Source organism: Gymnoscopelus microlampas, assembly GCF_963454915.1.
Source record: "Gymnoscopelus microlampas genome assembly, chromosome: 7".
Classification (NCBI taxonomy): Eukaryota; Metazoa; Chordata; class Actinopteri; order Myctophiformes; family Myctophidae; genus Gymnoscopelus; species Gymnoscopelus microlampas.
The window spans coordinates 30053449-30125537 of record NC_139944.1 but is presented as its reverse complement, the minus strand read 5'-3'; the positions used below and the strand labels follow the sequence as shown (position 1 = coordinate 30125537).

The window sequence follows — 72089 nt, the reverse complement described above, 5'->3', positions numbered from 1 at the left end:
GTCTTTACTTCACAACATTAAACATGATGCCTTTCTTTAATGTAGTTAGTTACAGCCGCTAGGCTAGCTAACAGGCAGTGTTGCCATGTCCACTTATTATAAGCAACTTTGGGCTTGTTTCTTCTATAAAGTTGCCTGTAAATATTTGGTAGTTTTGCGGGTTGCATTTTTGGGGGGGCTTGTTTCTAAAGTGTAGTTGCTTATTTGGGCTTTTTTCCCTCATGTTGTTTAAACCAGTGGTTCTCAAACATTTTCATGTCAAGGACCTCCAAATTAATATGTTGTGCCAGAGACCCCCCATTAATACAAGATTTTGTGAATTTGAAAATATTCCTAAATTTTCACTTTTACCCCAGTGACGCGTTGTGAGCTTGTAGATGTGCTATTTTCAAATAGCCAATGGGTTTAGAGTGGTCACTTCTTTTGGGCTTGTTTTCATATACCTGGTTGCTTATTTCTCTCGCACAGTCTGGCAACAGTGGTTGCCTGTGTAGAGTGGGAGTGATCATGGAGGTTGTGTTTACAACAAGCACACAGGCTACTTTCTGCTAGCGTTAATAGTTTGTTTTCAAAAAGGTGAACACTGAATTCGGTCAGTATCATGACACTTAACTTTTGTTAATATCGTGCTGTGATGTTTGACATGTTTTTGTTAATTTATCTGTGGCCCTGATAAAAACCTGTTTAGTTTAGTAATTTCAGTCAATTTTGTGGTAGCAGTTAAAATGTCATAGCTACTACAAAAAAATACTAATTTATACATAATAGAAACGTGATAAAACATGTTACTCACTAGCTTGAGGAACCGAATAGAACAGGGCACCACTTCTCCATTTAACTTCAATGTGTGCTTGTTCATAACACTCGCAGTACCATCTATCAGTCATTCAAACCCAAGCCCATTTTTGAGACATACTCAGATTCTCAGAATCACACATTTCAATCCATACAGAAAACACGAGGCACAAAACGTAGTAGTTTTAAGAGCAGTCCAATTCATATTCATACCTTTTGTGATGACAGTCGTGATCATCTATTTTCTATTTGTGTGTGTGTGTGTGTGTGTGTGTGTGTGTGTGTGTGTGTGTGTGTGTGTGTGTGTGTGTGTGTGTGTGTGTGTGTGTGTGTGTGTGTGTTTCAGCTGGGTGGCTGGTCAGAGCAGCCTCCCCTCACCATGGAGGCAGGAGGGAAAGACTGTGAAGAGGAGACGCTCCAGACAGCCTTTAAGAAGTTGAGGGTTGACGCTGAGAGGTTTGTGTACTGAACCACATGCAAAATCCCAATCATGAACCCAGCTTTACCAAGAAGTGGACATATTGGGATTGCACGTCTAATTCATAGTTTGCATGCATGTTGTGTGTTCAGATTGCCACAAAGATGCATGCAAGAGTAATGTTCTGTTCTAGGGTTGAACGATGTCTGCTCAAATTTGACATCACCATCAGCATGTCAAAACTTTGTGATGGACGACGATGGCATCGTATTAGTATTATAATTGTCTAATTAATTGCTACACATTTATAGATTTATAGCTTACTTGGGGTCAATCAAGCCCAAAATGATAAACAATCACCCAAACAACCTCTTGATAATCACGCTACCATAACAGCTGCCTGAAAACTAGCCTTGGATAGGGCTGTCACGATTACAAATTTAAGTTGACGATTAATTGTCACTAAACTAATTGCGATTTTTGAATTGTGTTTTTGGCATTGAATATATGAAGCCTTTTATGCTTCGTAATCAAAAGTTGCACAGGGCAGATATGAAAAATAACTGAAATATACAAAGAAAGTATTGACATATTTAATAATTTTATACATGTGAACATTGCAGAAATAGCAGATCTACAAGCTTTAGCACGAAGTGACGCGTTGTCAATACAGTGGTCACAATGTCTTTCTTTCTCTATGTCTCGTTCTCTAATCTCATTCTATTTCCCCTCAGCTTGCCTGCTGCTGTGAATGTACCAGAGGGCTTGGCATCCCGAGGAGTACCACGGGCCTGCCCAGAACCCAGTGGAGCAAAGCCCAAACTTAGTTGCCCCAAGGACAACTGGCATGGGTAAGTCAGCTAGTAGTTTTTTTTTTAACCAAGGTGATTCCATTGCCACTAAGCTAATGGATAAACCAGTGATCCTGCCATCCAGGAGACGTGACACCGCGATCATCCGTTCCATAGTTGTGGGCATAGAATGTAGGTTGTTTTTGCCAAAAAGAAACAGAAACAGAGAAAAAGCTATTGTTCCAAATTGAATTACAAGGAAGTGAACGTTTTTTTGCGATCACATGATTTGCTGCTGCTTTGCTTCTCTAGGAGTTGCATGGTGACTCTTAGGTTAGCGAACAGCGGCATCTAGTTGAAAACCACTGAAAACACAAAATCTCGTCATTGGCAGGCGCCTGAGCAAAATATGACATTGGCAGTCAAAGAGTTAACTGATGAAAAGTTGTGATTTCTTTGTTTAAACTTTTTTAATCTTTTGAAATAAGATGTATATATTTTTTAATGTAGGAAATGAAAAAAAAGGTGATATTTACTCACAACCCACAAAAATCGGTCCCGACCCACTGTGTAGAAACAGTGCTGTAGAGAGCAGGATCTTTGTGATTTGTACTGGAAATGGAAGACATGTAGCTCTGTTATGCAAACACTTATATAGGGACATTCTATCAAGTTGCCCGATACATAATATTTGAACTGAAAAAGGGATTTAAATAGCAACTTAACAAATTGCTATTTAAAGACTCCCAAATACTACATCATACTGAATAATACTATTCTAGGAAATTAGAATATTGAGCGGGTAAACCCATGGAAGGCAATTGAATCCCTGCCAAGTCAAGATCTTCCAGATGCTTCCAGAACTTGTAGATTTGCTACAGTTTTAGCAGAACATACTGGGGCCAGTGTTTGCCCCTCTCATTCTGGTTTCAAGGCCATTTTTCCCTGTGTATTTCTGACCCTCGGCAAAGCTAATAGGCATAATATAATCTACACATTACATGGCAAGGTATGGCTGGTCAGTAGTTGTAACATAAATTGGAAAGAGGCTGTGATCTTATAGCATGAACAAATGAACATGTTTCCTGGGGACGAATTGGGGGATGCTATTTCATAAGCCCTTGCAGTAGTCCTATTTGATCCTGGTATTAGTTATTGGAAGTTTCTGTTTATTACACAAATTGTGTCATCTGAAGTAGATTAGCTATGGTGTAGTCTGTACGACGGTGAAGCAATCAGAAGACCGAATTAACCCATTGAGACCTGAAGCCGATTCTACATGTCTCCTAAATCTCAACAGCATTCTGAAAAACGCATGTTTCTATATCAGTGGTGCTCAATCTTTTTCATGTCAAGGACCCCCAAAATGATATGTATTTGGCCGCGGACCCCCATCAAAATACAGCGCTATGAGCTTGTATATCTGCTATTTTTGAATAGCCCAAAGTGTAAAATAATGCTTTTTTTTAGCTCAAATCTAAAATTGACATTGAATTGTCTTAATAGGTTAAAGTTACTCTTTCAGTGGTTGGACACTGTGTAGTTATTCATTAAGTCCACTAGGTGGAGCAAAAAGACCACATCATACAAAGGACCATGTTATGAGTAGTTGCTTGCTGTTTGAGTGTTTTGTTACTGAAATGTAAGGTTTGGGGGTTAGTACTCTGAGGAAGATCAAAACGTTTGTATGAAAAACTGTCAACAGCGCAAATTAACCAACTTCATTTGCAGTTTCATTCATCAATTTGCTCTTGTTCTTTCTCACCCATCTGTTCTCTCCTCCCTCTATCCCTCTCTCTTACCCCCGGGCCATATCTCTCTCCATGTGCCCTCTTCCTCAGCTGCGTTAGAAAGACGTCATCATCCAGGAGCCACCCAGGAGCCTCCAGGAGCCAGAGGCGCCGCAGGTCCAAGTCCCCTATCCTTCATCCGCCCAAGTTCACCTACTGCAGCGGCGGCGCCGCTCCCACACTATCGCCCACTAGCGGATGCCCAAAACACCAGCGCCTGACTGTGCCCGAGTCCACAGAGCTCGATGGAAACACCACCTCCGCCTTAGCTGTGACCGCTCACAAAGAGCTCCCCTCCCCCGGCCACATCTCTCCTGTTTTCGGAGCTTCTGCAGGCTATGAATCAAGTATTGTCGTCTCTGCTTCACCGCAGGAGATCCCTACGATTATCACCACCACTATCACTACAACCACTTCCACACAGGAGAGTGGTAGCACTGGCCTGGTGGGCCCGACTGCCGAGGTCTCCGGCTCAGAGAAAGGTGCCCGTGACGAGTCCAGACCCGTAGCCACAGAGGCCTCTGACTTCCAGGCATTGTCCAAGCTCCACAGCAGCAGTGGCTCTGTAGGTCCATCCTGCCTCCATCCTCCCTGTTGCACCTGCGCCCGAAGAGATGACCCTGATCCCGAGCAGAGCCAGGGAGACGCCGAGAACGGGGCAGAGGGAGCTTCAGCCAGTGGATCTTCGTGCCAGTGCCAGTCCAGGCAGCACCGGTGTCTCCTCCATACCCCAGGGTGCTGGCAGGGTGTGGAGGTGTACTCCTTCACGGGGCTCCGCGATGTCATCTCAGAGTGCGAGAGGAGCCTGCCAGCCTCCGCCGACCGCAGAACTCTGACTGCTAACAACAACGCTGCCACGGCGGCTACACCCTCACCCTCGTCGTCAGGCTCGCCCCGTTCGTGCTCGGAGCAGGCACGGGTATACGTCGATGACATCACGATAGAGGACCTTTCAGGCTACATGGAGTATTACCTCTACATCCCCAAGAAGATGTCACACATGGCTGAGATGATGTATACTTAAAGCAAAAATAGGAAAAAGATAAGAACCTAATAATTATATTATCATGTGCAGATAATAATAAAGAAGAATTTTGTTTTTGTCAGTAGAGAGAAACAAGAGAATGTGAAAGGAGGTTTTGAGGAGGGCGGGTGGGTACAAAAATGGTTGGGGCATGAAAGGTGTAATTTAAATATTCTGATTTAACCATTTGATTTAACCCAGGTTCAAGGTTTTGTTTTCTTTATTTTCTCCCGTTTAACCCGTGCCTCCGTCCCATCAATTCTTCTAGAACGGAAAGAACTACATAATATGTTGAATCTTTCTAATTAGTTTGACAGTCTTCTCCCCGCCCCACTTTCTTTGCATTTTGTTCTCATTTAAAAAAAAGTAATTTAATTCTTTCTGGTTTACAAATGAAGTTGCCAAAGCTCTTGGTGCAGGATTTAGCAAAATTGGAGGCAGTGGTAAAATGCGGACTTGTAATGCCAAGTGTGATTATTTTTGTTTGTGGTTTTGTTTTGTGACCTTGAAAGTGGACGTTTCATTTCAGTCAATAAAAAAGGCAAATTTTTATGTTGAACATTTTCTTTTCTTGTGTCTTTTTGAGTCATATACAGAATCAGATGGTATCGGAATCAATTGAGCACACATTTCAATGTTTTATTTAACCACATTAACCCAAGCGTCCCTATTCTGGCCATGTCATAATAGGTGAACATTTTGGGAAAATGGATCTATAAGCTCCCAATGCTTGAGCTTGGTAGAGAGTTTTTGTGTTGAGGGAAAAAAGGATGGGGAAAGTATAGAGCAGTGGTCGGGCTCGGGCCAAACAGACATTAGGTAGTGCGCCAGAACATAATCAATGGCTAATTTAGGACCTGGAACAACCTTACATACAATAACTATCTTGTTATAAAAGTTACTACATAAAGATGTGGTACAGTATAACAATTGATAGAAAAGCATGCGGAATCAAATGTTTCAGATGCACACACAATTGCTTATGTAATCCTTTTTGTGCAGGTGTCATCTTTGAATGTTTCACTTAGAGGATATTTAGTTCATCAAAAGTTTCAAAAGAACATTTTATCTGGAGACAGTCATACTCCTTTTTGAACAAGAGCTCTTTCATGGTTCAAGGTCTCAGAATGGAGAGAAACAATGTATCATTAAAAGAATGTGAAACACAGCTTTGGTTTGTTTTTAAACAGGAAAGAAGTTTTTCTTCCAATAGTCTCAAGAGGAAAGTTGATAATGAAAACATAACATTCAAAGAATGTAAATAGAATTCTTTGTTCATCATACCTGATTTCATCAATTTAAAGCTGTTGCTGTCCATATCCTACCTGGACTGTCAGTCAGCTATTGTAAATTATTTACCAAATAAATTGTCGGGACAGATATCGCTGGAGGGCCTGTTCTGGCCCAGTGCTGGGTGACCCCAGCCCAGGGCCCATTCAACCAAGCAAATAAAAGTGGTTATGCCCATATAGTCTCTGCTGTGTGGACATGTATGAATTATGTTGTACAAAAGTTGGAAATCCGGGACCTTTATTAAAACGATATAAACAAGGCTTTTTTGAGAGGCCCTCTTGACCCAGGGCCTAGGGATTCTAAAAAAATGTTCACCCACTCCACTCTTTACACCTGTAAGTCTGTGATGTGACAAAGTTGATTATGATACTGATTCAAACTTTTCACCCATACTGCCTTGTATGGTTATAAATGTTTTGCTCAATGTACATGTTATATGTACATGTTTCTGTCAAAAAAAAATATATTATATAAATTACCAGCTAGGGCTAAGCTCCAATAGGCTAAGAAAAAACAGTGTGCATAGTTTTGTGCTTGGAGCGTACAGTAGCTGGGGGTTTCACTTGTGGCTTGTGGATTTTCGCTGTTAGTTTCACTGTTTCACCTTTACCAAAAAGGCACCCTCTGTGGTTTTTATTCTTGTGCAGCACAAGAATAAAAGAACAAACTGATAAAAGAAAGGCATCTGAAACGAAACTCTTACCTTCCAGTATGAGTAGTGTGTTTGTGATGGTGGACATCCCCTCTCGCCTGTTGCTCTCAGTGAACGAGGTATAGAGGAAGTCACTAAAGGTTACTGGTTAGTAGGCTTGTTACAAGACGCATGTTTAGTTCAAAAGTGTAGGAGTGATCAGCTCTGTGGTTCTTTGGACTGGTTGACAAACCATGAGCAAGGCCATGGCCTCCAGCTGTCGCCAGAGAAAATGTGCAGCTGATGGTGGGCTTTAGATTTTTGTGCTACTTGTTGAGGATTGTTGTGGATAGTGGAATTTCCCTTCCCTTTTGCTAAAAGTAAATTAGTTCTGTGCTAATTGAAATAATCAATGACTTATTTAACTGCCATATGGGCACTTAAGACTCCTTGGGGGAAAAAAGGAATCTTACAAAATTAAATAAAACACCTGTGCACCTGTGTCATTTTCTCTTAAATAAATGTGGAACACATTCAACTCAAAGTTACTATACTATATATGCAACTCTCCCCCTTATACACTATGTACACAAGGTACTCTATATGTACAGTGGACTGTCATTCAGTCTGTGTTAGTATTTGAGGTATGTTTCTGCAGACCTGCAACTATTCCCCTATGGATTTTCCACTACTGATTTCACAAACCATGATGCTGAATTCAGCAGGGGATCATTCATTTGTTGGTACATTTACTTACAAATACATGGATGGGTTGGGTGGATATGCATACTTGAATTTAGGCCTACTTCTTCCCTGCATGGAAATACCGCTTGGTTTTGAGGTCTACCCTTGCAGTTTGGGCACAAATATGTGAAGGCGTTAACCTGGATAAGCTCAAATATAGGTCTCAAACCCATGGATATGTACGGCTACCCATGTACCTTTATGGAGTGTATGCATTTCGAATGATGAAGGCCTACTTGTGAATGCCTGGGATTTTTCAAGCTACAGTTTCCATGAAGGCTAATATTGCATTTGAAAAACAAATTTACTGGAAGATATTGTAAATAGGCTTCAGACACACAATGGTCTTTCTTTACATTACTGTTATGCTAATCTCTCAAGAACAGATTCTGAGGGCGCTGTTTTTCCTTTTAATTTAGTGATGGGTTCCCAGATTGCTGTTATGCAAACAGGGAGACTTCGGTATGTCTAGGGAAACCACATGAGCAGAAACTTCTCATGTCTACTCTACTCTATAATAGGCCTATACGCCTGGGGGTACTTTTTGAAGTGCTGCTGGTTTCTATACCGGGGGAAATTTTAGAGTGCTGAGCCAATGAGAAATTATGTTAATTATGTTGGTTGAATGAAACTTACTCTAGTTGTCAGAAACCACATCAATACGATATGTCAGCTTTTGCATGTAAACGTCTCTTCTCTTTCTCGTCTCTTCTCATCTCTTGTCTTCTCTTTTCTTCTTCTTGTGTCTACTTCCACCTAAAATTGTTCAACCTTTTATACTTTGGCTATTCAAAAATAGCCAAATATCTACAAGCTCATATGAGCTTGTAGATCTGCTATTTTTGAAAAATCGTGACAATTTGTGCAAACCTTTGAATATAAATTATATTTTTTAAAGCGAACATTTGTAACTGAAATCTTTGCTTCTGGGGGTCCCTATTTAATTTTTGGGGGTCCTTGACATGAAATAGTTTGAGAACAACTGGTTTAAAGCCTTAGGTATGGTTCCATAGGTAGAGCATGGCATTAACCCTGCCAGGGCCAGTGGTTCAATTCAAAGCTCAACAGACAGAGAATGGCATTGATCGTGAGTCGTGACAAGTGGTATATTATGTAATGTTATAATATGTAGCATGTGTTTCTCAATCTCAACTCCAGCCCTGGTGCCCCACATTAGGCCTATACTTCTAACTTTCATTCTAGCCTAATCAGTGACTAATTTAGCTCCGTCCAGGACCCAAAGATAATGAATTTAACTGTCTGGTAGAATATAAAGCTACCAATTGGCTAGTCTGGGTCTGCAGGACCAGGCTGGAGAACCACTGAACAGTAGCTTACCTTTTTACTTGGAGTCAATGCAAAAGTTGAGTCTGACTACTACCACCACTTGCATTATCCGTTTCCCACTGATCTCTAGCAAATACAATGTTCTATATATATTCAGTGGATCAGTCTGTATGACAGTGGTGGAAAAAGTACTCAAATGTTTTACTTAAGTAAAAGTATCAATACTGAAATCTAGAAATACTCTAGACTCTAGTTACAAGTGAAAGTCAAAATTTACTTGAGTAAAACTAAAAGTACAAAAGTAGCCTACTCATTATGCAGAATGTCCCATTTCAAGTTTTCAAATGTATAAAATCTTATGAATAAAAATCTTTTGAAAACAGCAGATCTACAAGCTCACAATGCCTTGACGCATTGTGAGCTTGTAGATAGGCTATTTTCAAATGGCCGAATTGGGCTGGAGTGGTTAATGTATGTTTTGTAATAATAATCAAAATCTACAAAGTAACTAGTAACTAAATATTAGAGGAGTTAAAGTACAATATTTGCCTCTGAGATGTAGGCCTGGAAGTAAAAGTCTTTGATTGTGTTTTTGGTGCAGTCAACCTACCAAGACAGTCCATGGTCTGATAGTGGGAAAACAGCCACCAGAGGGCAGTATTTCCAGCTCTCTTTCCTTGTGCACACATCCGCACATGATCGTCCTGTGCAGTGTGCACGCTCCACAGCTGAGAAAGGGTTCGAAAGTTGACAAAAGCGTGACCTAGAATCATTGAATAGGGTGTGTCTCCTTTTCCCAGCGCCCAGAGAGAAAGAGATCTGTCTGTTATATGCCAAACAGTGTATGGTGAAAAGGCACTGATCAGACCTGTTCTGGGCTAATGGAGATGTATAGTTCAAACAGAGAGAGAGAGAGAAGAAAAAACAGCTGCAGTGGTCTTATGAAAGCATATTTGTTTACTATGATTTCTCAATCTGTGTAACACACACACGCACGCACGCACGCACGCACGCACGCACGCACGCACGCACACACACACACACACACACACACACACACACACACACACACACACACCCTATTGCTTGCTCTCTCTCTCTCTCTCTCTCTCTCTCTCTCTCTCTCTCTCTGTCTCTCTCTCTCTCTCTCTCTCTCTCTCTCTCCAGTTCCAACTTGTCAGCCTTTGATTGCTTTTCTTTGGTTTACTTTGTGCTCCAGGAGTAGAACATGTGATATGTCACGGTTTCATTTTTTTTCTGGTAGGGCTTAGCCTTTGTGTCAAGTATTTTCACTCAACATCATAACCTCTGTTTGTAATGCGAATACAGAATGAAAAGCAAAATGTCAATTTACAGCTTAGACATTTAGCAGACACTTATCCAGAGTGACTTACAAGTGCCGATGTGTATGTATGTAGATATCTTAGATTTTGTTCCCTTTTCTGTTTTTCTTCTTGCTCTCCCTCTCTCTGCACCACCCCCTCTTTTTCTTTCTTTCCTGAAAACTATGAAATGATGAAGCTTGCACAAAAACAAATTTCACCAACCAATGTACACCTTTAACCTGTATTGTGACAATAAGGTAAACATCAAGCCTAGGGATCTGTCTAAAGTAAACAGCATGGTATAAATAACATTTAGCATTTGTGGTCAAGCTAACAGTATACTATGTCTAACATAAATATTATGTGAACAATATGTTAACATATCGGCACAATATAACTAGTATCTGTCAATCTTTCTTGTCACTTGATAAGTGACAAGAAAGGATACAAGGAAAGAGGATTGCTAGGGGGTGAGGTGGAGTCTGAAAAGGGACTGCTGCAGTCCTGGCTGAAGGGGGGGGGGGGTGGTTATTCCACAGCTTGGGAGCCATGAGGGAGAAGAGACTAGAGCGCTTGTGGCGTTGGCCATGGTGTTTTAGGCCCTAAAATTTAGGGAATGGGCTGACAGACTTCCTGTTAGTTGATCTAAGTGTGCGCGAAGGGGTTTAGGGTTGGATTATGCACTAAAGGCTAAGGGAGTACCATAACCTTGATTAGCTTGTAGGTCATCACCAGCGTTTTGAATTGGCAGCAACCGGAAGACAGTGAAGGGAACGCAAAAGGGAGGAAGACAGGTGAACATTTTGGGCTCTTTAGAATGTCACTGACGTCAATGTCATCATGTTTGGTCAAATCCAAACAACAGACACATCCGTTCAGTATGCTCGTGGAAAATCAGAGGCTGCTGATGTTGTAGCCTAATACTGTCTCTAGAATGGTAATTATGGTAGGTTATAGAATATGGATACTATGGGTGGACCTCAAATAGGCCCAGTGCAGATGTAAGAATGTCTATTGGGCAATATGAGTTGTTACGATTACAACATTAGGGAATTGGAAACAGAGCTGGGAGACTTTGGTTGGTTGCAGTTCAATGACCGACATTTAACAGTGACCACGAGCAAATGATTATCAGAAAACACTTTCTTGCAACAACAACTGCATGACTGGCATCCTATGTCATTTTATCTCTCACAAACCACTGAAGCCTTTTTTCCACTTCAAGTCCCAAACTCACCCAGAGATACAATGAATACAGACGACAGGCTAGAAACAACCCAAGTGTCTCCAGGTCTTGAATATAAAATGAAAGACTTATAGGATTCACATACAGTGTCAGTTGAGATACAGTAGTGATCAGGTTCTCCCTCCGCTGTGAGCTCTGTGTATGCCTTTGCCTTCTGAACAACACTGGACCCCACCCACACTTTATTACTAATATACTGAAGCAAATAAAAAGGTTAGCTTGTCCACTAAGTTTGTCACTGGTGACTCTGCTTTCTTATCCTTATCCAAATTTGTGGACAGAAGTTCAGAAAGATACAGACATCAAACCTCTGCAGGTAATGTACAATGCATTCCCACTATTAACAGCAGCCATACTTTCTTTGACAGAAGTTGTGATTGTAAAAAATGTTTAGGTTCTAATTATCCAAAAGATAATGATTTCCCCGAGTTATCTGGATTAGCCTGGATTTATATATACTCAGGTTAGCAAGCTGCAGCTGACTTGACAATTAACTCTATAATGTTTAGGAGCAGAAAAAACAACTATGTTAGTTGGACATACTCCAGAGATTACCTTACCTTGATTAAGATGATCACTCCAATGCATTTACGTGGATATTGTCTCAATCAGATGTGTGCATGTAAAATACATGCTGTTTTTATTTGTTTCGTTTTTTTGCGAGGAACTGAGATGACCGTTATGGAATTTGCTGATTCTCCATTCCGCATTGCATCGCGGTTTGTTTTTGCATGTCCTATCGCCGCAGAGCTGATTTATAGCAGTCATATAATTACAGATAAGCAAATAATGTGTCAGATGTTGTTAGGAAGATGATCAGTCAGACTTGACCATATAGTAAACTCAGCTTGGCACTGGTATGATAAAAAAGACTCCCCTTTCTCCTTTTACAGTCTCCCCTTCCTCCTATGCTGCCTCTTCCTCCATTTTATCTTCCTCTTCTCCACAGCATCCTCTCTGTTGTTGTTCTTCTACTGTACCTTTTTGCTTTCTCCTGCCCATACAGTATCTTATCTCTACTTGTCCTTTTAATTGTCTTTTTCTGTTCTGTATTATGCCCCTTTTTCCTCCTTTTGACTTTCTCTTCTCTTCTCTTTCCTTTCCTTTCCTTTCCTTTCCTTTCCTTTCCTCTCCTCTCCTCTCCTCTCCTCTCCTCTCCTCTCCTCTCCTCTCCTCTCCTCTCCTCTCCTCTCCTTTCCTCTCCTCTCCTCTCCTCTCCTCTCCTCTCCTCTCCTCTCAATCCAAAGCACTCACCAAGGCATGTCCTCTATAAACCACAGTGTTGTGTAACCCTGGAACACAAGTGAGTCATATGAGGATAATATGGATTAAATGTTTTCATAGTAAAGAATAAGCTGAGGTGCTGAGGTTTCTTATACTGAGAAACACCAGCACTCTTCGGGACATGAAATTATGTAGTTATTCTGTGGGACCCCATAGTCCATTTTGGATTCCAACCCATATTGGCAGCCCTGTTTGTTTGTTCATTTGGATCTCAGTGGTAGAATACTACCACCTACAACCCATGCATGACAGCATAGTCCCTACTTATATGAAATTAATAATTAATAATAATTACCAGCTACATTCACAGGTAACCGACATTTGTGTCGAGATTGTTTTGTATTCTAAAAATCTATTTAACTTCAAAAGGAATTACGGAAATCATGCAATAGCTGCTGAAGTCAGTAGAAAACTCACAGCACAATCGCCAAAACAATTTGAATGTACGTTTTAGCAAATCACTGAAATGTTTGTATGTCAACATTGACAAGCTGCATAGTTTTATACCCTAACCCTAACCATGTAGGGTTAGGAACCCTAAACCATTAAGTTTAGTTATTATGTAGGCCTAATTTGAATTAAAAACTCTAGGATTGAGTTAACGTTCTGCATTACGTCCACATGCAATGTTTTTGGGATAAAAAAAAAACTAGTCTAGTTTAAGTGAGTTTTAACCATTCAGTGGATGGGCTGTATGTGTAGAAGGAATAGAGCCAACAGCTTTCACCCCCCCGGATGGCCGCTCAACTCTCTGACGCAACTGTAGTTCACTGGTTCACTTAAGACATGTTCTACTGATGGAAATCATTCACTTTGCCAAATAAGGGTTATGAGCTAATGTGGAAGACTGGAAATTACACTATTGTGTCAGGAATGTGCGTCAAGTGTCAGTTTAACAAGTTCAGACTGGTTTGTGTGACCTGTGCTTACATCTATCATGAGATAAGGGCTGGGAACTGATATGAGGGTTTTTTTGGCAGCAAATTCCACAAATAAATAACAAATGCTGTAATTCAAAGTCTTACATTGAACATAGACCTACAGTACCAGTGAATTAGACTTTTTGGGCCAGACACGGAACAGGAAATTAACCACTTAAGCCTTATGGATAGATAGACCTTTATTGATCCAAGGGAAATTCACTTCAAGATATTGGAAAGTAGAGAGCAAGTCTAGAATAAGTAGTAACACCAGTAAAAATAGGATAACAAAACAAACAATAATAAAAAGACAAGATGGCTTTACATTCCACCCTATATCTGACACGTCGCATCGTGAAGTGTTTTGGGCTTGTAGATCTGCTATTTTCACAATTGTTTAAAAATGTTAATAATACAAAACAACAACAACCTTTGAACATTTTTCCCAAAGCTAGCATACATAGCAATGGGAATGGAGTTGGGTAATGTGCCCTGGGTCTGTGTTTGTTTACACGGTAAATATCTTGGTGACAAAGCCATGGGGGAGCTGACCTGATATACACTAGTAGACATTAACAGCTACGCTACAGAAACGCATGCACACACTCAAATTCATACAAACACATGCACACTTGACTGCGTCATTGGAAAGTCTTTACGGTTCCCCTCCCACTACTAAATCACTCTCCCATACATCTACAAGTCACTGAGGACACATTTTCCACTTATGTAGTTGCAACACAACACAGCAGGGAGTGGCTCTACCTCAAAGACTGGAGAGGGGTTTCTGTCCAGAGGTCTCTTGGTTCAAATCCCTGTACTGTACTGGTTAGATCTAGGTAGGGCAAATAAATGCCACTCCACAACAACTGTGTTGATTCCCTTGAGCAAGGTACGGCAACCAGCAGCTGTACATTTTTAAATTCTGTTACTTTTCATCCCCCACCAACCATCAGCGATCGATTTGTTGGCAGTCTGTGACTGTGTTGTACTGCATGTAATCTGTACAGTATTTACTGTATGCAATGTTGTCATTGTTCTTTAACAGCAGACACTGCATGTGTCCATAAAAAGTTACCCCTCCGGGCAATACAGTCTATCTATCCTATGAACAGAATAAAGCATTCAAAAGTGAAATGGATGGTTGCCCCAGTGGATCACCTGGTACAGAGCGTACCATATCTATACTATTATCGAATCCGGCCCGAGGCCCTTTGCTGCATGTCATACCATCTCTCTCTCCTGCTGTTCCTGTGTCTCTACTCACTGTCACTGTCGAAATAAAGCAGAACATGCAAATAAAAAGTGAAATGGACACCTCATAGTGTCTGTCTATAGATTCATGTTTAAATACGTTTACACCAACCTACCTGTACTTAACAGACCTGTCGCACACAATGTTAATTTGTAATTCTCTTCCATGCTCTATCCCTTTCTGTCTGTTTTTCTCTCTCCTGCCACCCTCTCACTCTGTCTCTGTCTGTTTTTCTCTCTCCTGCCACCCTCTCACTCTGTCTCTGTCTGTTTTTCTCTCTCCTGCCACCCTCTCACTCTGTCTCTGTCTAATTTCTATCTCTCTCTCTCTCTCTCTCTCTCTCTCTCTCTCTCTCTCTCTCTCTCTCTCTCTCTCTCTCTCTCTCTCTCTCTCTCTCTCTCTCTCTCTCTCTCTCTCTCTCTCTCTCTCTCTCTCTCTCTCTCTCTCTCTCTCTCTCTCTCTCTCTCTCTCTCTCTCTCTCTCTCACACTCTCTCTCTCTTTCAATCTCTTTCTAAAATAGAACATTTTTATATATTTACCCCAATTTGTGGTTGTCCAAACCTGACTGTAATTCAACCAGTTCAATCATCACACTTCATTTGTAAACCACAAACAAAATGTTAAGTGTTTTCCTTTCTTTCTTTCTTTCGTTCTTTCTTTCTTTCTTTATTTCCTTCTGTTCTTTGTTGTTGGCAAATGTTGCTCAAGGGAATAAATCTAGTAATAGTTGGTTAAATGTGTGTTTTCCAGTGTTTCTACTAGTACAACAAATATTGATCTGTACAAATTGCTCATGGAAGGTAAACATGTTGGGTAATTACCCAAGGTAAATATATTGGAACTATTCTTCATTGATGTTTCTGGAAACACTGGCCTATTTCTCCTATCCTGCTATTACCCCTGTGTAAATAATCATGTCACCTCTGTGTAATAAGTAATAATAGTATGCTTCATAATCAAATTGAATGATTGATTGATTGAGTGTGTGTGTGTGTGTGTGTGTGTGTGTGTGTGTGTGTGTGTGTGTGTGTGTGTGTGTGTGTGTGTGTGTGTGTGTGTGTGTGTGTGTGTGTGTGTGTGTGTGTGTGTGTGTGTGTGTGTGTGTGTGTGTGTGTGTGTGTGTGCGTGCGCGCGCGCGCGCGCGCGCGCACGCACGCACGCACATTATTAAACATCGTTTCTTTAGCGTTGTTCTTATACCAGCAATCATTTGGTAAGAGTATGTCAGGGATATCTTTTCATGAACTCCCCATGTTGTTTGTTTGAAAAGAGAACTATTTCACAACGTTCGTATATGCAATTCAGAATAGAATGGTCTAAACACAGACTTGGGTGTTTCCCAACACACACTCAAATGTACTCAGGTTACATACACAAATAATGTTTAAGTGGAGTGAGGGTGAGGGTGTACAGTAAGTGGATACATGTCTGGAAAAATGTCTGAAAATACACATTAACATGAATCCTAATTTTTCCATAGAAAAGATCATGTGTAAATCATCAGACAATAACCACAACACTGATGATTAGTGCAGTCAAACAAGCCTATGAAGCTATCTATGAAATCTATGAAGAGGTTTAATCTGTGACACAATATGATTACAATATATAGTGGAGGGGTCCTTGCTTTCTCTCTCTCTCTCTCTCTCTCTCTCTCTCTCTCTCTCTCTCTCTCTCTCTCTCTCTCTCTCTCTCTCTCTCTCTCTCTCTCTCTCTCTCTCTCTCTCTCTCTCTCTCTCTCTCTCTCTCTCAGCTTAAGGGTCGCTTGAAAAACGTTGAAGACTACTGCTCTAAATGTCTAATCCTAACCCTGACCTGAATCTTTTCTAAATTATAAACATTTTTTATTCAAAACCATAAAACAATTTATTTTGTGAGGACCAGGACAATTGCCTTTTTGTGGGACATTTGGCCCCTCACAACATATACATATTATCCCTCTCAGACTGCTTCCTGTAATATGATCCCTCAGGTCATGTTGAGACCAGCAAGCTCACCTGTTTTTCTCCTCCAATCTCTCGTTCTTTTCTATACCTCCCCTCCTCTCTCTTCTTCATTCCCTCCACTCTGCCTTCCGTCCTTTACACAGTGTAAACCTTAACCTTAGCAGTGGGTGACTGAGTATTTCAGTGTGTACTATGTTGTGATATAGGTTGTATGGTGCATCTACTGTATGTCAGTAGCGCTATCAAAGTGTTGAGCTTAACAAATTGCACACACCGTCTCTCCTTTCTATACACTCTTCCTCTTTTCTCCACAGCTTTCCTCTCTTTACCAGCTCTCTCATCTCATCTGTTGTCTTTTTCTTTTTTCATCTCCTTCCTTCACCTCCTGCCTCCTTCTCTTCAAATCTCTCGCTCCCGATACCCCTCTCTTCTCCCCTTTCCAGTCACTCTCCTCCTCCCCCTCGTCTCCCTTTTTTCATATCATCTTTTAGCTCTCCTCTCGTTCTCCCCCCCTCTCCTTTTGTGTTGGAGGAATGCAGATCAGGTTCCCTCCTATATACTGTCACAGAGGGAGAAAGGTAGATCTATTGTTACCAGACCATGAGAGAGAGAGATGCCAGAGACAGAGTGAGAGACGAGGGAGAGAGAAGACATAAATGAGAGACAACAAAGGGAGTATGAGAATGAGAGAATGATTGAAAAAGAACGACAGACTTTAGAGCGTAAAAGCTAAAGAGAGGCTTTTGAACCAAATGGACCTGTAATCATAAAATAAATACAAATAAAAATAAATCTGGAAAGACAGTCGATTAATATCAGATACTCGCAGACATTTTTATTTCCTAACAATGGCAGTGAGTCTGATTGCAGGGATGGCTCTGCTTTTTTGCCATGTCAAGGAGGGAGAGACAGACAGACTGAGGGAGATTGGCCGTCAAATAGAAAGCCAGCAGAGAGAGAGGGAAAGGAGAGGTAGAACACCATGAATATGTTGAAGGCCACATGGTGAGAACATTTCCCCTCTTCTCCTGTCTTTACCTCTCGGTTAATCCTTTGTTGTTGTATCATCTAGAATAGATTCTATAGCCCAGGGGTCTTCAACAGGGGGTCCGGGACCCCTAGGGGGTCCTCAGAGTTACTACAGGGGGGGCGCCAAATATTTGTGGGATATGATTTTTTTTTTTACATTAACCACTTGAACCCTAGCATCCCCTTTCTGAGGAGAACTTCAGCCAAAAATAGCAGATCGACAAGCTCACAACGCCTGCGCACTGCAAGGCGTTGTGAGCTTGTAGATCGTCTATTTTTGGCAAAGAGGTTTGGTGTAGAGGGGGGAAAAGAGCAGTAAACAAAAAAAAGTTTAATCTGAAACACAAATAGAGGGGGTCCCTGCTTCATCTCTCTCTCACCAAGGGGGCCCTTGGCCTGAAAAACGTTGAAGACCCCTGTTCTAGCCTCATAGCCTCTCCTCTCTTGAAAAGTGCAGACCTGGATACCTGAACTGGCCTGGCGGGCGGCCCAGGGGCCCAAAGGTCTCGGGAGCCCTCTAGAAAATTGGGCCAACTGAGACCCACTGAACCAGAACCTGAATTTCAGAAGACGAACCAAAGACCACACACATACAGTGGTACATTTTATGAACAGGCAAAGTAGGCAACAACCTGGGGCCGAGAGCAATAAGGGCCATTGGGTCTCGACGTAGCTAGCTTCAGTAGCAACGTTGGCTAGGCTAGCTCCGGTGCTCCGGAAGTTCTTTGTTACAGCCTGGCTTTGTTTTTGTTTTTCTCCGTTGCTAATGGCAACGTTGGCCGCTAGCCTGTTGGATTCAGCTGTAAGCCGAGCAGATTGCCTTGTGGTTACAGGGCCAGGGTTAACTTCGACGTCTCCGGAAAGTAGTAGAATTAAACAGAAGTACATCTTGCGATTAAATATACCATTCAGGGGTTTGTTTCTTCGCTTCGGGTTGGCTGTGAGAGTCGAGTGGATCGTCGCGGTGCCGTAGCCTGGGTGCCGTAGCCTGGGTGCTTTTTCTCGGTTCCAGTAGCTAGGTAGAAGTCATTGTGTGATTCTACCTTTTCTTTCTCGTATAATTCCTTATCCTTCTGGTGTATGATCCATGCGGAGTTGAGGTGTAAATCCATAATCCACAGGATGAGGATAAGGAAAGGTACGCGAGGACGCAGTTGGACGCGAGAGCGATCATCCGTGCGACCACCCATCTCGGCCGAGACCCATGGAATTCCATAGGCTCATTGGAGATTGTCAAAAGGGCCCTATAGGATTCTGCACAGGATCAACAGTCTCAATAGTCGCTTCTGCTTCCGAAAGGCTAAGTATTTAGTTTTTCTAAGACTGATGGGATCTGCATTTCCCAGACGGTGAAAATCACCAATACCACCAAAACATTTTTATTATTGACTGCTATTTTATTCAAATAATATGAATACAGTATAAGTGAACATTTTTATATGAATAATAAAAGGTATCAAAGTGGGAGTGTAGATCGGCACAAAGCCAGTAAAAAACACAGAAAATTCAAAAGTGGACCAGGAGGTAGGCTTGCAGAAAAACGCCTGGACTACAAAAAAATACAACTGAAGAAAATACAACTCAAAAATCAACCAACTTAAATGAACGGAGAGGCAAAGTGTCAACCTCTCCCCATGGCCGCCAAAACTACTGAGCTCTTTCCCTTATATACTCTGCAGACTCAACCCTTCAATTTCTAATCAACCAACCACAGTACAATAACAATCCACCCAAGATGCACCCCATATTCTAATCAACCAGCTAACAGGAGGATTAACAGGCACCCATCAATCAGACCTTCAGGCGCCAATCACCCAACTACACAGCTATAGGCTGCAACAGGCCTCTCCCTCATAACAGCGTCTTCCTGTGCAGATAAACAAAACGATATTAAAGACAATTCAGTCACAACAGAATGTGCGCCTTTCTGTGTGACTGAATACATGTTACAAGCATAACAATACATTTCAATATGCATACTGCTGAACTGTGAGAAGATTAGTTTGTAAGAGGCTGCTCTGTGACAAAAGGCAATATGAATTATGAAGTGTTTTGCACATTTAAACAATAATGCAGGATGCTCACACACACACACACACACACACACACACACACACACACACACACACACACACACACACACACACACACACACACACACACACACACACACACACACACACACACACACACACACATGGTTGTGTCAATAATTCCTCGGTGAGAGAATGAAGTGTTAATATTGAAATATCACAATAATTCCTATGTAATATAATAATTACAATAAGAATAAAGAACAGAGAGGGAAAGGGAAAAGGGATGGAAGGAGATGGAAGGAAAGGTGGACAGGGTCCGGTTGTCTCAGAAGGCAACGGGAGTCTGACACAGATCTGGATGTTGGGGCAGCTTAAATACTATTCTACAAGGATACATTCACATAGTTAGGATAATTCTGAGGACTGACATTCTTCTGTCTGACCAAAAGATGTGTTCTCAGCACTTGAGTATGGAAGGTCAATTCTGCTTGACTATGAAATGTGCTGCTCCACGCTCAGCGTCCAAGAGCGGCAACACTACCCTGACCAACTATAAACATGTGTTCCATTCTCATCGACTGAGAATGGAAGGCCCACTGCTATATGCCGAGGCCATAGTCACTGCCCTAGCCAGAATACTGACTGCTGATACAAGAAACATTCTCGTTGCGTTCATAAAACCTTATAACTAGTCGTCTTGCTGTCTAGGTCTGCCGCTTGCCTACAGAGGAATAGCTACTTGACCTTGCTGTATGAGCCTGCTGCTTAATAAGTACACTCAGGGTGTATTAAACTTATAAGACATATTATCAGACTAATTTACTTCCCTTGGGACATTACATGCAGACAAATCAGCATATAGTCATATATCAATATAACTGAAATAAGATGAATACTAAATGCATAAGCAATAATCGATAAATCAATAGCCTAAAGCGAATATAAATTGTATTTCTGTTTTGTGTGTGTGTACACACACACACACACACACACACACACACACACACACACACACACACACACACACACACACATTTTTACTACTAGTTCACTACTGTGGTCTGGAGCCAGGCTAGTGGCTTCCTGCAGGCTGGAGGGGGGCGAATAGACCGGAGTCTTCCCCACTCATTCCACCTTTAACCTATAACAGGGTTCATGACCCTCTCAGGGTGGCATGTGTGTGTGTGTGTGTGTGTGTGTGTGTGTGTGTGTGTGTGTGTGTGTGTGTGTGTGTGTGTGTGTGTGTGTGTGTGTGTGTGTGTGCGCGCGCGCGCGTGTGTGCGCGTGCGCGTGCGCGTGCGCGTGCGCGTGCGCGTGTGTGGTGGAGGGTTGACAGTGGGCAGGGTTGTTTAGTTGGCAGCTCTAAACACTTCCACATGCGTCCCCTCTCACTGTGGCTGTGTGGGAACCACAGTTGTGGGAGAGATGAAAGTAGGGCTGCAACTATCCATTTTTGTCTTAGCGATGATTCTATCCTTTACCTTTTTGATTAATCGAATCATCTGGAAGCGTGTTTTTTTCTACTACCTATTGTACTCATACAATGGTGTTGCACAAAAATAATAATAAATAGCCAATCTAAAAGCTCACAATGTGTCACATTGTGAGCGTGTAGATCTGCTATTCTTTTTTTTTAAAGATTTTTTTTGTGGCTTTTTATAGCTTTTTTTATAGCTGGGAGAGGGATAGTGAAAGTAGGCTGACAGGAAATGGGGAGAGAGATGGGGGAAGACACGCAGCAAAGGCCGTCGGGAACGGGACGCGAACCCGCGGCACGCTGTCTGTTAAGGGATATCAACCAGGTTGCCTGGACCGCGACTATTTTCTTGTAGAAAAAAAATACCCCCCCCCCAATCGATTAAAACCGATGATTTTTTATCATCAACTAAACATTTATAATTTGTTCGATTAAAATGTTGCACCCTTAGATGAAAGCATCAGTAGATATCATATTTATTGCGACATCGGACATGATCATATTTTTCGAAAGGCTTAAAATGTGAATACGTTCTTCCTTCTACCAAAAAAAAAAGTATACTAGCTCAAAACAAAATGTTCATTAAAACAAGTTGTGACAGTGTATGGTTGCGTGTACAAATGTGATGTGACAGAGTTTGCTGGCAGGGCACTGTGACCCCTGACAGGAGCTTGTTGACCCCTGCTTCCTCCTGGTTGACCTCCAATAGGTCAATACAGACAGGAAGACGCTCATTAGCCAGGCCTCTGGCCAATCACAGGCCATTTAAGCATCAAATAGTTGCTGTCGGGTAGAAACCTTGTATCTCCACACTTGAACTTTTTATGTTTTTTTGTAAATGAATGTCCTGCTTCGTCACCCAAGTGTCGCACAAAAGTTGTGAAAATAGCTGATCTACAAGCTCACAATGCCTTGCCATTGTGAGCTTGTAGATCAACTATTTCACTATCTTAAATCGGTTTTGGACATACAAGGAACGTTTTTGGACATACAAGGTTTCCACCCGACAGCGACAAAATATGTAATACTGAAACAGGCAGAGACCAGTTTGTGAGCATCTTAATTTAACACTGAAGATTTTATTGTGAACTTGTGCAATTAAACATGAAGAAATACGACTTATCTCCTTTGTTTGTTTCTGTCTCTTCCTCCTCCTCCTCCCACACGCACACGCACGCGCACGCGCACGCGCACACGCACACGCACACGCACACGCACACACACACACACACACACACACACACACACACACACACACACACACACACAGAGAGTGAGAGAGAATGATCCAACAGTAAGGAATTTGCTGCATTAAGGGTAAATGTTATAATCAGAGTTCAAAATTGTAAGACGTCAACTAAATCTCTGGGGCGGTTCCTCTCAACTTTCCCCATGGTGCTGGGGTTGATAGGCTACTTGGATTGAGGCTGAAGAATGGAGAGAAGAGGGCCTTTGATGGACCAGAGGGGCTTGCATGCTCAGGGAGTGTGGACTTTAGGGGTTTAGCACAAACCCTGGCCTTGGGTCTAAAGCTCCCGTCTCCAATCAAACACACGCAGGTCTGCAGGAAGACAGCGAAGCAGACTGATACGGTCATAGATGATACTTAATCTATCTATTAATTCAAGAAACCTGCGTAGTGTGTGTATGCCTAATGTCTCTAATGTGTCCCGGGATTCATTTGGGGCGCTGCCCAACCGAGCGGCCTCCAACTTGGTGTGTGTGTCCCATATGGCCTGGGGGTGTGCAGTGCTGAGGTGTTATTCGATAGGAATAACGGGTTCTGAGACACCGGGCACGGCACTCCCTCGGGTCCTCAGCGACACACGCGTCGAGTTTGAATTAATGTGCACACAGACATGCAGACATTGCACGTGTTAGGATTTCAATGTGTGTCTATCCTCCTATACAGTAAAAGTACCATGCCTGACATCTGTTCCGCCTGGTTATTGTGTGTATGTGCACGTGTGTGTCCCTATTGTTAATGTGTATGTACACTATATGCACACGTGTACCTCACCTGTATGTGGCTACCTGCATGACTATGTATAGTATATGATTATATATAGCATTATGGGCATGCGCTAATGAGTTTCCGTTTGTGTTCCATGTGTGTTTATTTTTGTGTTCATCTGAGGGTGTGTGATATTCCACACATTTGTGTAACCCCATCCTCCCTCGGCTCAGGCTAATATGGACATTATAATAGTATAACGTGTCTCTATTGTTTCAACACGGAAACACGAGGAGCTCCTCAGCAACTGTAAAATGATCCTCGCCATCTCACACACACACACACACACACACACACACACACACACACACACACACACACACACACACACACACACACACACGATTGCTTACAGGTGACAGTCAACAACAACACCTTTGTATGTCTGCCCAAATGTCTCCTGTGTAAATTCACGGAAGTGAAATGAAAACGCTGGTTAAAATCCAAGGGAAAGAGTTTTTCTCCGACTCTTTTGGGTGGTTTTAGATTGCATATTTTCAACTTTATTGTCATGTCACAGAAGTGGGTGAAATTAGTTTTTGTGCCATCTCCCTCATCATATTTGTTGTTTTCAGAAAGAAGAAAAGAAAAGAAGGGGGTCAGGGAGAGCGAGGAGAAAAAACAAACAGTAAAGAAAAACATGTCAGGAGGGGCAGAAATCAGATATATCTACATATACACATAGCATGAACCAGCAGGTACGTATACAGTATGTACTGTATATGAGGTTAGACATACAGTAAGGTGGTTACACTTCGGTAGGTCCACATTAGCAGCAGGTGTGTACATTAAGGTGCAAAAGAATATCAACGCATTGTACATGAAGAACTGGGTTTGCGTACACAAGTAGCATGGACATAATGGGTTGTGGACAGATTTTCTTTTCAGAAGAGATCGGCTATTTTCACTACTTTAGCTTGACTCTTGTATGATTAAATGACGAAAAAGTAGAAATTTGGAGATGCAAGGTTTCTGTCCGACAGCGGCAATATATTTCTCCAAAACTTGGCAAGAAACATTAAAAGTGACCCTCACTAACCTGTCATTTGAGAGCAACATTCAAGAGATTCGAAATATATATTTGTTACATCGTATACAAAGTACAAGTGAAATGAGAGAGTGAGAGAGAGAGAGGATGGTTGCTGTTCAGGAAATTCCAGCCATTCCTGTATAATTCCTCTGATCGTTGGCTCTCTCGATTGGTCACACACGTACGTGCACAACCGCACGCACGCACGCGCGCGCACACACACACACACACACACACACACACACACACACACACACACACACACACATAGATGACAGAGAGGGGGAGGAAGAGGAAGTCTTTCTCCTCCTGTCTGTCCTCCCTCTTGTCAACACTGTGTCTGTCTTCCACCACTCACCCCTGACCTCTGACCTCTAGCTCCACTTAATAACAGGAAGTGATAGACTCCCTGCAGTGGAAACTGAGCAGAAAATAAAAATAAACCTCTTGTCCTCTCGTCTCTTTCTATTCTCATTCGATTATCCTCTACTAATGTTTCTGGTTATAAATTGACTATACGTTGGCTATGGGTGCTTACCGTAATTGCATGAAATGTTGTATGAGGAACATTTTTTTATTATATTTAAGCAATTGAGCAGGTCCAAAGTTCAGAAGAGAGGATGTGTGACGTTCACCTCTTCTCTCTCTCCCTCTGTCTGTCTGTCTGTCTGTCTGTCTGTCTGTCTGTCTAGTCTGTCCGTCTCGCGCACACACACACACACACACACACACACACACACACACACACACACACACACACACACACACACACACACACACACACACACACACACACACACACACACACACACACACACACACACACACACACACACACACACACACACACACACACACACACACCCACCCACACACACACACACACACACACACACACACACACACACACACACGCGCACAGTGCTGAGGGAAGACCATGCTATGACATTGTCCTATTAATCCTAGCTAAGCAGCTTTCATTGTCTCAGGAAGGAAGACTATGGGGTGTCTTCAAGACTCTCCTGTTTGGCCTACTGTCACAGCAGCTCTGCTGCATAGCCATGGGATATCTATCATCACTGTGCTGCATTCTTTGTATTGTTACAGTACATTCAAGTTAAGCCATTAAGACCAGGAAAGCCTATACGTTGTTATACCTTTAAAACCGGGAAAGCATCTGTGTCATTTAGATTAGATTAGTTTAGATGTTGCTATGTATATAGCAACAGGATTTTTTTTTTTAAATGAAGAAAGAATTTTAAGATTTTCTGAAAACTTAGGTTAGGATTTAGAAGGTGTTTTTTAAATCGGCCACAGGTCTAAATGGGTAAATCAACCACTTATACTCCAGCATCTGTATTCCAGGGGAAACCTTCGCAGAAAATAGCAGATCTACAAGCTCACAACGCGTCACAACAGCTGATGCATTGTGACCTTGTAGATCTTGTAGAACTGCTATTTTCAGCGAAGATATTTAATGTAGAGCCAAAACAGAAAAGTCACTAGACTACCCTGAGGGAATCCAACCTCCTTCTTCTTGGTTGGTTGGCATCAATAAGGCGGAGGGACTCAGAGGGACCAAATATAGGGTTTAAGTGATTAATAATAATAGTACAAATAAACAGACAAACAAAGCAAACTTGAAGTTGAAACAAAAAGGTGTGTTTCATGTTCAGATGATGAGACACACAGTGTTTCCTTTTAATTTGGGTTTGAGGGATTTCAGTACAATGAACAAATTTGAAAACAATAGTTCTCGCATAAATGTGTCACAAAACTAGACAACTTTTGGTCTACAAAAGTGGGGGTCAAAGTGGCAAGGGACGGCTAATCATCATGTGCTGGGTCTTGACAGCTGCTCACGCTCAATGTGGTGGACAGTAAGGAGGAGATTACTCTTTACGCTAGGTTAGGGTGCTAACCTTTTAGGCAAAGGCGGGTAGAATAGCCTTGTAATCCATTATTTGTTCTGACAGACATATTCCAAATGAAACAACCAGAAGCTAGAAGAGACCCATCTATACGTCAACTGAATTTATAGATAACTTGAGGCTGAAAGCCCAACATATTCAAAATACTTTGATCGTATCGAAACTGCCCACGGGCTTTCTCTGTGTGAAGCCATATTGTCCAGACAAATAATTTGTAATGCAGACATATCATTTCTCTCGCTGACATTTATATCCTCTCACTCAGGCAGATCATTGATGATATTCACAAATTGTTGCTTGGATTGTCCTTTTCTCATCCTCCCTCCTTTCTCTTTCTTTCTCTCTCTTTCCATTCTCCCTCTCTTTTTTCCACTTCTCTATACAGTATCTATAGCCTACCACAGGGAGATTCTGGTGGAGCAGTGGAATATATGACCAGTACATCTATGATGTGCTTATATACATTTGTGTGCGTAGCACCAGCTCAATTATGTATAACTAGACCATACCCGTAGGGGGATATGAGCAGCCAAGCCCCGGTGAAGGGCGCAGGCGAAAGTACAGACCTTGCTGCTTGTTTCTCGTGCGAAACCCGCGAAACCTGGCAACGTCATCTCCCATTGTTTCACACATAATGGCTAATAAAAAGCTGAGATTTTATGAAATTGAGAAACGGGCTTCGCAGTTAAGTTCAGATGGTAATGGGCAATGGCTGTGTGCAAAATCAGATCAAGTGCTCCAGCCAGTGAGGAGAAACGGCATACAGACCAACCAACCAACCATGGCCACAGAGGTTAGTCAAATTATAGTTAGATGACAATTAGCACTCAGTCGGTGATAAACATCCTTGAATTGGTCAAATGGCATTGCCTCTATTCTCAGGTATTACTGCTATATTTATAAGTAAAACTTATATTATCTCTAAAATATTGAGGCTGTCTGAAATAACATTTTGTTTAGTCCAAGGGCTATCTACTGTTCTCGGTGTAAATTATTTTCAGGTGTCTATGTTAACAGAGCAGAAAGACAAATGGAACCCCCCGTGATAAAACCCGGTTATATAGAATTGAGGTCATCCAGATGTATTTTGAGAGAAACTATAAGAACCTCTACTCCCAACCAAGCACTGACAATCAAATACAGATGAATTGACTGCTTGCTTCATTACACCTGCCCACAGAATACAGACTTAACATCGGAAATAGGCTAGGTCTGAGGAATTAGAGACAGTAATTACTAGGCTTGAGGTGAACAAATCACATGGTACAGACAAACAACACTTCGGAATGGTTTTAATCAGGAATTAAAAGGACAAACATGGACAAGCCAACCAGGGCTTCTACAGAAAATTAAAGTTAAGACATGGTTAGACTAAGCAATTAAGAATTAGGCAACATGGATATGAGGATATGTTTTTATAACATCCTTCAGGTTGGATGAATTTTATTGGACTATTGTGAAACTGTGTAATGTTTAAAAACAAATGTAATAATAATACATTTTGAAGAAGGGGAACTCTAGGCAGAGGAAATGGAGGAGATGAACCAACAACAATTGAAGCCAATCTGCTTGGTCAATAATATCACTTTGTTTTTTAATTCTCTTTTTATTGGACATTTTTGTAACATGACAATCACATCAGAGTATAACCAACAACTATAAAATATAAAACAAGAAAAGACAATGACAGATCATTTGGTAAATGTTCCAGATGAGTTCAAATAAAATATACAACATTAAAAAAAACAAAAAACATTTATACAAAGATACAAACAAAAACAGAACAACAGACTCTTGCTCTCATACCCTCCCAGCACAAATCGTGCCCTCTTTCCCTTACTCCCTCTGTCTGCTTAAACAATGTATTGTTTCATTGATCATAAAAAAAAAAATTTTTTTAAATAAAAAATACGCATTTAGGCGGATACATTGTACTACACATGAATGCACATCAAAATACAAAAATATATATATATATATTTATAAAGAAATATTATATATATATATCCAGAACTATTATGTAGGAGGGGTCAGTGTGCAATTATATCACTTTTAATGCTTTTCTCATACTGTATTTTATCCCAGTTAATCAAATTACTAACATTATGATGGGTGTCTCTTTATATTGCAGAAAAGAAGTAGTAGTTGAAAGGTAGTATTTAAATAGTCTCTCACCATACTGACCACGTAGACAGAACCTTGCATGGAATCAGTTGGCTTCGCAGGTTATGTAAATTATGATGAAGCAGCGAGATAGCAAAGAAATGTTGCCAAAATAAACAATTTTGCTGTTTTTCAAAGCTCCTTTTTGATTTCCACCAAAGACGTCTATTTGAGTACATAGATATAGATTAGGATACTTTAGTGAGTTATCTCTCTTTAGTCAGTAGCAGTGAGCTGAGTCAGATGTTAACTGTATCCTATCCTATATTAAAATTGGCTAATGGGAGGGCCCACAGCCACGTCACTCTGAACAAACCACAAACCTGATACGGCAGCCGGCAGGACCACGGCCACGTCACTATGACTCAGACATAACCATAAACAAACCCGATACGCCCATATAGGCATATATGGAGATCCGGTTGTCCATGTAGGTTAACAGAGGTGTCGCCAAAAAGACTACTAAAATGAATGTTACACAGTATGACTATGACTTTAACACCAGTGTACTTTTAGAGATACTTTAATTTATTCCTCAACAACCCACAAAGATCTGTGCTTAACTTATAACCACTTAAGCCAGATTTATACTTTGTTGCACAAAGTGTGACATGTGATTCCACGTGGTCTGGGGTTGTCATGCCAGTTGGCCATACAAACCAAATTATTTGAAATCACATCAGAGGCATCTTAGAGCAATGAAGTGTACTGTGAACTTTCTGGCAACAAGACAATTCTGCTGTCAACACGCTACTTAGCACAAGGTGTGCTACTAGTTTAACGATCATGGCACTCAGTCAACAGCTGTGAAGCCTGTGAGGTAAATTAAATATCTTGGAAATGGACATTTATGGAGATATGAACAAACCTCTCCTCTCCTCTGCTCTGCTCTGCTCTGCATTGCTCCTTGTATTTCCACACCAGACAACCCTGAAGCCTTTGAAGACTGATGAAAAGGGCTGCGCAGCAACAAAAAGATAAAGTCAGGTGCTTCAGAAAATATTTGGACCCCTTTTGTCCTTGGGTTCTGTGTATGTGCATGTTACGGGAACACAGACCACAGCGAGTACAGCTGCCTGGCTAAAGACCATCAAACAACAAACATTAAAAAACAAACTTCCTTTTCAGAACCAACCCCAAAAACCCAGTGAGGATGATTAAATTCTGTGAGGAGTGTGATGAGTTTAAAAGCAATAAAAAAAATGAAATGGAAAACACAGGCTGTGTGCTATACAAAAGCCCTCATTGTTGCCCAGCAAAGGAATGTGTGTGTGTGTGTGTGTGTGTGTGTGTGTGTGTGTGTGTATGTGCGACAGCGGGCAGGGGCTGTGAGGAATTTGAGTTTGCATGGAGACAAAAGGTGGCCTATGACTGGTAGAGAACAGGGTCTACAACCCTACATAGTCGAATGCTCAGAGCAAAAGAAAAAAGGAAGAATTATTTTCAAAAATCACGGTGCTATGCATCATGAGCTTGTAGATCAGCTACTTTCTGTTTTTTTTTTCTTCTTTAGTTATGTGGTTAAGTGGTTAACCACATGAACTAGCTTCCATATTCTGGGGCAAACATTTGGTGAGTAGATCTACAAGCTTGTAGATCGGCTATTTTCGGCAAAGAGATTTTGAGTAGAAGGAAAAATCAAAGTATGGTTAGTGTCAAGTGGTTAAACTCTCAATTAAAACAGTGAAATAACTTTGACAGTGTAAGGCCCTGCCGATGGGGGGAAAGGGTTATGGGAGACAGAGAGAGATGGATATTGAGATGTATATTATGTATATATAGTATATATGTATATATGGATATTGAGGGATGGAAGGCCATACAGTAGAAAAGGGGATGAAAGAGAGTACATGAGTAATGTATATACGAGTGAGGGAGTGTGGAAAAGAGAGGTGCACATGGAAACTGGAGTAAGGCTGTAGACCAGTGTTTCCCAAACTATGGGTCAGGATCCATTTTTAGGTCACGGACCATTTTTCATGGGTCGCGACTCGCAAGTAAATTTGTGTCCTACTAAACAATAAAAGTTGTGAATCACAATCAGAATCATCTTCACAAGTTTGCAGATAAAAAATGAGTGTGTTTGTGCTTTGATGTTGCTATTTCCAGAAAGGAGAAAGAGAGCAGGGGCGGGGCAAGGGGGAGCAAGCAGGTAAAAAGGACAAATCAACAAAAGATATCTACATAGCCTATTATTATAATTAATATAATTATTTTTGGCACAAGTATAAATGGGCCCTAACAAAGGGGGGTGGGTCTAAAAATCATCAAGTCACTGAGGCTGAAAGGGTTTTCATGGTGATGGGAGGCATATTATTTGACGTGTCTGGACTAGTCCCCAGTTCTCTACTGAGAGGAGGGGAGAAGGAGAGAGGGAGTGGGTTGTGGTGGGCATAAAGAAGGGAGGGAGAGATGAGGGTGGAAAGAGAGAGATTTTCATTAAGCAACACTGTTGTACGACAAAGTATAAATTAGGCATAGAGATAGATAGAGAGACACAGAGATGTTGAAATATCTTTATGTAACCATTATTCCAATTACGGAGTGTCTCAGCAGGTTGAAGAAAACTGATGGACCTGATATAAAGAAAGAAAGAAAGGGGGGAAAAGTACCTGACACTACATGTTTTGGAAATTCCCATAAACTTTCCTACGGCACATTCCCTTTCATTTCAGGTGAAAACTATATAAGTGTGTGTGTGTGTGTGTGTGTGTGTGTGTGTGTGTGTGTGTGTGTGTGTGTGTGTGTGTGTGTGTGTGCGCGTGTGCGTGCGTGTGTGCGTGTGTATGTGTGTGCGTGTCTCAATGGGAATCTCTTGAACATCAAGTTTTTGCCCCGTTAGCTCACAGCCTTACAAAAAAAGCCTCTGGTAGGCGTAGGCCAAAGAATGGGACTGACCATAAACACCCAAAAAAAGAGAGATAAACTGTCTAATGAGTGCTGGCCTCTCACCCCACCCAACAACCTCCATGCAGAGGGACAACAGCTGGCCTACCAGCAAATACCTAGGAAGCATAATTATCTGCCTGCCGCTCAAAGTTCAATGACATTGAAAACCGTCTCAAATGAGCTACAGCCTCCTTTGTTCATTTAAAGGAGAAATGTCTCCCTGAACATGCTAGAAAATGCTAGTGTTACCGGTAATACCGGGCAATCTGTATCTCCACCCTGCTGTATGGATGAGAGTCGTGGACTACAGCCACCATTCTAAAACACTGGAGGATATTCTGATTCCTGGCATCACTTGGAAGGAGCGGCCATGTGGCCCACCCAAGATCTGACCACTTAACGTGTTAAGTGGTCAGATGGGTGGGCCACACACGGAGGTGCCGGGACGGGCAGACAGCTGCAGTGTGGAGTACACCCTGAACCATCACAGTGGTGGAAAGTAACTAAGTACATGTACCCAAGTACTGTACTTAAGTACAATTTTGAGGTATTTTTACTTTACTGGAGTACTTCCAATTTTCAGTAGGCTACTTCTACTCCACCACATCTCAGAGGCAAATATAATAGTACCTTTACTCCACTACAATTATTTGAAACCTTTAGTTACTGTTTACTGTAGGTTTTGATTATTATTGCAAAACATACATTAACCACTTCAACCCAATATACATTTCGGCCATTTTAAAATAGCCGATCTACAAGCTCACAATGCGTCGCGATGTGACGCATTGTGACCTTGTAGATCTACTATTTGCAAAAAAAGATTATTCATTTGAAAACTTGTGAAATGGGATTCTGCATAATGAGTACTTTTACTTTTGGTGCTGTAAGTACAATTTGATACCAATGCTTTTGTACTTTTACTCAAGTAAATGTTTAATTCCGGACTTTTACTTGTAACAGAGTATTTCTACATTGCAGTATATATACTTTTACTTAAGTAATATATTTGAGTACTTTTTCCACCACTGAACCTTCATCAACTCAGGTGGCTCGAGCATGTTATGCCAATTAGCTTCTGGTTGACACCTTTTGCGGACACATACTGTGACATACAGAAAAACTGAAAAGTTAGTCTAATAATCTGCTGATTGGTCTCAATAGAGACATTCAGGGTGCTTCTTGAGGGCACACTACATAGTGACTGCACCTGTTTCATGTAACACTATGTTTATTTGCATCTGTGACATTGTAATGTGATTCAAATGTTTGTTATTGTTTCTCATTATGTATGTATTTTAAATGTTGTTATCAGGGCGTCCTTGAAAAAGAGAGCTTGCTCTCAATGGGCTTCCCTGAATAAATAAAGGAAAAAGAAAGAAATAAAGATATCAAGAGTTGTAGTAGGCTTTTTTGTATATGTCCTGTGTTGAATACCTGGACAATTCACATTGCATGATATAAGCCTGTATGTGTGCGTGTACACTACGTATGGCTGTGTGTACATCTGTGTAAAATAGATGGACAGTAGAATCTTAGGAACAGGAAGTGTGTGTGTGTGTGTGTGTGTGTGTGTGTGAGAGAGAGAGAGAGAAAAAAAGTGTGCACTTGTAAAGGAAGTGTGTGACTATGAGAGACCACAAATGCGGTTTGTGGGTGAATGTATGTGTGTGAATGTGTGTGTGTGTGTGTGTGTGTGTGTGTGTGTGCGCGTGCGTGCGTGCGTTACGTGTGTGTGTGTTATCAGTGTTTTTCAGCACCTGCGAGTGTTATTCTCTGCACCGCCTGCAGGCCGACAGGCAGCTGCATGTCTGCTGGCACTGTATGAATGTCAACAACACACACACACACACACACACACACACACACACACACACACACACACACACACACACACACACACACACACACACACACACACACACACACACACACACACACACACACACACACACACACAAAACATATCGAACAACTTTATGTGTATGTCTACCTTTGTCAATCTTGGCTCCTAGTTTCAACGTAGCTTGCACTATTTCAATATACCAATACCAATCTCTCAATCTAACCCTAAAATATTACTTGTAACATAACGAAGGTTATAGATTGACTTCTCTACGTCTTCAACTCAACTCAACTCAACTCAACTTTATTGTCACATCACAGTTTTACAGGTAAAAAAGTGCATGAAATTCTTTGTTTAACAAGCTCCCACCAGTTGCAGTTTCAAGAGAAGAGGAAATAAATACAGAAAGAGAGTAACGGAAATACTGGTCAGGTATGTATTTTTGTCTGTAATTTGTCTGCCTTCCATTCAATGTCTAGTCAGACACTTTTCACACCAATGTAACTAATTCTAACTCGACTGCAGCTGTCAATCTAACAGCTGACTCCCCCATGCTTACCCTTACAGTCTGTCAGCGACTGTACGTCTGTAACTATTTGTATGTTGGTTGCCCTTATCTTTTGTATGCATCCTTATAAGACCATTTAAACTAGCATCTCTGTTAGAGTGGACACAATAAGAACTGTCTGAGAGTGGGGCTCAGCAGTCTTCTGTTAGGAGGGGCTGCCAGGCCAGGCCAGGAGGCCTGATGCTATGATCTGTAATGCTGTTTCTCTGCCTGAATCTTCCTAATAAATTGTCAACACTTCAACCCGACTGGATGTTAATATTTTCTATAATAACGTCACAGGCTGGCCTTCAAGTACTATGATAATGGGTACCGAGTGTGTTGGAGAGGATTCCACGCTACCAGATCGAAATACGAGATACACATACATGGAGCAGAGTTGACGAGACCTATGTCATCCGAGACTGACGTCATGGACAGTGCGCGGAGGCCGACGTCACCTGAAGCTGATGCCATGAACAGAACACACCATATAAGGATATATGTAAGCTCCATTTAAGGACAAGCGAGGACAGAGTGACATCAGCAGTACGATGTCACATCTCTCTAGGAGAGAATATAAGACCCAGGTTACCAGGTTCAGGAGTTTAGGTCGAACATGGGAACTCAGGTGATATCTCTACCCGGGTTCTAAGAACACTACAAGCAGACCTTGCGGAGAGCAAACAGGGCAGTGTCGACTGTCGAGTGTAACTTCTCTAGGCTTTGCCATTGTACAAAGCAGCCAGGGCACAGCAGACCACAGCCTGATTTATACTTCGCCATAAAACAGTCACGCGCAGAAAACAGCCAACCTACAAGCTCAGAACACGTTTTTGGCAAGCCATACGACGGAGCATAAATCTGGCTTATGCTGCAACATAAGACATTTGATATGTGATGTAGCATTATACAGATACTGGGATAATTTTAAGTTACGGTGTGGCGGCCTCACATGCACTAAATCAATGCTCTCATTTCGAGCAGGGTTTTGTGGTCAAAACGTGCAAGTAGTTATGTGTGAGCAGCACTAAGCAGTGTCAGTCCCTGATATCAGAAATTGTGTGTATAAAGCCATTTTTATTTTCTGCTTAAAAATGTTCTCATATATTATTAGCTGGTCATTGAACTACAGCTAGGTCAGTGGTTACTTTTAGTCTTGATTAAAAAAGAAATCCTTATTTTTTTTAATCTTAAGTTATAAAACTCTCTACTCTTACAAGTATCTATCCTGTGTTTCATGATTGCTGCTGGAACACCTGAATTTACCAACAGGGATCAATAAAGGCATATATCTATCTTCCATCAATCCATCAAACACGGAAATAAAATAGAAAAGACAGATCTGTGTTAAATTTGATACAATCCTACCACTCTGAACATCTATTCAACTTCAAAAACACACAAACCAAGCTAAGAAAAAAAGACCCAGTCAAAGGAGGCATTGTTAAAATGTTAATGTGCATAAAAATAGCTTTATTTCCAATAATAAATCAGAACCTGCATGCAGAAGCCAATGATTCATTGGCTCCTCCATTCCATTGGTGATTCACATGTGATGTTTGTGACATAGTAAGCAGCAGAACATATCTCTCCCATGCTAAATGACCAGACCTAGGACCAACTACCATTTGAAATGCATTCTTCTGGGCTCAAATTATGTATCAGAGACAATTGGATTGCCCCTCTTTAATGTATTTTAAGTAGTTGAATTTCTAGGATCTACTCATATCTGCAGTCAAACTGATATGATAGCCCCCCCAGAAAAAAAAAACAACAACTACACATTCTCACCATACAGGCTAAAGCAATCTCTTTAAAGACATTGAAAAAGTTAGTATTTAAAATGCTTTCTTTTCTGGGATTGACTGTACCCAATGCATCAGAAACAAGATCAGATGCATAAGTAGAAACCCTGACTGGCTGTCACAACAGGCAGACTGGAGCAAGAGCCAAAATCCACCAGAACATTTCCCCACCCATCTCCCAAACCAAATGGGGGTTGGACTCCATTCTAACTAGCCACTTTGGCAGATACACCGACCTGTTTTGATTGGGCAATTTGACTCTTCTTTGACCCCTAAAACTTTAAAAGGTGTCTGTCTGGCTGACTAACGAAAATAAGTGACATTTCACGGGCTAGTGGGAAACACTGGACTGTGCCAGGTTCAGTGGAAGTAAAGTGGAAGCAAGTGGACCTAGGTCTGCTACGGACAACATGGCTCATCAGTATAACGTCCCCCTGAAAGACGAACAAATGATTAAAAACGCCAACCACATCAGCAATCCTTCTAACAATGAACACATAAATACATACCGTTTTTAAAAAAGTCTAAAAGATGATAAAAACTCTTACAAAAAAAAAACGTTTCAAAACTATTTGCTTCAGAGAATCTCGGTACTAGTGTATATAAAACTTTTAAAATCACATATACAACAGCTTAAAAAGCGGGGAGAGGAAAAAAAAACTAAACAAAAGAAATAAACACCCCCCCAACCTGAAAGGCAATAAAATATTTTGACAGTTAAATTAATACAAAAAAGTTGATCTACTAACAAAATGGGGAGGGGAGGGGGGGGGGGGGGGACACTGCAGTGGAGAATATTGACAGATTGCGAGTTAGTATTGGTAGGGTTAGGCTTCCCTCACTCTGCATGAAAGCAGCGGTGACAGAAGCCCACTTTTACTCCAAGCCATTACAGTAAATTCAGGTTAAACCCCATTTAAACCCTATATACTTGGTTGACCGGGGTCCCAGAGGGCTCTATACTAGGTCCGCTAGTATTTCCCTACACTAATCTCTTTACCAAAAATAGCCAATCTCGCAACACGTAGATCTTCTATTTTCGCTGAATGTTCGCCCCCCAGGATAGGGATGCTAGGGTTCATGTGGTTAAGAATGAAACTTAAAACAAAAACAAAATGGGAAAAGGAAAACAATTTGGCATTTAAATATTTGGTAACGTTTGTGTGTTGTTGTTTTTTTTGCCAAGAAACGGCTAAGTACCAAGTTTAATGTTACATTATTTCAATGACTATGTACAGATACTGTAGATCTCTGGTAGAATGGGCTGTGTGCTTTTGAATACAGTGTGTTTATTTAAGCTGAGAAAGATGAGCATCAAAAACCATAACATGCTTGTTAGTGCATGCACAAATCCATTCAGTCATTCAGATCAGTGGTTCTCAAAATAGGGTCCAGGGACCCTCAGGGTTCCTTGAGGGGAATTCCAAATTGACCCGTACAGGTCTGAGTTATGGGGGTCCTTGAAATTCTAAAGTTTGAGAAACACTGATTCGGATGATCGACATTGATGATCCCATGGATAAAAGTAAGAATCTATCAGTCTAGCTTATTAGACAAGCATGAAAAAATTAACAAAAAAAAATTATACAGATTTTCTCAACAAAAACAGAACCCTGATGGTTTCCCTGACACGGAGCTAATATTTATACTGACCATTGCACAATGGACCAGGAAATCTTTATGAACGCTCAACTGAGCTTGGAACTCAGAACTTGGCCTTCAAATGTGTGCCTGCTGATTGACAAGCACACAAACAAAAGGCCAGTGTGTATAGCTTAATGGAAAGGCATGGAACCAAATACCTCACTAGTATAATAAGCTATGGCAATGGGATACACACAAACTTTACTTTGAGAAGAAGTCAAAGCGAACTATCATGATGTTGGCTGTCATGGAGTTGAGTACACACAGTCTGTGTCTGTGTGTCTGTGTGTCTGTGTGTGTGTGTGTGTGTGTGTGTGTGTGTGTGTGTGTGTGTGTGTGTGTGTGTGTGTGTGTGTGTGTGTGTGTGTGTGTGTGTGTGTGTGTGTGTGTGTGTGTGTGTGTGTGTGTGTGTGTGTGTGTGTGTGTGGAATGTGGGTGTGTCATCCTGCAAGAGCATGTTGGTTTGAGTACAATCCAAATCACAATAATCAAAGACAGACCCTGAAGCAGCAGTGATAATTATATTGGTGACACATCCTCCAGCCTTTTGAAGTACTGTAAGCCACAAACTGAAGATGATCCTTTGCTCTCCAAGAGTGTGTGTGTGTGTGTGTGTGTGTGTGTGTGTGTAGGTCAGACCTGGGTCAAATAGCACATTATAACTACAGTTTGTTTTCCTCCTTTAGGTGCCAGATTTGTGAGGGGTTTCCCCACACATTACAGTTAAAAAGTACCAGAATGTGTCAATAATACAGATAATTTAGTAGCTGTGAATGACAGCTTACCTAGAACTAGCAGCGTCTTACATTTGGGGGTTAAAGCAACCCATCTGGTTGAACTTGGGAGGTGAAAACAAACATTGCCATTTCACGCAAGTCTGACGCATATGTATAATATGACTAGAGACGTCTTTTCTCTTTCCGGTCAGCTGTGTGGCAGTATTAACGGATTGACAGAGCGTACCTCATTTAAGTTATTATCACAAGATTACTATTTTCCAACCAATTTAACTTTTCTGAGCACAAGCAATTGTTAATGGCAAATAAAACGGAACTTCTGAGATTTCACCACACAAGGATTTCTTTTCTTTAAAACAAATAAAATCAAAAGATAAAAAATAAAAACTTTTAAATTAAAAAGTCACTCGCTACAGCTAACGTGGGCATCTGTAGCACCAGAACCAGAGTCCACATACAAGTTTCAGAGACAAAAAAGAGAAGGAGGAGAGGGAACGAAATAGGAGAGGGAAAATAAATAACTGGATCGTTAATGTGTACCATGATGAGGGAACGTCATTGCACAGTGTTAGTGTTAGAAAATGGAGGGCAGGGGGGGTAATGTGGGAGAGTGGGAATATAGAGAGGAGGGGAGAGTTACATCTCTCTTTGCTAAGTCCACAATTGTCTGTTCAGTTGTCCTCTTTTTACAAAGGGTGGGAGGCAGAGAGAACGGTGAGAAATAAAACAAAAAGATTGAAAATCTTGTGCCGAATGGTTTTGGCAGCTGAAATGGTCCAGCCCTGGCACATCTCTTCCTTGTTTGACGGAACGAAAAAAAAGGGGAAAAAACGTACAGTTCATCGAAGCCTCTGATTGGATAGGAGAGCACCAATAAGATTCTTGGAACATCTGCAATCAATTGACTGCGTGTCCGGTTTTCTCTCCCAGGGTTGTTGCCGTATTGTTGCTGACAGCAAAAACAAAGGAGTAAGATGGGGGGGATTGATGGGGAGGCACTGTAGGGGCCTGTGGCGACCCTGAGGATGACTTTTAAGGTTTTAAAAGTGAGAGGTCATCGGGGGGAGAGGGCTGTCTATGCGTAGATCTCTGTGGTGGGGGCCTTCTTGTAGATGGGCTTCTTCCCCAGGTCGTAGCTGCCTTCGTCCTTTTTCTTCATGCGGTAGATAAGGAGCAGGATGAGGAGCACAGCGAACATCAGACCCACAGCCCCACCTGCGATCAGAGCTGGAAAAGACAAAATATAAAGCAATGCGTTAGAAAAAGCAGCAGTGTGGGCAGGCCACTTTCGTCAGTCGTTAACACAGACAGTAGGAAATCTCATTGTACCAAATATGAGATCCTGCTGGCACTATAATCTTATGTTTTAATTGAAGCGATTGTCAATATGCTCTCAGTCAATGTCAGCAGGTCTAACTGCTCCTAGATCTGAGGTTGGTGCCATGCTTGGTTGTCATGAATGTGTGAATGTAAAGAACATAGTAAAGTGCCTTGGATCAAGACACTTCAGGCAGAAGAAGGTCTATGACTGAAAGCATTCCATCAATATATAATTCTTTTTTTTTCTTTCTGATCTGCACAGTTTTGAGTGTGCGGAGGCTCCCTTTAATTGTTCGTCTGGCTTCATTTTGATTCCAGCACCTCACCCAAGTTCTTTCACTATTTTTTTCACTATGAAGACACTGTAGAAATGCTGACCATTTAACACTTATTTTTGGCAAGTGACACGGTCATATGGCAAAACATAAACTAAGCTAAATTTAAGCGTTACAAAACATTAAACTTATAAAAAGAGGAGACGTTGGCACATTCATTGCAGTATGTGAGCCACATGTTTGTGATTATATGGAGTAGAGTTGTTTGGAAATTACTACTCTTGAATGGAATCGTAACTTTTGCCTATTTTAGTCTAACCTATTATATCCATTCTTTGCCAAGCCATAAATATAGGCTGGTTCACAGCCTCAAACACAGTCTGTTATTTTTTTGGCTCACAATAACGTGCAAGGATTAATGCATAGTTCCTTGACATGAATTGCACTTTTTTTGATGTTCTAATGCAAATTAACATTAGAATGTGGATTAGAGTGTTGGAAGTTCAGTTATGTAGGCCTCGCACCTTGAGGTGTGACATTTTCTATTTTCCTTTGTATTCTCTTGTCCGTTTCGGAGGCTACCGGCGTCATTGCTCACAGACGTACATCTTAGGCCAACACTGCATTATTTCCCTGTGTTGAAGACTCACCTGCAAGGACCTCCGTCTTGTTGAAGATGCTCTCGTCGCTGGCGAGGGACATGAGAACATTGGAGGGGTGCTCCTCGCCATGTTGGACCTCATTCCCCAGTATAGGTATCTCGTTGCTCTTCTGTACGATCTCCACTTCATTGACTGAGGTCCGTGTTGGGCGCTCCTGCTCCGGGATCTTGTTGTCGTACACCTCGGGCTGGAGAGGATACAGATGCATTAGGATCTAGAACTCTGTTACTTCAGTTCATGACATCAGTTAAGTTTAACCCTGATACACATTACGATCTAGAAAAGAGAGAGCATGATGACCCATAAGATGCATGTAGAGCAACCTCACCTTAGATGATGGCTTGGCGTACTCTTTCTTGGTTGGCACGGTTGTTGCTGTAGGAAGGAAAGAGATTCTCAGTTAAGTGGTTCCAAGTTAAACAGGCAGCATACTTCTACGAGCAAACAAGGTCGTTAGAAGAAAATTATGTGATTGCAGCGAAAACAAACAGACGCATTCCCTTGCTTGATTTCCCCCCCCCCCCCCCCCTGAACTTCTTGCACCTCTGAGAACAAAATCAGATCACAGCACTGCGGATATTGTGTGCGATTGGTCAGAATTCATATTCCATACTGAATTGGGCAGGGTCTTAACAATGGAACCTTCAGCAGTCAAAGTGGAATTGCATTAACAATTGTGTCCACAGAACTTCTTCGTTTTGGGCAAGCCAAAAAATAAGTTTAACTGACAGTAACTTCATAATGTTAAGGCAGTAGAACGCCTTTTCAAGTTGGCAAAAATCTGAAAACAATAATAATATCACCATAAAGGACAGAATTACAATATGAACATAGCTGATTTAAAAAAAAAGTATATAGCTAATTAAAAAAAACATTTTTTTTTCAAAGTCTTGCCTTCTTTTGAAAAAGGATGAATAAATAAAAATAGATAAAGCAACAAACCTCCAGCACCGGATCCTGAGAACTCCTCGTACTCGTCCTCATCATCGTACAGAGTGTCATAATCATCCTCATCCTCATCATCCTCTCCATCAGTAGTGAAGCCAAAATCGGAGCCATTCTGGGAGTCTCCCGACGAGACCAGATCTTCGGGACGCGTCAACATGCCGACGGTCTGTGTGGTCTTCATGGGCATCCAGGTCTCCGTCTCCCTCACCTGCTGGGACACACACATGGTAAAATAGGAGAGGTTACAGAGGAACACACACGGTAGAATAGGAGAGGTTACAGAGGAACACACACGGCAGAATAGGAGAGGTTACAGAGGAACACACACGGTAGAATAGGAGAGGTTACAGAGGAACACACACGGTAGAATAGGAGAGGTTACAGAGGGACAGACATGGTAAGAGAGGACCGGTTATAGAGGGACACACAGGGACAAACTGTTCAACCAATTCAACTGAACTGCTGTGTAGCTGCAATTCACTGATGCATGCAGGGCCTGCAGTTAAGAAATGAATACACTGTTGGATGCAGGGTGCCATGCAGCTAATACGTGAATTCACTGTTGCATGCAGGGCATGCAGCTTAGAAGTGTACAATGGTTACGTCCGTGGGATTTATTCAAGCCTGGAGCCTGAAGCCCAGCGGTAGCATAGCTCCACTTAACACACCACTAATCACCACAGAGCTTAACATAATGAGGAGACACATCAACCTCTCAATCATATTAGCACTTTTAATTTGATTGACCATTTGCCCAGTGAGCAAGCAACGAGAATGGGATTAGGACACAGGGCTGTTGAATGTGCTCACCACCACACACATACAGTACCTACATCAATCTAATTATCATCATTGCTTGAGCGTGTCTACCAGTACCAACACACACAATTAAGATGTGGTAAACATCAAACATTAGGGAGGGACTGGGAGGTACAAAAGGGGTAATTCTCGAGTAGAAGACTTTGAAAAAAAAAAGGTGTGTGTGTGTGGTCTGCATTTTAAAAAATGGTTTTGCTATTGATGGCAGTAGCACATGGTGAGAGTTTGGGATAAGAGTGCTAATAATCCAATGTCTTTGTGAAAATGCAGGATGCTGATGAGCATCTACTAAAGAGTGTGGATACTTCTTTCTACAGTATGACTTTTATTCCTTTTCCTAATTCCCATTCACAAAGTGTTGAATGTTGCCCAAGTAGTCGCTGAATTAAACCAACTATTGAAGAGACAGACATTCATGTTGTGATGCATGTTGAACAAAAGACCAGGGAAAGACGAATGACGAGATAAGATGGAGAGAGCAATGCATATAGCAAGGCCTATATGTTTCAATCAGACCTACAATGAATCAAGAACAAAGCCCCCCAAAACATATTGGAAACATGCTTAGGCACTTTACCACATCCCCTCTCTCTTTCTCCCTCTCTCACACGTGCACGCACACGCACACGCACACACACACACACACACACACACACACACACACACGGTGACATCATGAGTTCTCTTGGTAATTACTTCCATCTGAGTCTTTTAAGGGGTCTTAATTTTAAGGGTTTGCTGCTACGGTAACTCTTTGGTAGCTAAGCCTACCCAGGGGCCTGCAGCGCTGTGTGCATTCGTTCAGCGTTTTTTTGGGGTTTCCACATTGTGCGAGTGTTCTGTAATACTATTTTAGTGTCTGTGTGCATCTGAAATGCCTTATTTCCTAATAATGTGTGCGCTGTTTGAAGTTAATCCTCTCTCTCTTTAAAGTGGCCTATATGACTAGAGGGGAGGGGAGGGCAGGCTCCATTGTTTAGTGCTTTGCACACAGGCTTCAAACAGGCGCAGCCATTTTAACGTGACTCCTGTTTGCAACGAGGTGGGTCCCTTGCTGCAGTATTGCTCTCCTGTTGCCCTCCATTTGTCGGATTCAAATTTCGTTATCCTGCTTTGTGTGCCCTTCTCTCTGCAATGTTTGCATGCTGTCTGGTTGGCCTTTGTCTCTGTCATATGCCCATTTCTTTTGAGTTTTTATATTAACTCTAAGCATCTTACATTTTTCTCGATCCTGTTTTCCTTTTGACTTCCTTTGCTGAACGAGATGGAACATTACTGTTCCATCTCATTCAGCATTGCCTTCTCTCTCCCCTCTCTGTTAGTACTTCCGTTTTTCAGACTATTTCCCTTCACCGACCTGATCTCTCCCTTTTTTGCTCTATGTGTGTGTGATTTTTTGCACAGGAGTGTATGTGTGACACTTGTCCTCAATCAGAGACTGACAAAAGAAACACTGTTCAGAAACAAATCCAAAGTAGACTTAAATCCTCTACTCTGTCCTCATCTAAACCCCATACATGGGACACAGGGGGGCTCCTGCATGTGTGTGTGTGTGTGTGTGTGTGTGTGTGTGTGTGTGTGTGTGTGTGTGTGTGTGTGTGTGTGTGTGTGTGTGTGTGTGTGTGTGTGTGTGTGTGTGTGTGTGTGTGTGTGTGTGTGTGTGTGTGTGTGTGTGTGTGTGTGTGTGTGTGTGCATGCGTGCGTGCGTGCGTGCCTAATCCTAAGCCGTAAAATGGTGACTACCGGCTCTTTATTTCCTCCCCTGCTATTCAGATGAGATTCAACTCCTGCTGGGGCATGCAGGGACAAGGCTCTCTGAATCACTTTATAGGAATCACACTCACTGTCAACAATAATGTGTATTCATCTGAGTCAGGCACATTCAATCAGATGTCGGATGTATGAGTCAAAATTCTGGGAGCAGGTTAGTCATTTTGCAATAATATTCTGTGAAAAATAAGCCTATCCCGCGGCCTATTCTACTCCTTGACGCGTTTTACAACGTCCTCTGGGCATGGATTTAGCAGGTGTGAGGTGGGGCAACTAAGGGATATACGATTTGTAGATCAATTATTAACGGTGAATATGAGCATTGCTAACGGTGAGTAATAATGTTCAATCTTATGAGACATCTGTTTTTGTCAGCCACAGAGGTTGTTCTACAAGCAAATTGTTTGTATAGTACATCGTTTATTTCTTTCACACACACAATAAGGTTATTTTTCTACACTGTACTTTTCACACGTTTCACTATTACTACTGGTGCTTAAGCTCTAACTTTAGCACCTTCTGCAGATCATGTCACAAAACAGTTCACTGCACACACTTGTATGAGTGACAAACCTCTTGAATCACCAAATTCAACTAAATGTTTCATAGTTGATAGCAGATATTGACCTCAGTAATTTCAGAGCAACGTATGTGTACTGGCAAGTGTTGTGAATTAAAAAGGGATAACATTTATTGGGAATTGATTTTCAATAAAATCATGGCCCCAAGAATTGAAATCGAATCACGGGATACCAGAAGATCCACACTGCTAGTTCCTAATCCCAACTATCAATTTAGCTGGAGACCCCCTGAAGGACCCATGGTGGTCTGGGGATCACCAGGGTATGTGTATCCATGTGCCCCAGAAGGACATGCAAAGAAACCATTCCACAAGACCCTGACACAATTATTACACAATTGCCTGATCGCAATTATTGGAGATAATCTCAATTTCATGATCGTGACAGACAGCCCTATCCACACAAGAACCAGAAACTTTGTGTATAGTGTCGGGTGTAAACTGCAACAGGCGTTCCCCAAGACATCCAGAACATACCACAGCCTTGCAGGCGGTCTCCTGAGACAGGTCACGACAGGAAAGAGACGGGAGGAGGGAGGGGATGACAAGCTGACATTTCTGAGGGAGTTTGAGTTATCCTGGAGTTATGATGTCAGCCAGTGTATTTGTTATAGAGTGTGCATGTTCCCAGAAAGTTAAAAATAGCGGGGATAAAGGTAACAGCATTACACAACTGTTGCACCTGGCCATATGTAGCAGTTATGTAATCCAGGCAACGACAAAGTATAGATATAGTATATATGTATTTTTTAAAATTGGGTTTTTCCCACCTAATTTAAAAAATGATATTCTGTCTACCCAAGCACCGTTATACAAGCTTCTACATCCACATGAAAACGCAAAAACATGGCTGTCACTGCAAGACTGTCAATTGACAGCTTGTCAACAGCACCTGACAGAGTCCCACCATGACCCAAAACTCACCAGCTTGCTCTGTTTTCATTAGATAAAGTCAATAATAAAACTAATAAATGGTGCACATCGGAAAAACAAGAGATCAGAAAACAATGTGTGATATGTCTTCTTTTATTTACCTGAACAGATTATCTGTCAAAGGCTGCAATAATTCAGAGTTAGTGTTTATTCTTACGCTTGTCCAACCGGCTCTCACTGACTTCAATGCATCAGCAGTGCCTAGAATGTATTTGACCTCTCCTTCGTTACATACACAGCCATGTGACAGTCTACTACCAGAACAAAACTGGTGACGTCCCGTGTCATCGGACTGCTGGATTATGTAGCAGTGACCTCCACAGAGTATTCTGGTGCCTCTGTTCTTTAATAATATGGTGGAATAGTCTGTACAATGATCTGTAAACGTGAAAATTCCACTATTTTGTCCACGTCCCCCATTTCACAAAATGTATTTAATGAAAAGGGGATAACGGCGCACACTCTGATGTCACAAGCACAAAACTCTGACACACACTATGAGGGGACAGCGCTGTATACTTTGTCTACACAAACACGGAAAACTGAGCCCAAAATAAAAAAAGCTGTTTTTTTTTCTTTTTTCATGTATGGGTAGACAGGGCCTGAATCCATTCAATTCATAAATCTTTCAGCAACAAGCAACCAAGCAACACTAGGACTGACCGTAAAAAGGACTGAAACAGGAATAGATCTAAACACCAACATACCCTATTAAACACAACTGCTACATTTAAACCACCTAGAAAACATTAGCAAACCCATGTAATCTAGGGTTAAAAATGTGTGCACACCAAACCAAATGTCTATGATGTACTTAGCAACACAGTGGAGGCTACGTGCATTCCAGCACAGTCTGGTGCGGGCCAGAGAGCAACCGCAGAATGAAACACTAACAAGGCATAGCTAAGCCAACGTCATGGAATGCAGATAAACCGAGGATAGGCGAGAAACACCAAAATAGGTTAGAAGTCAAGGCACAAGCCATCTTCATGTGGTCAGTGCACAACATTCCAGTCAGAAATAACAAGGGTTGACCAAACCTAAACATGGACACATGTGCTCCTTCAGCCACCTTTAAACCACAGATTATCCAGCCATCATTAAAAAAGGTGCTGCAAGTGATATTGTTTTGATTAAAACAAAAAAGGTTTTCATTAAAAAGCTAAAGCTCTATATTCTGAGTGTAATACATTCTCCAGTAACAGGGATATCTCTCTGTCTCTCCAGCTCTTTAGTAAACAGAAAATACAGTTTCAGTTCTAATTTTGTCTTACATTTTTTTCACTTGCTTATCCTGTATATGAGTATTTACTCCTGGGTATCCTGACCTGAACATGTATTTTCTGTTTACTAATTATCTGATGAGATCAAACAATCTATAGCAATGATTACTATCACAATATAGAGCTATTTAACACTTAGTTTTTTTTTCCTGATAAAATAAAAAAACAAAACAAAACATATATTGCCTCTCTCAGGTGGATACACCTCTTTTAACTTAACCCAATTATTTGTTCAGTCACCTAATTATTTGTTCAGACATTTTTTTAAAAGGTTGACAGAATCAAACCACAAAGTTGTCCTCCCTCCCTATTTTCTGCATGGGGTTTGGGTATGACCAAACCACAGACCGTCTGCCAGCAAGGAAAACAAGATTCTTTACAGAGCAAAGTGAAAATATATAATTTGTTGCCTGTGGTTCAACAGTTGATACAGGCTAAAATAGGCAACATCTCTTATTTTATCTGCTCAAACGCTTTTAGAAAGCACTTGGAAAACAAAGGAGATGGAGGCCATGCTTCACAGAGCAACAAAAGCATATAAACACAAGTTCTTTGTCCAGTTTAAACAAAAGTAATGTAATATCTCAACAAAGCCATTCTTCGTTTCAATACAGACTTCTTAACTGTGGCCATTAAGGCAATCACCTAGCCTAGAGTTACTAGCACAGACATAAAACAGGAAAGTAAAACTTGCTTTGGTGCCGTTTCTCTAATTGGGGTACATGTTACAGTAGTCTCTAGGCTGGGTATAGAGCGGTACACAGAGTTACTACAGGGGGAAATGTGAGAAAGTGGAAACATTTATTTTACCGTTATGTTGATAAAACATTGACACTTTGTGTGAACTTGCTGATCTGTAAAGGGATAAACCTAATTAAATCCTTAAGTTGACTGGCACAACTGAATGGAATAGAAAGTAATACTTTGCGGTTATGATGTTTTATTTTTAACATATTGATATCAAAACTGGACTAAATCTGCTCAGGAGGCAATAACTGCAACTCTTTCACTCCATTTCATATCCTTCAAAATGTGTGTTATCATTAATTCATAGCATCACACACAAGCCATGGCTTTCTCTCGAGTTTTAATAAGCAAAATGTTGTAGTCAAGAAAAAAAGGGTAATTGGATTTGGAAATCAGTGAAAGGGGTTATATACTGCTGTAGATAAAAGCCATTAAACCATGTGATCCATTACAACTCAACTCAGTCAGGAAACAAGAAGACTACTGGTACTCAGGTTAAGCTCAATTACTTCTTTTATGAACTGTGGAGATTTGTCAAAGAATCTCATTTAGAGAAAATGAAGGGATTTCATACGGAATTCTCAAGTGACGCACAAGTTGCCTAAGTGACTCGATTTGGTGTGAATGGGAAATATTGTACCCAAAATAGGAGTTTCTGCTAAAGAAACATGACATTTCTTGGCCCTTTTTTCTTTTGTCTCCTATGAAAGGAGCTGCTCATGTCACACTAGCCATCATCTAGCCACCCACTCTCCTCGCTTGCCTGATCAAAAGAAGCCGTCAAGACAACAGGGACAACGCTTCCCGTTTAAAGAGGATTGTAATGTCTCAAGAGGCTGCTCAGGGGTGACAACAACCGCAGTAGGAACTTAACACCGCCACAGTAAACAGACAAATACATTTTGGCTGAGACTGCATCATGTGTCTAGCAGTCTCTTCACTGGCAGGTACCCAACCATCTATTTTTAGCACAACTTACATTTGTTTGACTGCCGCAATCAACAGGAGGGTTGTGTTCCTCCTGCAGTGAGCTGGTGACTCCCGGGTAAATGTTACTAACCACTGTCATGTGCCCTTTAGCAAGGCAGACTCACAGTGACACACAAAGGCCAATGCTGGTGCACAGCGGTCATCTGTCAAATGCACAGAGGAAGCTATGTGTTCAAAGACAGATTCCTCTTCGCAAAGTGGTTGAAGTTGTGTTCTTTTCGGTCTTCTTTGCGTGAAGATCCTAAAGCTCTCCCGGGCCATCTTGAAACATACTGAAAGGCAGTCTGTCAAGACACCCGCCGGCCTTTGCAGTCTGTCCCTTCAATAGAGACCAAACAATACCACTGGGCGCCTCGGGAGCATATCAATGACCAAGGTAATGAGGGCTAAGCCTTCAGTCAGCCCCCCCCCCCCCGCTCCCTCCTCTTCGTTAAAACAGGGGCACAATCTCTCCATCTGCCAACACAGAGACAGGCATCTGTTCTATTCAAGCAGTTGCATGGAGGAGGCAACTGGCTTTGAAAAGACCCAAAAGAAATACCACCACACCGGAATGTGCATCCTTATTCTTTGTGATGCCCGATGTCTGTTGACCCTTGGACAGAAAAGGACAATTATTGTTTTCTTCTACACCCCCCCCCCCACCCCCCCCCCACCCCCCATTCAATGTGGGGGGGATTCAAACGACTCTTAAGCCCAAAAGGAGCCCGTGTGTCAGGTGAAAGTGGAATGCATAGTTGTGTTTCTATTGTAATGAAAAGTTTGGTTCTACAGAACCACGTTATGTTCTTGTAAAAAAGCAAATGCTGCCTCTTTTGTCTTAGTCTTTTCCTTGTCGGGCGGTGAGCAGTGCGACCAGTGTTCCCCTGGTTAGCTCACGGCTCACACTGTCTTACGCCTGACTCACATGTTGTCGTTTTGACCGTGACGCTCGCCAAGACGAACTAATAAATTAGGCTGTAGCCTAGATAGGGCTGTCATGATTATGACATTTTAGTTGACGATTAATTGTCACTCAAATAATTGCGATTAACGATTTAATTGTGTGTCTGTTGTTGGAACAATATGAATAAAAATTACATTTTCGTTTTTTTAGGCTTTTAGGCTTGGTAAACAAAAGTTGCACAGGGCAGATATGACAAATAACATATATACTCAATTACATTAATAGTGGAAATAGCAGTTCTACAAGCTCAAAGCGGACCGCAACGTGTTTTGAGCTTCTAGATCTGCAATTCTCATTCTTTTTGAAAATGTATATATGAACATATGGAAACATGATTAAGACGAATATGCAAAAAACAAATGCAATTATCTCAAATAATTGAGATTATATGTAATCATTTTGACAGGCCTAAGCCTAGATTCACTTCTTTTTTTTTTGCTCTATATGTCTCCCTATGACAAGAGTAGATCCTCTTCCTATTGCTTCTTCCTTCCTCCCTTCATCCATCTTCTTTCGTCCTGCTGTCATCCCCTCTTCACTTTTCTCTCTCCCTTCTCATTACCTTTCTTGCCCTCTTCTGCCTCCCCCTCCTCTGTCATTACTCCGCAGATCAACCCCTCCCTTTCGCCTCCTCCTCTGGGCCGATACCATTAGCCAACACCAATTGTATGATGCGTTGTCGCGAGATGCACCTATTACCCATCATCTTATTTTAGTTTTCTCCTGATTGGATGAAATTGGTGTCCCGAATGAGAAAATGTATTTTCTGTTAACTGAAGAACTGGAGATATGGGGGGACCCCTATACTGAACAAACACTCCATGGCAAAAAATGCTATCAGAATATTAACGATTTAACACTTGTTTTAACAAATATCACTTAGTGTACAGACTAATAAAATTGGTCGATTGTAAAAAAAGCTATTAGAATTTTTTGCTTTGATTTGATAAAATGTTGTTTTATCATTAAAAAAACATGCTTCTCGATCATTCAATTCAATCAAAAAAGTGTCATTGATAGAATAATAATCGCTAAGGAAAATGATAGCGAAAGTCGCAGCAAAAAACACATCAACCTCTTCCCCTTCTCTAGCGATAGCGCTCTAGATTCCTTCCCTGTACCTCCTGACTATCTATAGCCCAGTTTCCAGCTACCATGGAGTCATGTGGGACACACTATAGCAACCCCATGTATACACAAGTCACAATAGCCTGGAACCTGGTAACGCACACCGATGGCAGATAGACTTCAGGTGAACAATAGAACTCAATGTCACACGTGACGCAATGAACAGGCCTACTTTGAACCAGATTACACTGTACTGCCAATAATGGCTAACCGATATCAGGCCTTATTTGTATTCCTGTAAGCTAGTCAGTATAAGCTCTGGTTTTACTGAAAGAATACAAGTTGATGTGTTAACATATGTAAGCCAACAAATAAAAACAACAGGAATCTATGCTGTAGGATATTATTATTATAATTTACTCCTTTTTCCCCCTCTCTACCAACTCTCTTAGCTGAGAACACTATGTGTTTCATCACAATGTGCCGTGTGCTTGTGGACGGGTTTTTTGAGTGAATGCTGTAGATCTGTTGTATATCTATTTTCCCCGAATGTTCACCCCGGAATATGTACGCATGTGGTTAAAGAATGGCAAAAAAGTGATAGAAACACTAAATTTGGCATCACATTTCTACTCCAGTTTCTCTTCTATTGGGTTCTTTTCCTGACCTGTGGAGATAAGACGGAACGTATAGAGAAGCCAGCTCCGTTGCAGACCATGTTGATTCAGTTTGCGCTGATAAGACAAATTGAGTTTCGATGACCACTTCCTGGGGGAACGTCCTGTATCTTATCGTAATGGCTTTATTGGTTACTTCCTCCCTCCGATTCGACCATCCCTGCATGCCGTTCGGGTGACTCGTATCGCTGCAAATCCATGACTGATGGATTGATAAGACGACAGCCCGTGGCGGGTCGTGACAAACTCCTCTTATCCACTTTCAACCTGGCATTATATTTTGGGCACGTCATTAATAGGCAATGTATTTAAAAAAAATAGCAGATCTACAAGCTATCATGATGTGTTGTGAACCTGACTGGCTATTTTCAAACGACACCATCGTACGACAAAGTATAAAATAGGGCTCGAGTAGTTATGGAAGTGCACGCTCCCCCTTTTCCATGTCTCACCCCGCCATCTTCTCTCTCAAGTCTTTGATGTCATTCCCTCAGGGACTGTATCAGGGCCTTCCATCAAAGACTTGGCAAAGCACTGCAGAAGACTACATTTAAGCTACTGAGTGGATGTTATCGGGGAAAGCGATCAGGACAATGGTTTAAAAAAGGACAGGAAATAATGGCATACAACAGCAAAACAGGAAATCTCTGACAGAAAATGAATGACTGCATGTGTCCAACACTTAAGTCCTGAAGGAAAAAGTTGGTAAATAATAGAGGGTATATAACTTGGTCATTTCCACACACCACAATTAAATTTGCAACAGAAAAGAATGACGTATTAAATAATTATATCTCTGTATGACAACAGTAAACAAACTTGCTTTCATTTTGTAGCCCACAAAAACATCAATGATGACAAATGATCCCCCGCTTTATTCGGTTACTGACATCATCCTGAATTCTGCAGAATGTCAGAGTTACGATCGCAAAGTAAACCATCATCACTTGGGTCCAATTTAAAGAATAAATAAATGACCCTTTATTTACATTCCTCACTAATTTAAATCAATTTCCTGTACGTGTGATCTCACAGGGTACAGTACAGGCCATGTTAATAAGTTAAAGCTGTACTTTCTACAGTTTGTTAAACAGTACAGCGTCGATGCTTGCCATAGCCTGCAGCCAATCCCATCTCTCACCCCAGTGGCTAAACTTCAACTCCACCTTCTACCTGAAACTAGGTGAAAGCTGGAAATCTGCTTGATATCGTGGCCATAGGTGGAAACTTCATATGTCCCAATTATTTTGTAGGATTCAAATAAAAATATTAGCCGATCAACATAAATCAATCAATTTTTGCTACTTTTCTGTAACACTATAATAGTATGACAAAGTAGTCATACCATTACTTTACAAAAAAACATAACAATATACCGGTCCTTTTGAGTAACTGGCATTACAGACACATATTCAACGTATTCCATTTTGGTGTGCTTTTTTTGTAACTGATTAAACTAGTAAACTGGAGCCCAAGTATTTTGAAAGTAAACACCACAAGTAAAAGGATTACTGATTCAATACAGAAATGGTCTTTTGTAAAACTACAAAGCATGTCAGTCTTGCTTGGCCCAACCCCATCTCTCTCCATACTTTGTCAACAACTTCAAATGGCATCGTGTGACTCAGGCCTGACTACTTTACTGGGCTGTCCGGGTGTCGGTCACAATCACTTGCCTGTCTGGGGTGTCGGTCAGGATCTGCTCAACTGGTCACATCAAAGTCAGTAACACAATTTAAAGGTTACACGTAGTTATTCTTTCAACAAGAGAATTAGCTGTTCAGCACACAGCTGGTAGCCAAATGAGGGCATTCAACCTAAAATAATGCAAAATAACAAAGACTATTCTAAATTTAGTTGCATTTTGTACTGTCCAGTGTCCACTAGTGAGTGTTGGGACGATTTCATTAAAAACGCATAAGCCATGTACAACAAATAGTGAAAATAGCCCATCTACAAGCTCACAACGTGTTGCATTGCAAAGCGTTGTGAGCTTTAGATCTGATATTTTGACTTATCATTTTAAGATGAATTATGAAGATGAATTATGAATTATATATAGCTTAAGTGCTTAATGCATGCTGGCATAAAGTAATTAAGTAACCTGGTACGATTAGCTAAAGAACCATGTAGCTGTTAAAGGTAATCACATTGCCAAATCCAAATAACCGATTTCTTGTTCGCAAATAAAAATGTACTCAAAAAAGCAACTCAGCATGGATCCCAGACCAATCTAAATTAGTTAAAATTGGCAGGTGCCAAGATATCGCACTCCTTTCTGTAACATAATGCTGATGGACAGCCCTGACAAAAGACAATCGCTACACTGGTGTTTGACTCCCACCAATTCATCCAAGTGGGACGGAAAGTCCTCGAAAGCATTGGTTCGATGTGACACAGGTTTGAAACCAACACCTTGATTTTTCACTAAAATATTGTGTTATCCAGTAATATCACATGCTGACATCAAATGGATTACATGACTAAATCATCTGGGATAGACAAGTCAGATTAGTTTATAGGATTTCAATATGACAACATAAAATACACAATCGTGGCTTGACAGCAATATTCGTGTCATGCTTGCTGTGCATTTCTCAAATTTGTTTAAGTCCTGGCCCACCCTCATGTGAACCTCACCTCACATTCACTGCACTAGAGACATGATGTGCAGACAGTGGTGTTGTGTAATGTCCATTGTCCACACCCCATGCAGAGGCAAGTGTCCTCACTTTACATGGAAACACAGGCATGTACACACAATGCACTACACAGTAACATCCTCAGTGCTTTTTGACTCTCAGAGTTACAGACCTGTAGGGTTCATTTGGTTCCTAACTACCAATCCTTTATAGTCCATATACATTTGCACACTCCGAATTAAATAGATCAATTAACACTGAGGATTTTACGGTGTACACGTATACTGTGAGGCACATAAAAGAGCTAGTGTACAGTTGTACAAAGGGAACCGCTCATTCCACTCAAAAGCACTCTCTCTGTTGACTTAGTGGCTGTCTCAGACAGGTAGTGTGTGTACGTGTGTATCACTGAGAGGTAGTGTGTAATATGCGTGTGTCACTGAGAGGAAGTTTGTGTATGTGTTTCACTGAGAGGTGGTGTGTATGCGTGTATCACTGAGGAGGTAGTGTGTGGTGACTTCAGTTGGTCATGGTTGGGGTCAATCTAGTTCCTAGTCAGGAAGTTAACTTAAGTTTCATCAAGTCTCTAAAGCTAAACGAATAACCAACTTAAAAGGCATAATTTTATATATTTATATTTGGTCAGGTGTCTGACTCTTACCAGTAGTGGCTTCACAACAGAATCAACAGATAATTTGATCTCAAGGTCTTGATCAAGGACACTTGCCCCCACAGTGCATTGCATGCACCAACCTTTGTGAATTAGCCAATAAATCAAATCAAAGCTCTTTACAGTGAAATTGTTATCTCCACAGAGGGTAAATACATTAAGTCTCGAGAGCCACTCACATTAACAAAAGAAAAAGCTGCACTGGCATCGTATCTGTAAAACAATAAAGTAAACGCCAATGCATGAATATTGTAGTTGATAATCTATGCAGGTAAAAAAAAATACATATCATTATTTTCCCAGAAAATCTCTCAGTTATGCCAATATTCTTCTTGTCAAGTAGTTTTGTTCTTTCTTCTTGAAGAAAATAAATAAATATATATGTATAATATATAAATATTGCTATGTCGATTTAAAGACACGCCTATCCCTTCAGTAAGCTGGCAACTGCCTTGTGCTGCCTAACTCCCTCTCTAGGGGGACACACGTGGGGCAGCGAAAAGCAGACTCTTAGCCTACATTTCAAAATTGCAGCCTTTGACTGAGTGGTGATGCAAACTAAATACACACACGGTCAGGAATTAACAATCGGACTTTGAAGATTACAATGACATTTGATTGACAGCAATCTGACAGATGTAGAGAGGGAGACAACGAATGTGTATGTGAGGGAGGAGGAGGATCCCTGATGTACAACTAGTAATCACATCACATGCTGCCCTACACCCCTACCGTTTCATGGCTCTAGGTTGTAATTAAACTCCATACATCCCTATTGTAAGGTCATGCCTCGTGGCAGAGATTTGCGCTCTATTACGTGCACCTTTACAGGATTTAATTGATGTGCGAATAGACTGTTGAATGAAAATCTTAATGATTCAGATATTTGGGGCCAGTCCCACTAATCGAGATGGTTCATTCAAAGATGAATGGTTCCTAGACGGCTATCCCAACACACGACGATCCCCCTCCTTACTTTGCCAGTAAATTGCCTCCAAAAGCCCTCAACCGGGCTTCACAATCATTCATCATGTGTCATTGTATACATTGCTGCAGCTTTAGTTTCCACAATTAACCATGGAATACTGTAAGATTGAAATTTAATTTACAACAGTGTAATTGAGAATACTTAGCCTAACAATTTAGCCTAACAAGACAGTGTGAGATGTGGGGGATAAAAAAAGTCATGTCATTCGCAAAACCAGTGTAACTAATGATCAGGATCAGTCATAATTGTAGCCAGTCTTGTAGCCATCATCCTCAATTCTGTGACCACTGACCATGCTGGTAAACTGCTGAGACACACAGCTTGTTCAGACACAGAAGGGATGAGTGGAGCAACTAAAATAAGCCATTGTAGCTTAGTTTACCCTATACTATGTAACGTGTGCAACAAACTGTGGGATGTAAGAGAAAATGGTCTACGATTATGAGCATACAGCATGCAAACTTCAAAACGAAGAAGTTGTCGTGACACAGACATGTCTCAGTACTAGGTTAGATGCCTGGAACCGTACAAACAGACAAATAGAATACATCTACGTTGATAGGCCTATACAATAATAAAGGTAATATTAGGTCAGCAACTCCAGTTGAAAGAAAATCCTTTCCAATCGCTAAGCTTTAAACAACCACTACATGGGGCCTTGTAGTAGCTCATACTCTGGCCTGGAATCAGAGTATCTGTCAAGTATGACAAAGCAGCCAGAGGCAGAAGAAGAGGCCAAGAAATATGGAGGCCACATCAAGTTACTCTGAGGCAAAAGAAAATAATTATACTATTCCCCAAAGGAAACCACCACAACAAGACTCAAATTCCTTGTTCTCCTCTGGCATTCGCTATGATTTCCACTGCTATTTCCACCACAAAACCACAACAGACTTCTATCCAAGAATCTTCAAGATTGTGTGTGTGTGTGTGTGTGTGTGTGTGTGTGTGTGTGTGTGTGTGTGTGTGTGTGTGTGTGTGTGTGTGTGTGTGTGTGTGTGTGTGTGTGTGTGTGTGTGTGTGTGTGTGTGTGTGTGTGTGTGTGTGTGTGTGTGTTGGGGATTAGTGAGCTAGCCTACTGCATGCTTCTCTTAAGGCCACTTTCCCAGGCTGTTGCTGTAAATAAGAATGTGTTCTTTGTCAACTTTTGTAGATAAGAAATGCATACTTTAGTACTTGGGCAGGTCAGCCAAGAAGATATCATTATGCAAAACATTGACTTGGACTGCTTATAGTGAAAATCTGAAATAAATATTACAGCATACTGTAAAATCCTTTTTATTTATCCATGTGTAACTGAGAGTATACAAAATTTAACCAAATACTTTTGTACAATCTCAGTTAAATGAACACTCAACATTTTACAGTGTACTGTGATTGGAATCAATTTGGATAAGAAGCATTTGGCCATGTATAGGTCAAGCATGGTCCTAGGACTTTAGCAGACCTACTTAGGCACCACATACATTCATGTTGGCTACCTCCAACTGCCAGAATATGTAGTGGTTGAATAGATATGAGGGAGGGGGGGAATCAAATAACTCCTCTCCAGCACAAGCAGGAAGGACAAAAAGCCTCCCTTCCTTGTGCCAACATTCCATGGTCCAAAGGGATTTTATAGACCAGCGGACAGCAATGCAGGAACCATTATTACATCCTAGTGACACCATTTATCATGCTCTCTTTTTCTTTCTGTCCCTCCCTCTCTACGTGTTCTTTCATCACACAGGCATTCAATTCACCCATCATGCAAAAAAGAAAAACTTCCTTAAAAAAAGGGGGGGAAAGGGGGGGAAAACTGGCTCATTCTGGTGCAAATGATCGGGGGCTAAATTCAAAACCGGCTACATTCCAACGAGACATAACAAATGGACTAGGCTGCGCCAGAGGCCCCAAAAGGCAACGGAGGCAACAAGCTGGGGTTTAGATCTGGTTGTGTGACATGGATTAACTCAAAAGGGGGCAAAAACCACATCCAGATTCGGTTTTCTTGCCCTGATTAAAATCACTGCAAGACGTCATCTCACACTCTTAGACCCAGGAGCTAATATTGATATTTTATGTTAATTTATTTCATCTCAGTAATGCAACTGATGAACTCATTGAGGGCACAGTCAAAATACATGAAGATGCAATGCATAGGGTTTAAGTGTAACATAGAAATGTTCCCAAACAGGACATAAAACACATCTGGTTGGGGTAAAAAAAAAAACTGTTAGTGACTGAAATTACACCAAAGCTAGGCTAGTTTAAATAAAAATCTCAGTCTACAGGAGTTACTTCAATTCTTGATCATAAGTTATCTGAACTCAAATTAAATCCACCCCCAGTTCAGCTTGGTCTCTTATTTGTACAACAATAAATAACCTTGATGTGCAGAAAATAATAGTTTTCACATAATGCTGCCATACATGGGCAGTGAATGCTGTGACCGTTGAGGGAGGGAGAAATAAAGAAAGCAAAAGCATTAAGACCAAGACTGTTTGGCCTGGTTTATCTATCTATGACAAACTGATAAGACTATGTCTATTGTACATGGCAGAAGGTCTTGTATGATATCAAAAAGGGTTTCCGTGATTCAATCTGCCCAACCACACAACGTCATTGGTTAGTCAAGTCAACTGTCAGTGGGCAATTTACATAGCAAAAAGGATTTACAAATATTTAGGAAAACAAATAAAAGACTGATTATAAGTTCCTTGTGTTCCCTCATCTCACCTGAGATTGGGGGGAGAGTTCTAATTCTAAACCCTTTATGTTTTATCACTGCACAGATCAACTGAGTTAAACTAAGAAAGTCTAAAGACTACATAAGCCTACAGGAAATGATATGGTTCTTGGCAGGCCTACCACATCAAACAGTTTGCCAGCTAAAAAGACGTATGCAACCCAAACACAATGCATTCCAATCATGCCTCTTGCTCCGAAAAAGCCCTGAGTTTCATCTCAAGACTTCTCTATTGTTTGATAGCTGGACATTGTATCGATTAGCTTGGCGCTCCAATCCCACATTCCATTAATGACCTCTGTGGGAAGAGAGAAGAAAAGAATAGAGGGAGGTGGAGGGATTGTCATAGTTAGGGGCTAAGTAATCATCAAAGGAAAAGGGGGAAGAGAAAAATGAGAGAAAAACCACCAAGCCCCTGCCTATCCAACAACTTATTATAAGAGAGAACTAGAGATAGAGACAGAGTGAAAACTATAGACTATATATCTTTTAGAAAGAAAATTACAAAGATAATGCACAGAAAGACCTTTTCTATTCATTATATATATATATTTTTTTTTTATCTTGGTGTGAGAACAGTTGAAGCACTAGAGCTGGCTCAGCCAGCAGGGGAAAAGGAGTGTCTCTTTATGAAAAGGACCCAGGGCCCATTGAGATCCCTCCAAGTGTGCAAAATCCCCAAGAGGGCCAGTCAAGGTCACCAGAGGTCACATTCCACTAGGGGAATGCAAAAAAGAGAGAAAGATGAGTGTGAGAGAAGATGAGAATGAGGGAGGAGAGTGAGCAAGCAGAACCTACATGGCTTTGAGGAATGTAGCATATTTTCAATGTGCGCTACATTAAACACATGAACCCCAGTGTCCCTATTCTGGGGGGAACAGTCACTGAAAATAGCAGATCTACAAGATCATATAGAGCCCTGTGGGACCACGGTCAACTACATATATAGGGGTTCAGTGTGTGTGTGTGTGTGTGTGTGCCACCCTGGATAGCGACAAACACGGCAAGCAAAGTTCAAAACTTCCAACCAGTGGAATCCCAGGCTTAGTTCACCAATCGTGGGAAATTCCAACGTGTTGTTGCATGACACACAGAAACGCATGACTGTCACACAGCCCACAGGAGGGTTATCTTAACAAATAACCAGAGGGACTTGATCAACAGAACAGCAAAGACTGTGATTGTGTTGATTTTTCCAACAGATCCTTAAACCTTGTATGAGATGTGTGTTTGCACATGTACAACGTGAAATATTTAAGAAATCTACCATACAAGTGACAAGAGAAGACTTCAGCTCTTAACAGCACAAGTCATGATTATCTTCTTATTGATGTTAAATATTTCCTATCATTTCTAATCATCCGCCAAAGCAGCTAATGACACACGCATTCCATTTTGAGATTAGTATAATAACAGTACCCTTTATGTAAGGAGCCTGAGAGAACAAAAAACACAAGTCTCCACTGGAAGTGCATGGGGGTTGTTTACATTAGTAACATAAAAAAAGAAAGCACAAACTTGAAAATCAAATCCCTGAAGTTTCAGATGAATAGCCACATAAGCCATAGCCTAGTTATTAGCAAAACAAAGCACTTAGTCCCAACACATAGCCTAACCTTGTGGCTTTGTTAGTGATATTGCATTCCTCATTCAAGCCATCTAGAATTAGGCAAGGACTAATTATTAGAAAGCCAAGAGGGTATGGAGTTGGGAACTAACTTTCATAACAAAACACTGTAAAGCCGATTTTTTACTTTATCACACGACCCTGTCACTCGACAAGAATGTCATATTTTCAACAGAGAAAAAAAAATGTTGACAGTACAAACTAAGCCTTAGGCTAATGTTTTACTTCAGATGACAGCTGACAAGAAGGTGACTGATTGAAGAAACTGGTTAGCCAACAGCCAGGAGGCAAACTCAGTTAGATTTTTCAAAGGAATTGAACCAACCTGGGTGATCATATCTATCTATCCATCTATCTGGTAATGTCCCTAAGCATGTTTTCCACAAGAACTATTAGGGCAAAACCACAACACAATGTCAATCCAATCTTTAAAATGAACATATCACAAGTTTCACAAGGCCTTGTGGAAGCTACACACTAGTTTACAACTAACCTACCTGTAACATTTATAAACATCTACCAGTGGCATCATGTCTGCACTTATTCAAAGTCCTCACCCTTGAAAAGGAGGGCAACTCAAATGCTTTGTGCAGGCTGTGCACAAATCTGTAAGTCACAAGTGGCTGGTAAAGTCAGTATCTACGAGGTCCAGTGCTATGCAGATTATCACCTCCCACACCATATTCTACAGTGACTGCTCCCTCCCCCCATTTGAGTGTGTGAAAGACTGGGTGGGTGGCATATCTCCTACCACCAGATTTCAGCTGTCCCACCCACATATACACCCCCAACACACAACAAAAACAACAATCACATGGCCATTCTTTCCTGGGACTGGGACACATGCAATGCATCAGGAAATTGTTTTGTTTTTTTTGTTTAGTTTAGGTTTCTTTTGGGGGGGGGGGGGGGCACACAGACTTCATCTTGTCACCAAGGAACACATAAGCTAGACTCTAGCTTATGTGTTCCTTGGTGTCTAGCTGCTAGAGACATGAGACACCAGCAGAAATGTACGTGTCAAACCTGTATAGTGAGTATACATATACTGTATAGGTGTAAACAAAAGTGTAAGAGCTGAAAATTCCACTGCAAACGAATGACTTTTCCACAAAAAAAGCAGGAATCATTACCTGCCCAGTCAACTGGTCAGCCGCCTTCATACATCTATTTACGAATCAAAGTTCAGATATGACACTTCACACAACTTGTCAGACAGGGCAGAGGGAAAAGCACCTCATTATACACCACAAAACAAGTGACAAAAAAAACAGACGTCTGCTGATAACAGAGATAGAAGAGGCCCCTACACTTCTCCTTAAGGACACTGGGAATGTTTGGTGTGTTAAGCCAGTCCTTTCATTTTCATAAACGAACAGATTTATTTTTCTATTGATCACAAGGAGTCACGAGTTAAAGGAAACAAACTTCAAAGATAAGCAAGGCCATCAAAGAATGAGCAGAATGTCTGGCTGAAAAGTATTGAAACTTGGAAATACTCCAGTAAAATGCCTCAAATTGTACTTAAGTACAGTACTGGAGTAAATGTACTTAGTTACTTTCCACCACTGCCACCTACCTACCCCCATCTGGGGCCCCATCCAGGATAATAGCAGCCAGGCAGCTATATAGATGCCCCCCTCACCCTCACAACTCTCTCAGGCCAAAAAGCTAGCACCGAAGCTACTAGGTAACTAGGCTAACAATCAATGGGTTCGGTTAAAATGGTTAATCCGTGATGTTATTCGTTTGAATTGAAACTATTCCATATGCGCAACACATGGGTGTAAAACAAACTTAATCTCAGTGGAATGATTAGGATGAAAGCTGTCTAATAAGAGCTCAGGACGGCAGTAGCCTTCATGTCGGAGTGGGAGGGAAGGAAGGAAGGAAGGAATGGGGCAAAAAACAGGGATAAAATGTTAAAGAAATGTCTTTGGAGACATATTGCAAGAGATGAATGAACAACTTACCGACTCCGAGTAAACGGACGCGAATAAGAACAGGACGAGGCACACTTTGAACATGATGGTTCTCCTGATGCGAAAAAGCCTTGGAATTAAAAAATAAAACAAGATATGAACCTAATAGAACCGTCGAATGTAAGAAAGTTAATAACAAAGTTGTTTCTCAAATCCTTTTTTTTTAATGTCCGACTCCGTTCAAATAGTTCCAGAAAAACTGAGAAACTTCACGTTGTGTCCACAACCTTTCCTTTATCAGCTCGTTGCGTAATGTTCTGCGTTACTGATCAACTACTAAACTGCGGCTCCGCAACATTGATCGCCTCTATATTTTGGCCGTAGCTTCTCGTCTCCACCCCCCCTATGACCCCCCCGCGCAGCACGGCGACCAATCAGAGGCTCTGCTCTGGGGACGCGGCTAGCGCACGGTTTACGGTAAAACCCCAGAGCCGTGTTCTGCATTCAACAGGTTGGCCCCGCCCCCTTTGCTTTCCTTTCTCCCTGCGCTCTGTTACATGGAAAGTGGTTGCCTATCGAATGGAGTTGGTGTGTTTTCTAGTATTATCTAGTATTTTCATTTTTCACCATGTACTTTCTAAAAGAAAATGACGCATTTAGCCAACACTGACTAACTGGGACTATAGAATATAAGTCCACCAGTGAAGAAAATAATAAAGCAAGCATAGGAGATAAATTAGCACACAAAACAACAAGGTTTTTCCATTTTCCATTTGTCCATTTCCCCCCCAAACCCCCCCCCCCCCCCCCCCCCACAACCACACACACACACACACACACACACACACACACACACACACACACACACACACACACACACACACACACACACACACACACTCACCCACCCCTTTCGTTGATATTGTATCTTCTTCTAGTGTTTATTTTAGATTATTAAGTAAAATAGTAGGGCTACTAGACATCTACTCTATTAGTTGGCATATCTTAGTTAGTTAGTTTTATTTTATTTAGATTTTATAATGTAAAAAAATGCTGTAGGCTCTACCCTGTGCTTATGTAGACTTGGGCTATGTAGACTATTATGTGCATGTTGTTGCTGTACTGTTTTAATTTCATATCTGACTAACACTTATCAAGTAGCAGTAACACTGACGCTGTATGGCCTGTACACAATCAGTAATTACATCGCAATTTAAAAACGAAATTGTTTTATTACATGATAATAGTAAAACGAAAGAAACTTTATTGCACTTGTGATCCGATAGCCTGAAAAAATAGCTTATGCTGAGCTCAGCTTTATACACAAGTTTCCAAAGCTAACTGTCTATCCCCCCTTTTTCTACCCCCAGGTTATTATATTCTGCTCATGTTTAGAAAGGCAATACGCCAAAACCGGGAATTCTATGGCCCCAGGGGTCTGTATGCTGTTTCATGGAAATTTTTGGCTGACTGACGTCATCTTCCGGTAACTGCTTTTGGTTTGTTTTGCAAAGGGGAGGGAGGGAGGAGTGACTCAAAGTTTAGAGAGATTTTTTTCTTCACTTTCCTTTCCTAAGAATATTGCAGCATTTCGTTTTCCCTGTTTGTCTGTTTATGATTATTTTGTCATGCCTTTTTAGCTGTCCAGTTGTTGCAAGTCTTACAGATCAGAATCAGAAGAGTATAGGCCTACTATTATGGTCAATACGTTATCTCTCAAAAGTGTAACATTTGTATTTTACTACCCATATTTTTGTTTCTCCATTTTCCCCCTATCTTTTCCCCTCTTTTTTGTTTGTTTGTTGAGCTTGTGCTAATTCATATAGGCTAGACTAGAGACTGTTGGGGACTGTTGTTTATTGTCTTTGTTTGTATTTATTGTATGTCAAAAAGTAAAGTAAAAATGTAAAATATTTTACACTTGTATTTGGCACATACTGTAGCTGAGTGTTCATGCTATATCACAATCTCAAAGACATGAAGAAATAGAATAAAAATGCAAATCTGATGTTACTAAATAATCTGCCCCAGTCAAATAATTCCAAATAATAAAATGTTGTCTGCAAATGAGCACACATAGAGCCACACACACACACACACACACACACACGCACGCACGCACGCACGCACACACACACCCACGCACACGCACGCACACGCACTCACACGATTGATTGATTGATTGATTGATTGATTAATTGATTGATTGATTGATTGATTGATTGATGTACTTTATTTTGTAAGACATGAGAAACAGTACATGGAAGGAATACCGCCCAACTCACTCCAAATCCAACTCACTCCATGAAGACTTAAGAAATATTTGCCCAACTCACTCCAGGGCTCGCCCAACTCACTCCAGGGCTGGGACCAACTCCCTCCAGGACCATAGCCAACTCACTCCAGGACCAAACCCAACTCACTCCATGCAATGTCACCAGTGTAATATTGGTTCAATGTGTCAGTGGTGTAAAGTAACTAAGTACATTAACTTAAGTACTGTACTTATGTACAATGTTGGGTATTTGTGCGTTATTTGAGTATTCCCAACTTCCAATGGTTTTACCTCTACTCCACTACATATTGGATCCACATATTGTTTTTTTACTCCACTAAATGTATTTGTTTTACTAGTTACTTTGCAGCTATAAATTATAATATTATAGTGTGTGTGTGTGTGTGTGTGTGTGTGTGTGTGTGTGTGTGTGTGTGTGTGTGTGTGTGTGTGTGTGTGTGTGTGTGTGTGTGTGTGTGTGTGTGTGTGTGTGTGTGTGTGTGTGTGTGGGTTGAATCGGTGGAGACTCTTACATTCTAACCCTAACCCTAACCCTAAACCCTAACCCTAACCTGGGTGGAGGGTGATTATGCGGGTGAACTCAGTGGAGGAGGGCCAAAACCTTAACGAGGAATATAACAACACCTCTTGATTTGACCAACAATAGAATAAGACATCTAACAAACACTGGACTCCAAGTGCCAAAGTGCCCCCCCCCCCCCCCCCCCAGAACCATTAAGTTGTTTTGTAGAGACAGTATTTAAAACTTTAACCAAGCCTAAAACAGAATAGAGTTAAAAGTAACAAATTCCTCAATATTGTACTTAATTCCTCAATATTGTACTCAATAATAATTTTTGGAGTGAGTTGGGCAAGTGTGTGGAGTGAGTTGGGCAAGTGTGTGGAGTGAGTTGGGCAAGTGTGTGGAGTGAGATGTCTGGAGTGAGTTGGGCGCGATTTGGAGTGAGTTGGATTTGGAGTGAGTTGGGCGGTTACCCATGGAAGTACAATTCACAATACAAGGTCTACTAAACTGGATAACTCATGAAAGCACTGAGCTTGTTTAAAATGAGTTCCCAAAAATACTCACTCACTCACTCACTCACTCACTCACTCACTCACTCACCCTCTCTCTCTCTCTCTCTCTCTCTCTCTCTCTCTCTCTCTCTCTCTCTCTCTCTCTCTCTCTCTCTCTCTCTCTCTCTCCCTCTCTCTCTTTTTTTGCAGATTTATGTTAAGTCTAGTCTGGTTACATTTGTGCACTCTTTGTTTAGAGTGAAAACACTGAGGATTTTAATGTGTGGTGAAAGCATCATGGTAGGTTGAAGTCATTGTGGGCATGGTGGTGTACATTTACTCAAGTACCAAGGACAATCTTGAGGTACTTTTACTTTACTTGAGCATTTCCATTTCTCGATACTTTATACTTCTACTCTACTACATCTAGGAGGAAAATATTGTACTTTTTACTCCACTATAATTATTTGAAAACTTAACCTACAAGTTACTTAGCAGATATTTATTATAAAACAAAACCCATATTCTATACTCCATTCGAAAATAGCTGATCTACAAGGTCACAATGCATCATGATGTAATGCGTTGTGAGCTTATATCTGCTATTTTTTTTTTCTTTTTAATTAATCTTTTTTAAATGGGTTTTTATACATTTCTTTTTACTTTAAGTATGGCTTGATTCCAATACTTTTGTGCTTTTACTCAAGTACATGTTTCAATACAGTACTTTTACTTGTAACATTTTTTCTACATTGTGGTATTACTTTTACTTCAGTGTGTGTGTGCCATACAGAAAGCAACTATCAGTTGAACTCATCTTGTTGTAACCCTGAGCATTTCCCTCATCACAACTCATTACAGAGCACAACAATGGGAATTTTCTGCTCTTTTAGCTTTAATCTCACTGTTCCATAAAAAGACCATGATGAAGTAATGCACAGTCCTAGAAGATAAGATGAATCAGATAACATGCACGTATAGATGTGTGTGCAGTGTGTATGCACACGTACGCACATTCACACTCACACATACTTACACGCGCACGCACGCACGCACGCACGCACGCACGCACGCACGCACGCACGCACGCACACACGCACACACACACACACACACACACACACACACACACACACACACACACACACGTCTTATAACGGAAGTGATTGACTTATATTGTATTTATCATTATTATTATTATTATTAAAGTTTGTGTATCTGCAAATAACCCATACGAATGGGCGTTACAGTTAAATACAATCTAATCTAATATGTATCAATGTTGAGCTCTGATATGATCATCATGGTTAAAGCCACCACTATAATCCATTGCCATACGCCCTAAATGGAATGTTAAGGAAGTTAAGACAAATTACAAGTGTGTGTCTAAATTTAGCACATGGCCAGGTATTGTGTATGACGATTAAAGATGACATAATCTAACCACTAATATGTTGCCCTGGCCGACACCTGTCCTTGAAAGAGGAAGTGGGAATTTCCAGCTCTCCTTTATTAAGTCTGATTTATACTTTGTTGTATGACGGTGTCATGCACTAAAAATAGCGTATCTACAAGCTCACAATGCATGCAGAGCGTTGTGAGCTAAGCTTGTAGATCTGCTATGTTTTGTCAAGTGACACCATCATACAACAGAGTATTAATTACTTTTGCCAGACTGCTGGGCAGAGACAGGAAATTATAATAACTAGAAAGGGGTTTCCCACCCAAGTCCCAAAGGATTTTCCCAACTAAGTACATTCAAATTGACCTGTTTGAATTTCCAAGGGGGATATATAGGGATATATGAAGACACTTTCACTTTTTAGACTAAATGGAAATTAATTGGGTCATCATTAGGTTTGGGTGAATAGGTTTGGACTCAGCAATGTCGAATGCTAAAACACTACACTGATTATTTTACTTCAGTCATCCTTAGAATCCAAGCTCGACATTGAGTAGATATTTTTTAAATCTAACCTACACACTAAAAATGTACTCGTCACATTAGTGCAAAATTAAAAGTTAATTAGTCTAACTAATTAACTATCAATAGACTAACAGATAATTCCACCATGTAATATTGAGGCACTAGGAGATAGTAGTGAGTAGCTGAATGCTGTGATCCAGTGCAATATCAGTAGTTACGTATATTGTACAGTATAGGCCCAGGGTAACAGTTGTGACTATACTGAGTGTACAGCACTATCGACACAGTAGTACATATTAAGTTTTGCATTAGTGATACAATAAAATATGCGTAACTACACCATAGCTAGGCAGACCTGTTAAACACCTGTCAACTAATACAGCAAAAAGTACCTGGTTGTTGTAATTCTATCGTTTAAGATTTGTGGAAGATTAGCAGCTGTCTAAACAGTCATTACACTATGAAGGAGATAACATTTTCAGGTAAGTTCCCCTTTCAGCAGGGGAAGGAGGGAACATAGTTGCTTGTGTGTGTGTTCGTGCGTGTGTTTAGGCGTTCGTACGTACATGTGTGTGTGAGGCAGGCAACAGTAAATGGAACGGAAGTATGGCTTCAAATTCCTGTTGAATGAAACAAACTGTAGTGAAACTCCACGGAGTAGAAAAAGTGAAGTGACCTAATGCAGAGGCATTGTCACCGGACTGTAGGGGAAGTGTAAAGCAAAGGTAAACTAGATGTGTCATTTTGTATTGTACCCAGTAAAATATTCAGCCCTAATTTAGACTATAGGCCTAAAAGACTATAAATGTGTTTTTTGTAAGTGATGAGAGATCATTAATCAGTAATCAAAAAAAGTCAACCAAAGAACAAGATTTTTGTACGGGATCTTCTCTCTGGTCAGTAAGAATACTTTGAGGACTCTAACAGGAGCACTCATCCAAGGTTACTTCGACTATGTATGCATGGTACCACAACACCACAAAGGCCTTAAAAACAAGGCTCCAGACATCCCAAAACAAACTGGTAAGGCTACTTCTTGGCCTCACATACAGGTATACAACTCATTTAACCCCTGCTCACTTGAGGGTCGTATGGCTCAGGGTAGAGGACAGAGTACAACAATTTGCAATGGGCCTGGTCTACAAGACACTACGCCACAAAGGCACCCATGTACTGTAGCCGTCAAACTACTTCAAAAACGTCAATCACAACACCAGAGGGAGCTCCACTAATCACGTCCAACCCTGATTTGGCTCTAACAAGGGGTTACATTCGTTCTCCTGCTATGCCACAAAATGTGGAACGCCCTACCAACAGTCGTAAAGGAGTGCGAATCCCTACTCTCCTTCAAAACCGCTCTAAAAGAGTACGTACAGGTGGCTGCAATTCGACACTGGCCCCTGTAAAAGTCAAAGCCTAGCCCCCCCTCAAACTGTTTAGCTAATGTACATATTTTTGTTTTTGTTTATATGATGTTTTGCATAGTAGTGTATATTTGTCTGTCATTAATGTTTCAATGAATTGAGTACAAAGGGAAACAAGCCATAGGCTTTCTTGGGTTTCAAATCCTATTAGCAGACCTTGTATTGAACTGTACTTTCCTGTGCCATTTTTTGCAAACTGATAATAAAGTATTCAATCAATCAATCAATTATTTTTCAGATACGTTAATACCATTTCCACCCAAAGTTATTTTGTGACGCCCAAAGCAAATACAAACAGAGAACTGGAAACAGAAATGTTGTCAATACCATGTGACTTTGACACAAGCAGAAGCATAAAGGTCACAAAACAATGAAGGTGAAATGTAATATGGTATTTAGAATGAATGTTTAGTTAAAATGAGAAATAGAATGAGTTCAGTACGTAGGAAGGAGCGTGCACCTACAGTGACTGCAGCAACTACGCATTAAAAAAGAGAACAAGGGACTTATCTGTGACATCCGTGCTGCGTGTGGGTGACATTCTCCCTTTGATTTGCATACTAGGCCTGGGATAGAGAGAGATCAAGATACAGATGGACAAAAATTACAGTGAGCGTGATGAGATGGAAAGTGAGAGATGGAAAGAAGTCAGACAGACATGAAAGAAAGACAAGTGAGATTGCAAAAAAGAAGCCAGTCATACAGTAGGAGGGTTAGACACTGAAAGAGGGCCTTTCCCGAGCCAGGTCATCCAGTTATTAAGATGGTCAATATGAATAACAAGAACTGAGTCATTACAGTGGACTCCACAGAAATGCAAACGCCATTGACATTTATGACCTGCAGGATAAGGGCAGATCTTATCAGCTCACTACCAAGAGAAGAACCCAATAATACAGATAAGAATGAGATGTGAGTGAGAAGTGTGCTGACATGTTTTGGGGTCAAAAACATTCCTTATTCAAGACAGCGAGAAACATTTGGCTCAGTGGCCTTGTATCCGCCTCCGCCATGGGTCTGGGAGGTCAAGTCGATTCATACCAATAAAGACTATAAGAATGGTGCCCAATGCCTCTCTGCTTGGCACTAAAGCATCAAGGGTTGGATTGGGGGCTCTTGCGACATATAGCGTCATATCCAGGTGGTGTACATCAAGCTTTCTCACACTAAGGAGACAGGAGACCTATGGGTCACATGGCTATCTGTTAGCCATTTTTGGCAGTGACACTCAAAAATAAAGTTGAGTCGTATGCCGTAGAAACACAATTTTTCCCTACAGCTTCCTCAGATCCCAACAGCTACCCAGACGGGGCAACCACATTTTTGGCTGCTGCTTTAACTTTATTATTTTTATGCCAATTTGGACAGACATGGGGGGCGTCATCATTTAAATTCCAACACTGATTTGCGTTCCCAGTCTGGCCTTGCGCAAACATAACTGACAAGGCATAACTGACAAGGCACAAGCCTTTTCATACACACGCACAACACCAAAAGAATGTCATCATCACATGCTCCACACACGATGGTGGGAGGGTGTGCCTCCTGGCGGAGATGGAAGGTAGAGGGAGAAGAACTAAGGTGAAGCCAAATCAATATAATATATAAAACCAAACTCATACGGACTAAAGCCTTACAATGAAAGTCTACATCAAATAGCATCAAGTAAGAAATCAAATAAGCAGAGAAAGTAACAGTAGAACAGGTGCAGCTTATATACTGGAGTGGGAGCCAGTTGAAAGAAGAATCACACCAATGTGTGCCAAATAATCACCGGAAAACAAGAGAGAACATTTTGGGGTAAGGCACGGGAAGAGTCAAATTTGACCTTATTTTCCAGGGCCATTTGGCGGGCAACCACATTAACTCAATATCCTGCCTTCAATTAGCACATGAGCAATCTATGTTGCATATTATTCCTTCTCATTGACCTGTCATAATCAAAAATAATAATCATGGCTCTTAAGTCCTGGGGCAGTAGGCTTGGCCTTTAGATTAGAGAAACTGTTCCACCCTAAGTGTGATTGCCAAAATGCCTACAGTGTTCATCAACAACTACTAACATCTGTGTATACAGTATAGCCTACCTGTGTGAAATCACACAACAATGCATTCTTCCTATCAGTGGTATATTGTCATGTCATAAGACTCTCCCAATACTGCACTTTTGTCATGTCGTATTGGCATGCCTACACCATATACTATGTATGCACTGGTTTATATTTAGAGTGTATGGCTGTAAATAGTCTTGTTATTTGATGTGCTTAAATGTATCCCGTATCCTGTAGTAGGCTATGTATCCTGTGCTTCTATGTAACCAAACACCAAGTCAAGTTATTAACATAATTTTGCAAATATGTATAGTGTATTCAGATTCATACAACAGATCAACAGACAGCTCTTGAATGTCTCACACACACTTCCGTCAATTAACACACATACTGCATTTTGGCATTATGACCTTTCATTAAGCGATGGTGTCAGTCAGTAACTACTAGACACGTTTGTCTTGAGTGTGGGGCGGTGGGGGGTGAAACGGCAGCTGGCAGATTTGTGGTAGTACTCTATCACCCTCTGCTGCTAATACATTGACACAGCAAATATGTTGTAATCCTGTAACTTTTTGCACCACTGGGTTCATGGACTGGAGTGAAAAGCCTTGAAAACCAATCTTTTGTCAGGCACAGTGAAAGTAGTCATCAGTGTCAATGACAATCCAGATTTGACATTGTCATTTTTGGACATATTTCTTCATGTGATTAGCCTACAGTTAGAATCCCTTGTAGTGGATAGAATAGACTTTATTGTCATGTACTGTGGCCTATCCTGCATTACAACAAAATTAAAAAGTGCAAAGGTTGCAAAGGTGCAACGGTTGCTTTCAAAATTCATGAAGTTTGTTCTTTTGAAGGCATCAGTGTGATTTTCGCAAATTGTTGCTTGGATTGTCCTATTCTCATCCTCCCTCCCTTCTCTTTCTTTCCCTCTCTTTCCATTCTCCCTCCATTTTTCTCTCTGTCAGCAGATTTAGGCCTACAAGCACCGAGTGCCACACTATGAGCTTGTGGAAGTTGTAGATCAGCTATTTCTTTTGACAAAACATAAAAATGTGTGCGGACATTTTTAACTCAAGTCCTTGCTTCAGGTTGTTCAGTGAACAACATATTTTGATGGGGGTTCGCGACCAAATACATATAGTTTTGGGGGTGAAAAAGTCTAAAAAGAAATGTGAGCTTGTATCGGCTATTTTCAAATGAATGCATGTTTTGTAATAGTAATACAAATCTACAAAGTAACTACTAGGCCTAACTAAAGTTTTCAAATAATTGTAGTGGAGTAAAAGTACAATGTTTCTCTCTGAGATGTAGTGGAGTAGAAAGTACTGAAAGTTGGAAATATTCCAGTAAAGTAAAAACAATACCTCAAAATGCTACTGAAGTACAGTACTTCAGTATATGTAGCCTACTTAGTTACTTTATATTTTGAGAACCACTGGCTCTGGCGTACTCAGTCAGACCCCAACTCGTCGCATTTATTTGTATTGACCACCAGACAGCGCCAGCATCGTTAAATATTTTTGAAACGCAAATGTCATGAATATGTTTCTTAATCGATCGATTCACGGTTATTATTCAATAATGATACATGGTGTAATTACGTATTCACCATTCAGTTTAGTAAATAGCACTTACAGTGTGTTTTAATCACTGTAAATTAGATTTTTTATTTCACCGCTCTTTCCAATTTCTCATTGGAGCATGGTGAAATGCGTCATCAGTTTGAAACAACTTGTTCCAGGAAGTAATCAGCGTTGCCATGTTCGCTTATTATAAGCGACTTTGGCTTATTCTTCTTTGAAGTTGATTGCAAATATTGGTGGTTGCGGGGTTTTTTGGGCTTGTTTCTAAATTGTAGTTGCTTATTTGGGCTTGCGTCACAATTTTTACATT

General features: G+C 41.0%; 2 protein-coding genes across 3 annotated transcripts in view; one reads left to right on the top strand and one right to left on the bottom strand.

Moving 5' to 3' along the window:
- oser1 (oxidative stress responsive serine-rich 1) overlaps positions 1-5377 on the top strand; it is a 5775-nt gene extending 398 nt beyond the window's left edge. Inside the window, exons 2-4 of the mRNA XM_084061179.1 lie at positions 1142-1251; positions 1948-2064; positions 3846-5377. Coding sequence (XP_083917305.1) covers positions 1175-1251; positions 1948-2064; positions 3846-4818 — 1167 coding nt within the window. The 5' untranslated portion in view covers positions 1142-1174 and the 3' untranslated portion in view covers positions 4819-5377. The remainder of the gene's footprint in view (positions 1-1141; positions 1252-1947; positions 2065-3845) is intronic.
- Positions 5378-35156: 29779 nt separating this feature from the next.
- sdc4 (syndecan 4) lies at positions 35157-61844 on the bottom strand. Of its 2 annotated transcripts, none has more exons than XM_084061180.1 (5): positions 61548-61844; positions 41101-41317; positions 40487-40533; positions 40147-40345; positions 35157-39128 (listed from the first exon to the last, which is right to left on the bottom strand). In XM_084061180.1, the coding sequence occupies exons 1-5, from the start codon at positions 61599-61601 to the stop codon at positions 38977-38979; spliced, it is 669 nt and encodes a 222-aa protein (XP_083917306.1). In that variant the 5' UTR covers positions 61602-61844; the 3' UTR covers positions 35157-38976. The 2 variants fall into 2 exon arrangements, with proteins under 2 accessions (XP_083917306.1, XP_083917307.1); XM_084061181.1 differs by having other exon boundaries at positions 41101-41314.
- Positions 61845-72089: the final 10245 nt, after the last annotated feature.

Bases quoted from the DNA above. Each gene is read 5' to 3' on its own strand.
- sdc4 (XM_084061180.1), bottom strand. From the start codon at position 61,601: ATGTTCAAAGTGTGCCTCGTCCTGTTCTTATTCGCGTCCGTTTACTCG. The intron at 41,318-61,547 runs GTAAGTTGTTCA...TGTGTGTCCCAG, and splicing joins CGTCCGTTTACTCGGAGTCG to CAGGTGAGGGAGACGGAGAC. The intron at 40,346-40,486 runs GTGAGGTTGCTC...TATCCTCTCCAG, and splicing joins ACGCCAAGCCATCATCTAAG to CCCGAGGTGTACGACAACAA.